Here is a 72,089-nt window from a genome sequence, read left to right as displayed (position 1 = left end):
TGCTTCTATATATAGGGGAGCTATATATATATATATAATTAGAGTTTCTCTAATTAACTAACTCTAACAGCTTGGATTAATCGTTAATAACTGACTAACTAACATTAGAAATTTACTTTATTGTCCTTTCTACACTAGCTAAGTTATATCTTTCTCTACATTATTCTTAATACAAAATATATGTACGAGTCCCTAAACTCTTACAGTTTAGCCAAATAATTACGTTCCTAGGCTGAATTATTTTATTGTACGTTAAATGCCACCAAATAGTCTCTCCCATTTTTTTCTTCTTCCACGTTCTCATTGGTCCCCTCAAAATCTTATATGAAGAAGAAAAAGAAAAAAAATAGAATAAAGAATAATTTTCCTTTATAATTGAAAACTGTGATGATCTTGGTTGTGACTTCTAGGAAATCTATTTTATTTTATAGCTTGGTAGTGATATCATCACTTTGCACTGTCCAACAGACCAACACAGAATTTATTGTTCCTTCAACTTTTAACAAAGGTTGAAAAAACACGTTGATGTACAATAGACGAAAGGCATTACTTTTGAGATACATACCAGATTCTTTGTCACATTTTCTTGAATTTAGAAAGCTAGGATTCATCCCTAGAATGTACTAGGTATTGCCTTGTGCAGCTTATAAACCTTAGCCTAACCAATTTCAGCCAAGGCAAATTTTGTACTATACTGTTTTTCTGAAATTGATTGATCCGATTAATGGGCCTAAACACAGATGGTCTACAGATCCACTCGTTACTTTTAGAAGTACTCTCTATTCACGGGCCCAAAGTATTAAATGGTCCAATCTGTTATGCCTTGGCAAGGATTCTACATATATATGTTCTCGTGAAATATAATTTTCAAGGACAAAAGAAAAAATTACACATTTTCCAAAGATTGAGTAACTTAAAGAATTAAAATGAGAAGACAATTATAAAGCCAAAAATGTACATGCTTTATAAAAGAAGTTGCAGGAATATATTAAAGTTAAAAGTATGCCTACTTCTTCTTTTCCTTGAAATTGTGCCAACGACGATACGTGCCCGTTTGGTTTAGAAAATTTCTTCAATAATATTTCCCAAATAACAAAAAAAAATGCATTTTGGTGAAATAGATATTATTTATATAAATCAAACCGGAATGTTTTACGGACACCAAAATTTTCGGATGATTGATTTCACAAATCTATATTTTTCAAAAATATTCTCTCAAAATTTACGTAAAGACTTATTTCCAATATAATACTGTTTCTGGAAAGGAAATACAATAGAATTTTTATGCCACATACACTTCAAAGTCACGTGCTACCATTAATAGTTTCTAAAAATAGAGAATTGACATCTCTTCTTTGTCTCTTAGAACTTGAATATACTGTATATAGTTTCTTTTTCATTAAAATCTCAGGGAATTGAAGAGAAATAGGGATAAGGAGAAGGTGAGATTCAAACTCATATTATGTGCGTGATAAGACTTTCACTAATACTACTAATTAAAGGAAAAATTTTGATTTCAATTATAATCTAAAATAACTTAGTTTTGAACCAAACAACTTTACTAGGCATTATTTGTGATGAAACCCCCTTTGACGCCCACCGCCAAAGCCAATATTAAAAGCTCTTGTCAATAAATGCTAGCTCTAGTGAAAAGTTATAAAGTCTGAAAATTTTAAAAATCATATACTAGTATATCAAGCTTTTTATTAACTATAATTAAGCCAACATATAAACAAGACAACGTGCAAGAAAAAGCATGATTAAGAAAGGTTACCATCATGAGAAATGCAAAAGACTATTGATAAGAAAGACTAAGTGAGCCTATTCTCAAGATATGCTTTATTTATTCGGAACGAAAGATACTAATAATCACATTCTCATCAAAAAGTGATTAGACATCTATCTAACCTTTGTCTTGGATACATTATATATGTTTAGTTCCAAGAAAACGATAGATCAATGTTTTCTTGCATAATCCAATTTGACAATCATAAGCTTTCGTTAAACGATCTTAGTTTCTCTAAAATATCCATTTAGCAACAAATAATTACTTAGATTATCTTAATCCATGTGAGTAGTAGTATATAGGCTTGTAATGGTGACAGAAGCACTTACCTTTGCATGCGTAAGCAGTCCAGTCTACAAATTAATGTACTGATGAAAGAACTAATTAGTATAAGCATCTAAAATTTTCTTTGTTTTTTCTTTTAATTTGTTCTCAAAATTAATGGGGGTAACTAATCTACATTTTATTATCAAGTAAACATGTATACCATGAGTTACAAAAAGAATAGCTACAAGATATAAGGAAATAGAAATATACCATTTTCCTTTTTTCAGCTTGTTTGGTTTCACGACATATATATATATATAAAAAGTAAGGAAATAAGAGTAATTAGAAGAAAGCAGAGACAGATCTACGGATTTTACGTCAGCAGATATGTGAGTACCACTACATCTATTATTTTTAGTTGTGTGTATAAATGTACGTATTTTTAATTTAAAATTGTTCAATTATATAACATTCACACATATGCGAATTCAAAATTTAAAAGTTTATGGTTCCTATATAGCGATTTCAAATAAATATACAATTACAACCGAGTTTGCAAACCGACAAACCGCACCAACCCGATAATCCGAGTCAAACCGAGAAAAAAAATCCGACTATGGTTTGGTTTAATTGATTTGGTGTTGGAAAATAAAACCCGGCGATATTTGGTTTGGTTTGGTTTTAATTTAAAAAAGTCAAATCGAAACCAAACCAACCCGACACTATATATATAGGAGTTTTAAATATATTTAATACATGAAAATATTTATTGTATTGTAGTTTATAAATATTTCTTAAACTTTTTCATAATTTTATCTTTTAACGTATTATTTCAAGCTTAGACTTATAATTTTTGGATGCTCCAATAAGTTTTATAGTTCATAAATGTTAGTAACTCAAATAAATCCTAAACCAAAATCAAATCAATATTAATGATAATAAAAGACATTCAATTCAATTGTACTATGAATGAAAATAGTGTTGGATATCAATTTTTTAGTTTTTCTATGATTTAGATCAAATGCATAACTTATTTTTCTTTTAGTGTTTAGTCATGTAAATAATAGTACTTATTAGTCGTACTTATTTTAGCAACTTATTAGTAATTTTAAATTATGTTTGTTTTCATTATGGCTTATTAATAATATTTATTTTATGCGATTTTCTCATCTTTATTGTTGAATATTTTAGTACAATCCCATGAATCATCTCATATTTATGTTATTTTATTAAAAACGCCTTATATAGTTCTGTCTTACTAGGATTAAAGAAATATTTACAAATTCTATGTTGTGTGCTATGAAGACTTTATGAAAAAAAATCGAAACAATCCAAAAACCCGAGAAAAACGAGATTTAAAAACCCGACTTTTATTGGTTTGGTTTGGTCTTTAGATTTAATAACCCGATTGTTAGGATAGGTAAAACGGGTAGTGCGAAATTAAGCAAAACAATGTTATAATGGCAATAATAAAGACAATGCAAGTTAACAATAATGGCAATTAAAGAAGATAAAGAAGACACAAATTAACGTGATTCGGTCAAGGTGACCTACGTCCACAAGCGGAGAGGAGAAATTTCACTATACTAACAAGAGTATAAAAGAGAGTACAAAATTAGAGTAAATACTCTAATTAGTCCCAAATACCCCAAGAGAATAACCTCACAAGATCACTCCAAAGAAAGAGTTCACACAAGTGTTTCCCAATACTCACTCTCTTATAAATACTCTATAATGAAATAAAGGAGGAGAAAGAAAGACAAGAGTGAAAAGCTCTTGAATCGGTGTGTTTACAAATGAGGAGAAGTTTCTCTATTTATAGCAAGAAATTATTGGCCTAATAGTGGATATTATGTCATGGCAAATGTCACGATCCACAAATTTTGTTATAGTGGATATTATGTCATAAAACTTTGCCCCCACTTGAGAAGAAGCCAAATTAATGGACATATTACAAATCTTCACATTGGCCTAATTTCGATTTATATATAGTAAATGTGCTCCACCTTCTCCGCAAAAACTCCAATGGGCAAAATCATTCTTCATAAATGCCAATCAAGTTCAAGCAAAGCTTGAACTTGGACACTGGAAGAGGTTTTGTGAACAAGTCAGCAGGATTGTCTCTAGTGCTGATCTTCTGAACAGAGACTTTTCCTTCAGGAATTGTTTCTCGGATGAAATGATACTTTATATCAATGTGCTTCGTCCTATCATGATACATTTAATCTTTAGTCAAGTGAATGGCACTTTGACTATCATAGAAAATGGTAATACCACTTTGGTATAAACTGAGTTCCGCAAATATACCCTTCAACCATAAAGCTTCTTTGATCGTCTCGGTCACTGCCATATATTCTGCTTCGATAGTAGATAAAGCTACTACATGTTGTAATGTAGCTTTCCAACTAATAGTGCAACCATCGATGCAAAATACATAGCCTGTTAGTGATTTTCTTTTGTCAAGATCACCTGCATAATCTGAGTCTACAAAACCAACCAAAGTGTTAGTATTTCTCCCAAACTCCAAACATGTGTTTGAAGTACCTCGCAAGTATCTGAGAATCCATTTCACAGCAGGCCTATGTGCTTTACCAGGGCAAGCCATATACTGGCTTACCACACTCACTGCTTGTGAAATGTCTGGACGTGTACAAACCATTGCATACATAATACTGTTGACTGTACTAGAATAAGGAATACGTGCCATGTACCTCTCTTCTTCCTTTGACTGCGGGGACTGAGCAACTGATAACTTAAAATGAGCAGCAAGAGGGGTACTAACTGGTTTAGCATCTTTCATGCCAAACCTCTCCAAGACTTTCTCCAAGTACTTCTTCTGGGTCAGAAATAGCATGTAGGATTTTCGATCTCTTTTGATCTCCATGCCAAGGATTTTCTTAGTTGCTCCTAAATCTTTCATCTCAAATTTACTTTTCAACTAACTTTTCAAATTGTGAATTTCTATTAAATCCTTAGCAGCAATGAGCATGTCATCAACATATAATAATAGGTACACAAATGAACCGCCGTTTAACTTCTGGAAGTAAACACAACTATCATGCATGCTCCTCGAATAACCATGACCCAACATAAAGGAATCAAGCCTTTTATACCATTGTCTTGGAGACTGCTTTAATTCGTACAAGGATTTCTTCACCAAGAAAACATGTTCTTATTTTCCTTCAATTTCAAATCTTTCGGGTTGATGCATGTATATTTGTTCCTCAAGTTCACCATGCAAGAAAGTTGTCATAACATCAAGTTGTTCTAATTCCAAATCATACATGGCAATGAAGGCAAGCAAGACACGAATAGAGCTATGTTTAACAACATGTGAGAAAATATCATTAAAATCAACTCCTTGTACCTAACTATAGCCATTTGTAACTAATCGTGCCTTATACCTCGTATCTTCAACCCCTGCAATGCCATCTTTTTTTTTGAAGACACATTTGCAACCAACAATTCTTTTTCCTGATGGAGGCTTCACAAGAGACTAAGTATCATTCTTGTGGAGAGACTTAATTTCTTCATTCATTGCAATCAGCCATTTGGCTGAGTCAGCACCAAAAACTGCTTCTGAATATTTTGATGGTTCCCCAATTTTTTTAGTTTCCTATGCAACTGAAAAAGCAAATGCAACATAGTCTCCAAACCTTAATGGTTGTTTACCTTCTCTTCTTGGTCTATGTTTGGCAATAGAATACTCATCTTCTTTTGATTCAACTTCAGGAGTCTCAACTTCAGGAATTTCAGCTTCTAGCTCAACTTCAGGAGTTTCACTATATTTTACTCCAGAGTTGATGAGTTTGGCTCATAAAGAATGCAAATCTCAACCTCCACTTGCTTCTGTGTACTCTTTCCTTTATCTGTATTACAAGAACTAGAAAACTCTTTTCTAGAATGTAACATAGAGGATTCATCAAAGGTTACATCTCTGCTAATTATAATTTTTAGTGACGTGGGATTAGGATACCATAGTCGGTACCCTTTGACCCCAAATGCATACCCAAGGAAAATACACTTTTTAGTCATTGGCTCTAATTTTTCATCATTTAAATGCATGTATGCAGGGCAACCAAATATCTTTAAATAAGAATAATTAGCAGGAGTACCTGACCACATTTCCTGTAGAGTCTTAAAATTCAAAGGTGCAGAAGGAGCTCGGTTGACAATATAACAAGTTGTAGAGATAGATTCTGCCCAAAAGGCATTTGTTAACCCAGCATTTGAATTCATGCAACGAGCCATTTCCAAAAGAGTTCTATTCATCCTTTCTGCCACACCATTTTGCTGAGGTGTCATTCTCACAGTACGATGTTGAGCAATTCCTTCATTCTTGCAAAATTCGTTGAATTCATCATTACAAAATTCCAAGCCATTATCTGTTCTAAGCCGCTTAACCTGTTTTCTTGTTTGCTTCTCAATCAAAACTTTCCATTGTTTGAAATTTAAGAAAACATCACTTTAATTTTTCAAAAAATAAACCCAAACTTCCCTTGAATAATCATCAATGAAAGTTAACATATGTCTGGCACCACCTTTTGATGGGGTACGTGAAGGACCCCAAAGATCTGAATGAATGTAATCCAAAGTACCTTTTGTTCTATGAATCGCTGGAGATTTGAAGCTCACCCTTTTCTGCTTCCCGAACACACAATGTTCACTTAACTCCATATTTCTGGTACTTTGGCCACATAAGAGACCTCTTTTGCTGAGGATGGAAAGACCTTTTTTACTCATATGCCCCAATCGCATATGCCACAATTTGGTGATGTCAGAATCTGATTTATCTGATATTGAAACTACAGAAGCACATGTAACAGTAGATCCCAAAAGAGTATACAATGTACCAGATCTGCGTGCTTTCATGTTCACAAGAGCACCATGAGAAATTTTCAGAACTCCACCTTCACATGTGTACTTGCACCCAAGAGATTCTAGAGTGCCTAAAGAGATGAGATTTTTCTTCAAGTCAGGAACATGTCTAACTTCGGTGAGAGTTCTCACCACGCCATCGTGCATTTTGATTCGGATTGTACCTTTTTCAATAACTTTGCATGGAGCATTGTTTCCCATCAAGACAACTCCACCTCCAATAGATTCATATGTGGTAAATAAATCCTGATTGGGACACATATGATAAGAATAACCCGAATCTAAAATTCACTCATTGTTAGACTTTAAACTATTATTAGTTGCTAAAAAAATAATTCTCTCAGTCTCATCAGCAGCTACACTTGCTTCGGCAGTGTCAGTATTTGTGTGCTCATTTTTCCTTTCTATATGCTTTTCTTTGTTTTTTAATTTAAAGCATTCAGAAATAATGTGACATTTCTTATGACAATATTTGCACATGACATTTGTGTATCTGGATTTTGACCTTGATTTAGGTTTCTCACTACTTGAATCTTTCTTATTGGATCTACCTCTTATGAATAAGCCTTCCCCTTGGTTCCTACTAGTTTTCCCAGTAATATATCTATCTATCTGTTCTTTTGATTTCAAAATAGATTTGATATCTTTATAAGAGATATTATCCTTTCCATAAAGCATAGTATCTCTTATATGTTTAAATGACTGGGTAAGGAAACAAGCAATAACACAACTTGATTCTCATCTTTGATTTCAGCATCTATGTTACTTAAATCTATAAGAAGAGAATCAAAAGTATCAAGATGTGTAAGTATAGAGGTACCTTCAGTCATACGAAAAGTGTAGAATTTTTGCTTTAGGTAAAGCCTGTTTTCTACTGTTCTTTTCATATTAGGGTTTTAAGTTTTTTCTATATGCCTTTGGCTGAGCTTTCTATTGTAACTTCACGCAAAACCTCATTTGAAAGATTTAAAATAATACATGTTTTTGCCTTTTTGTCTATGACAGCAAACTCCTCATCTGTCATTTTATCTGGCATCTTCTCATTTTCCTGCAGTGCCAAATCTAAGTCATCCTGAATTAGGATAACTTCCATCTTTAATTGCCACATTCAGAAGTTTGCGCTTCGGTCAAATTTCTCAACATAAGACTTTGTTAGAGTCATTTTGGATATTTAAACTAATCCGGTTAGATCTGGCTTTGATACCAATTTGTTAGGATCGGTAAATCGGATAGTGCGAAATTTAGCAAAACAATGTTATAATGACAATAACAAAGACAATGCAAGTTGATAATAACAGCAGTTAAAGAAGATAAAGAAGACACAAATTAACATGGTTCGGTCAAGGTGACCTACGTCCACAAGTGGAGAGGAGCAATTTTACTATACCAACAAGAGTACAAAAGAGAGTACAAAATTAGAGTAAATACTCTAATTATCCCCAAATACCCCAAGAGAATAACCTCACAAGATCACTCCAAAGGAAGGGTTCACACAAGTGTTTCCCAACACTCACTCTCATACAAATACTCTATAATGAAATAAAGGAGGAGAAAGAAAGACAAGAGTGAAAAACTCTTGAAATTGCTGTGTTTACAAATGAGGAGAAGTTGCTCTATTTATAGCAAGAAATCTTTGGCCTAATAGTGGATATTATGTCATGGTAAATGTCATGATCCACAAATTTTGTTATAGTGGATATTATGTCATGACAAATGTCATAAAAATTTAGCCCCTACTTGAGAAAAAGCCAAATTAATGGTCATATTACAAATAAAATTGGTTTGGTTTGGTAATTAAAAAATTCTAACAAACCCGACATATGTATACCCCTACGTACTACAATCGAATTGTAATAGTAATAGGTTACTTTAAACAAATTAAAGGAAAATTAATATCTTAGAGTTAAACCAAGGTCATGTCAATTAATGAATTGAGTGAATGCCTGTTTTTTGTTTGTTAAAATATCAATTTTGCACACTTTTACCAAAACAGAGAAATGAACATTAACATTAGTGAAATGAGTGAAGGAAGATATACCAGTACGTAATTATTGAGATGTAGGTCTCTGAAATTATCCCTAAATTTAAACGTTAAAGAGAGACACTTTATTATTTTTATTGTGCAAATTGCCTCGCTCAAAGCAGGTTGATCCTATATTAATATTTCATAGGCATAGGCAGATGCCGAGACTAGGACTCAAGATCTTTGCTTACTCTAATATTGTCTGAAAGTGCATGAATATTCTTACCTAAACTAGTTTATACAAAAGATTACAAGAGAGGCACAATATTGAGCACTATATTAGAAACTTTTACATGTTACGAGGACTATATTAACAAACAACTCAAATCAGATATCATAAATGGAAATCACTATCATCATTTTTTATTATTTTAAAAACACATTTGGAAAATATCAAATTAAACTTAATCATTTTTGAGTTAACTTTAAAAATAATTAAGTTTTATGAAAATGATAACTGAAACGTGAACTCACACGCCCAAAAAGATTACTCGAATATGAGTCCACATGCTAGTAACACATTCCCACATATTCCATGCCAATCATATATGGAATTCAACATACATATATCCAAATAGCATAACAAAGGTGTATAAACATGTACATCAACATACATGAAGCCTAATATATAATGTTATTCTAGTATGTACATATGCATATAATACGCATATAGATAGTCATGCACAACAAAATAGATACCATATGACCCATATAATCCCCCATTATCTGCATATATATATATATATGAACATCAACTCATGTATATAATACCCCCCATATACGTAATATATTTAAAACAATCCAAGTTTGAAAAGAATCATCTATTGAGATCAAAGTCTTTACTTAACTTGTCCTTGGTTCATGCTCAGCCTAATGTCTTAGAACGGCCTTTCCACGTCCGGAATCCACCAAACTACTCCAATCTATTCAAAAGAATACTCAACGATATCAAACATGACCATTAGACTCAATTCCATAATTTAAAGTTTCCTTAAAATTAAAGTCAACCCAAAAATGTAGTCTCTATTTTTCCTATATGCCAAGTTGCCAACTAACTAAAGCGTCAATCATGGATATCTAAGCTGTAGAAAAATCTAGAAATTGATAACCTTCCCCCCCCCCCCAAAAAAAAAAAACTATTTAGAATGTTCAACATCATGCATAATTTTTTGTTTTGAAAGTATATTTTGGTCTTATCTTAGTTGTAAGTGTAACCTTATGTTTGTTATTGATATTTTGCTCCAAGTAATCGGGGGCGAACCTACGTTCAATCAAGGGTGGTCAACTGATCACCCTTCGCCGGAAAATTATACTCTGTATAAGGTAAAATATTATTTGTTATTGATTAAAAATAAACTTTGAATACCCTTACATAACCCACTGGTAAAGATTTGAACACACTTATTGAATTTATTGGCTTCCCCACTGTAAGTAATATTCAAATATTCAAGTGTGGAGCCGAAGTTGGAATTGCTGGCGCTATCAATCTCCATCGACATCGACGACAGACTATTTTGTCCCCTTTTATATATTTCAATGTACACACCACCAATTATTTTGGATGTATTTCAAGTAAATGGATCATGTTATTTATTTCCTCGTATCAGCTTAACTTCTTTTTCCTTGTTCTTCTTTTCTTTTGAAAAATTGAAATGCTTTAGTTTATATTGACATCTCTTATGTGTGACGATTTCAATTATGATAATTATACTCTCTTTATTCCACAAGAAAAAGGAAAAATGAAAAAAAAATGATAAATGATCAAATGTCAGTTACTATGTTTTATTAGGGTTTAATTTCATAAATGGTCACCTCAATTTTTACTTTATTACCGCAAAAGCCATTAAACAACTTTTGATGATGAAAAAGTTTGCTTAACTTAACCTAAATAAGACTGAAGTCAATAAATTATTTTTTGTAATCAAAACGCCACGACTTTGCGATAGTATCGCAAAAGCCAGCTAGATTCGAGATATTATTGTCAAGACAAAATTTAGTTCATTACATAATTCGATTAATTAAAAAAGGTGAATACGAAACTCATTTTATAGAAGAGTTTAACCAGTAGTTATTTAGGATCTGAGTCTTCAATATTTGATCCAAATAAAAAGTAAACATTGTATAATCTTGAGCCATAATTAAAATATTAGTATGAAAGATTCATTTTGCACAACAAGCTCAAATTTCTTATGAACCTTTTTCTAAGTTCCCTAATAGCAAGATTGACATAATTTAATAATTCAAAATTCATATAGTCAAAGTGTGTGCAGATTAATTTAAACACAAAAATCAAACCATAGAGAGTGCAGCTTCTAATAGATTTACATCTCAAGAGTCAAGACCAAGTCCACTTCACTATCACTGCTAAGGCATATACAAAACTTAAGTAGGTTGGGTTTAATAATAGCATGGGTTAGTTACTTTTTAGTTCTGTAATTAAAAAATGGTCATTCTTGTAAAGTTTCAAATTCCACAGTTTCAAGAATGGGTTAAGGGTGGTTGTTAGGAAGAGTGTGATCATATGTCAAAGAGTTCATTACTCTTTCATTTATGTTAAAGGATACTCCTTTAAAACTGGGATTGTTACACAAATAACCGGTCAGATTCAATGTTTACTTTTTCTAGTCGGTATACATAAATTATATATTATTTATATATAGTTATACATTAATTATACGTATATTATACATTCATTGGTTATTTTTAGTTTAAGAGATCAGGTGGACGGCTATTTGGATTAATTCTTCTTTATTTATTTCACCTTCATATATCTGGATCCATCATATTGCTTTTGAGATCTTTTTACCTATCAAACTAATTAAGATAACATATAATGACAGGTAACTGCATATAGTAATCATAATTTGATAACATAAAAAATAAAGTAAATAATATCGATTAAAATATAGCAATATTTAATGTAGCAATCATTTTCGTCGTCATACATTTATACTTAAGTTAAAGAAAATTCGTACAATTATGTGTCGATACTCCATTTGCAGCGTTTTTTGTTCCGAGGTTTTCTTATTGGAGAAAAGATCATTAAGGAATCTAATCACTCTTTATTTACTATTATATATCATATTAGTTGCAATAATTATTTCTTCGCTGTCTTCTTCCTTGGACTATTCTCTCACGGGGTTTTGCTCGTGGTTTGTTGTATATGTACTTGTATATGAGTATATAATGTTACTCCATGCTATTTACATTTATCTAACAGTTCAGTACATACGAAAAATGATTTGTTTATATTTTTGTATAATCCCCAACTCTCCATTTTAATACTCGATCCTAACACCTAGTAAAATCAACCCAATCAATGCAAATCATTTTCTCCTCTGACGCTACCTTTTTTATTAGTTTTATTATTATTATAATCTTGAAGCTTAAATATAGAGTATTTATTAGTAAGAATTTGTAAGCAGAAGTGTGAAAAGAGATCTCCATTATTCTAAGGGTTAGGTCTGTGATTTCAAGTCCCAATGCCAGCTAATAATTTTACATACAAGAGAAAGCAAGAGGGACAGTCCTTCAACGGTGTAGCATATTGTAAAAAGCTTTCGGAAGAAAACTTAATCAATTACCCAATTGATGTGATGCAATTTAAATTTTGAGAATCGAATAGTAATTTTTTAATTAGTTTTGATCGAAAATTCAGATATAATTTTTTTTTTAAATAAAATAAAATTTATATAGTTAAAAATTACATAATAATTAACAATTCAAAATATTTAAACGGCATATGAAAATATCTCAATAAAAGAAACTCAATAGGTAAAGTATTATTTAATTGTGACTAGTTTTATTTGAGTTTAATAATGGACTACAGTAGTAGCATGAGTCAAGTTTGGAGAATAAAATAGAGAAGATCCTAGCCCTACGATTATTATTTTTTCTTGAAGATGTTAGCTAACCTAGCAAAAAGCTTGAAAGCCATGACAGTGAATTTACGACCTTTTCCTGAACCTTCACTACACAATAGCCCAATATCAATCATCTACATTATACTCCTATTAATATAAAATAGTTACCTTCCCTAATTAGATAGCAGAAAATAATCTGAAAAATAGTCTTTGAAAATAAAATATCTAGAAAGCGGGGTCGTAAAATCTCAATAAGAAGCAAAAGAAAGCTGCTGTTGCAAGATTTTCAAGAATGATATTACTAGTGGAACTACAATAATTTAGTCCGTACGATATTAAGCTTTTTAAAAGTTATTGACATTATCAAACTTTTGATTCGATTTGCATTACTTTGACTTAAAGACTCCTTATATATATATATTATAGGAGGGTCAGAATAGATTTTTATGATAAATGATGTAATTTGAATATTTGATAGAAGTACGTTTATGAAACGAAAGTTTTGGACCATTATTTTGAATTTCCGCCTATTACCACACTTTGTTTCTGAAAACTAAAGTGTTACATAACAAAGTACAAATTTTCTCCCATCTTTTCAACTTATCACACATTCACACTTAATTGTGATAAAGAACAACTTCTCAATTAATAAATCTGGCCCAGAGATACAACAACTACTTTTTTGTTTTACACCCGATGTACATCGGTATTAACTTTGGAATCTACTAATTTTAATTTTCGTCGAAAAAATCCACAATAATGGATAAAGTAACCTCAAAGCCAATTTCATACTCATGATTTGAGTTGAAAATCTCTGATTGAGAATGCAAAAATACTTACTGTTGTATCACAACCGTGGATGGTAATAACTTTCAAATATATAGAAGGACAAGTATACCTTTTTTTATATTTATTTCTCAGATGGAGGTGAATGAATTAAAGCTAATTCCAAGAATATCCTACAAACAAATCCTTGAAATTTAATACTCCACAAGCATGAAAAAAATATTTAGATAATTCTACAGTAGTATTTCATTTTATTAAAATAGATTTTGTGTTTGTTCAATTATTTTATACTCCCTCCGTTTCAAATTAGATGAGTTAATTTCTTTTTTAGTTTATTCCAAAATGCATGACACATTTTTAAATTTAAAAATAATTCAATTTTAAACTTTTTGTTTTATTCATCTTACTCTTAATTCCACACAAATATCATTATTATACAAAACGTTTACCCCTTAAACTTTATCACAAATTTTAAAAAAAAAAATATTTATTTATTTTGTATCGAATCAAGCTATATCATTTAGATTGAAACGCAAGCACCAGTAACGGTAGTTAATCATCAATAGCTCTCTTTTTTATGCAGGCGTGGGTATAAATGCAGAGAACCTTTGTATGTAAGCTTTCTTTTTCAGTTCCGTCAAATACCTTTTTCTTCTTTAACTTTGACTGTGCTACCTTTCTAATATAGTGATACTTCTCTCTCTATCTTTATTGCTTTCTGGTTGTTTGTTTCTCTTAGTATAATCTTCCTACAGTGACTGTACATTGCAGTTTGTAACATTACTCAAAATTCAAGAAAAAAAGAGGATTGTACAGTTCATTCAGTAACATTCAAAAAAGAGTGTACTGAGTAGCAGAAGTAGCACACAATCTTAAATAAGGTATCTTTCTTCCTTTCTTCCCACTTTTGGTCTTGTCTTTCTCAGTTTCAGAGCTGAGCTTAGGAAGTTGAATCTGTTTCACTCTGACTAGTACTGTTTTTAATAAATGGGTATTTATGATACTGAAATTAATGTCTCTTCTCTTCAGTTAACTTTGCTTCTGAACTCTTTATTGAACTAGAATTGTGTTTTCTTGGACATTGGTTGGCACTTCTCTTTGTAATTTTGAAGCAAATTAAAGCTTGGAACTTTGTTTTCTCCCTTGTGTGTATTGAATTGGGATGTTGTTAGCTACCTCTTTTCCTATTGTTTTGGCTTGATTTTCTCTGTTCTGCTTTTAGCTAAGCTTCTTCTCCTAATTTTTTGGTATAATTACTTTCTTTGTTTTATTTGCATTTGTTGAACTAGAAATTTTGGGAATTATTGTTCAGTCTTTATGCACAAATGCAGAATCTTGTTCCTTCAATTTCTCTGCTTGTATGGATGTGTATTGATTTTTCTCTTTCTTTACCCATCCTACCCCAGGGGTAAGCAGTAGTTCTTCATTAACACTTATGTGACTCAAACTCCTGACATATCAATTGGAAATGGAGGCATATCACTAGCTGAGCTTAACTCTCTCGTCACCGCGTGGATCTTTGGAAGTGGCCAATTGTTTGATTTCTATCTTATAGATTGTTTCCTGGACTTTCTTTTTTAGCTTGTGTAAATTTAATTCAATTCCAAATAATGGATATGGATAGCAAGAATGATACTGAGCAACTAAAGAGGAAAGAGGATGCTGCGAATTATCACTCGCCAAATATGTCCTTAGAGTGGCAATTAAGTGGCAGCAACTTGACAAATGCATCCATAGGAATGATCCCTAAAAGTGATCCTATGGTAGATTCATATTATCCCACTATTTGGGATCGGCCTACTAATTCGCCAAACTTAAGTTTCTATGGTAATAATGTTCAAATTAATTCTAGTACTACAAATCCACCCGGAATTGCAGAAATTGGCTCAGGCCCTGCAAGAGGTGGTGTTGATAGAACAGTTTGTATGAGTTGGAATCCACCTAACGCAATGATGAAAGGGGGCGTGTTTGTACCGCCTAATATTGGAATGCTTCCTCAAAGCTTAGCTCAGCTTCCAGTTGATTCAGGTTTCATTGAGAGAGCTGCAAGGTTTTCGTGCTTTAGTGGAGGAAACCTCAGTGATATGATGAACCCTTTTAGCATCCCTGAGTCTGTGAAGCCTTGTTATAGGGGACTAGCGCCAATGTGCAGATCAGAAGAGGTTTTTGCAAGCAACGGATTAAACTCACCCTCTGCTATAGACCCTCAGAAGCAGCATATGAGAAATGCAGTTGAAAGTTCCAAGGATGTTCCTTTACATAGCGAGCATGAGACCAATAAAGAAAGCCCTCTCAAGAATGCGAAAAAGAATGAAAACATTGCTAGGTCTCAGGGTGAAGGAAAAGAAGCAGTTGGATTGTCCGGAAATGAGTCTGATGAAGCTGACTGTAGTGGCCGTCAAGAGGAAATGGGAGGCTTTAGGGAGGAGTCTTCCTCAAAGAGCCTTGGCTCAAAGAAAAGGAAAAGATATGGTCAGGTAGGACATTGTTAATATGTTCTCTCTTGTTCACTTGTAGCTCCATATAGTCCACATTTTCTCTCGAATACTCGGTCTGTACAATTGTGCAAAGTAGTTCTTTGCTGAGTGTTATTGTCATTTTTGGCAGGATGCTCAGCCTGATCAAATGAAGGGAACGCAACAGCCGCCAGCTGAACGTGCACAAGCTCAAACTGAAACTCAGGGAGAACAAAACTTGAATTCAACTGCCAGCAAACCCGGTGAAAAAAACAGTAAACAGAGGTCTCAAGCTTCAGATCCACCTAAAGAAGAATACATACACATTCGAGCTCGACGAGGCCAGGCAACGAATAGCCATAGTCTTGCAGAAAGAGTAAGACTTCATAGTAGAAGCTTTAATTCTTGGGATATATACTTGTTCTTAAAGATGACTGAGGTGGTTCCGGTTGCAGGTAAGGCGAGAGAAAATCAGTGAACGAATGAAGTATCTTCAGGATCTTGTACCTGGTTGCAACAAGGTTTGTTTATTGTCACATTTGTTACTAATATTTAATATTGCATTTGCTATGTAAGTTACCTGGGATTTGATTTTTCAGGTCACTGGTAAAGCTGTAATGTTGGATGAAATCATTAATTATGTACAATCTCTGCAAAGACAGGTTGAGGTATGGAATCCATTAAGTGATTATCTTCTGCACATTCTTTCAAAATATATTTGTTCTTCCCTTCAAAATTCAAGGAATATTTTGGTTGCTTCATATTCTGCTGTTCGATGTGAACGATTCCCTCCCCTTCTTTGGCCTTTCCTGGTTGTTTTATTAAGTGCTTTAGTACCATATAACATTGACGCGTATTTTCCTTTGAGCATTGAATATTTGAACAATTTTTACGATTTGCTAATGTCATGCTAAGTAATTTTGCAACGAAAAAGTTCAAGAAAGAAATTCATGGCTCCTATGTATTTATGAATGGCTCTTATTGTTCTCACAGTTCCTCTCAATGAAGCTTGCAACAGTAAACCCACAGTTAGATTTTAATCTTGACGGGCTCCTTGCAAAAGATGTAAGAACTAGTAAACTCTTCTGAACATTACATAAAGCAGAGCACAGTGCATAAATTCCAGCTGCTAATGCTGGGATGTACACTTGCATTTTATTGCAGATCCTCCAGTTGCAAGCAGGTCCTTCATCCTCGCTTGTTTTTCCACCTGATAATATGACCATGCCTTATACCTCTTTGCATGCATTGCAATCCGGTCTGCTGCAATCAGGTTTTCCTGGTGTGGGAAATTGTACTGATACATTTCGTAGATCCATCAATCCTCATTTTGCTTCTATGAGTGGAGGCTACAAGGATCCTTCATCTCAGGTACTATTTGGGTAGCGCTACGTGTTTCAGGTTTTAGGTTGTACTGATCATATTTTAGGAGAATACTCGTCATAATGAGTCGTAAACCAAAGTAATATTGCTTTATGTTCTAAGCATTTGCCTTGCGATTCATATTGTCTTAGGTACCTAATATTTGGGATGACCAGCTACATAATGTTGTAGAGATGGGATTCAATTCAAGCGCGCCCCTCGATAGTCAGGATATAAGTAGTAAGTGTTTTCTTATGCTCCTGCATTATATTCTTTTCCTGAATTAGCATCAGCTCCTCTAATGATCACCAAACTCTCTTTATTATTTGTAGGTTCCCTGCCTCCCGGACAGATGAAAGCAGAATCTTGAAATATTTCAAACACCAACCGGTTACGCTTTCTGTTTCTTTGGGGACTAAGGTGCATAGGTTATCTTTTCATTTTGGGGGCTCAGAAAGTTAAAACATTTGGGAAGTTATCACATTGAGAGCTTCTCATATTTCGAATTGTGCCTCCCCCATGACAGAGTTCTGAGTTCAGTTGTACAGCAAGTCCAGAAAAGTTTCTTTTCATATAAGCACTATATTATTGGCTCCAAGGACCGAAGATATATACACATGATCGAAATTCTTCCATCAACAAGAGCAAATGTGGGTTCAAGAATTTAGGCGTTCGGGATAGTAAGTGCAAAGGAGATTAGTCAGGCATTCATGTTTAGTTTAAATCTTGAATCTTTGAGATGAAATGGTTGTGTTTCTCAAATGTATTGGAGGAAACCTGAAAATTGTGTGCTTTGGATGAAAGAAAATCAAGTTCCATTCTTTTCATTCCAAGATCATTCTCTACATAAATATTCATGTGGTTCCTGAAAATTGATTAACCTGGGATCCTGGTGCGAATCTAGATTAGTCAGGCCAAGTGAATGTCGGATACCAGATGGTTAATGTCACGACCCGGAATCCTCACCGTCGGGACCGTGATGGCATCTAACATTACACTTGCTAGGCAAGCCAACGTTAGAGATTTATTAGCCAGTTCTCTTACATTTAGGTGATTATCAGTAAACAAACTATAATAAGTCGAAATGAACGCGGAAATGTAAAAATACAACATTGAATTAATATATACTACTACTACCCAGAATCCGGAGTCACAATTCACGAACATACTAAGATTTTTCTACAAGTATTTGCCCGAAAGAAAAATATAATTGTTTGCGAAATAAGGAAAACAGTAAAGTATGGGGGTATAGGAGGGGACGCCAGGGCCTGCGGACGCCAACAGGACTACCTTGGGTCTCCTAGCAGTGAAGCCTACAGCTAACCTCTCGATCAGCCCGAACCTGCTCCAAAATCTGTACAGAGTGCAGTATCAGTATAACCGACCCCATGTACTGGTAAGTGCCGAGTCTAACCTCGACGAAGGAGTGACGAGGCTACGGCGGGACACTCACAATATAATCTGCATACGGTATATAATAAAAGCAAAAAGGAAGACAGAATAAAGTAAAGCAATAACTTGCAAGAAGTAAATATCGTACTCAAAGTATTTCATCAGTGTTCAGCTATTACCAATCCTTAAGTGCAAATTAAGACTACCGTACAACTAACACAGTCAAGGAAAAGTATAACATATAGATTATTGCAGCGCGCAATCCGATCCCAACATATATATCATATTTCTCCCTTATTTTCTCTTATTAACATAAACATCAGAATATAAATAAAAGTGTTGCGGCGTGCAACCCGATCCCACCATATCACAATAATCACAATCACAGTTCACCCTTATTTCACCACAATCCACTCTTATTACACTTGTTGTGGCGTACAACCCGATCCCACCGTACAATATCGATTCACTCTTATTCCTCCACAATATATCACCCTTATTTCACCTGTTGTGGCGCGCAACACGATCCCAACATATCAGTATCAATTACTCAATAAGTACAGAAATTTCACAATTCAACACAAAACCCTTCACGATACTTAACTTCAAACCAAAGCAAATGGAAAGCATGTACACTATGAACTCAACACAAGTAATACTACTCAGCGAGACCAATCCAGAATATATCATAAAATCACCAATAAAATAGCATAACCAAATAATAGGAGACAACGAAGCTACGGGATAACTAATACCTTCAACAAGGAGAAACAATGTCTAACAAGTAGCAATTAGGCATGGAAATACAAGTAAAGCATGTAACAGTTAAGGCATGGAAAGAAATAATATAAGAAGAACGGGAAAGAAACATGCAAAACAAATAACTTGACGACGCATAAGTACTCGTCACCTCACATATATGCCGCTCACATAAATTTCATATAGCAAATAGGTTGAGAGTTCATAATCCCTCAAGTCAAAGTTAGACACAACACTTACCTCGCTCCACAGGCCACTCAATGCTCAATTACCGTTTTTCCTCTAGTATCCACCTCCAAACCACTCGTATCTAGCCACAATTAACTCAATAACATCAATTATTAATAAAGGAATCAATTACAATGTATAAATTTTGATTTCCCCAATTTTTTCCCAAAAGTCAAAAATCGACCCCGGACCCGCTTGGTCAAAACTCGAGGTTCACTCATTTACCCCCGAGCCCGATTATGCAATTAGTTTTAAAATCCGACCTCAATTTGAGGTCTAAATCCAAATTTCCCAAAAAATCCTAATTTTATCCAAACCCCCAATTTCTACCATGGAAATCCTAGATTTTGGGTTGGAAAATCATGAAATGTGATGGAAAATTGAAATAAAGTGGGTTAGGATCACTTACCAAAGTTTTGGGGAAGAATTGGTCTTGGAAAAATCGCCTCTAGGGTTCTAGGATTTGAAAAGTTGAGAAATTAACCAAAATTCCGTCCAAAAATCATTTTGATCAGTTGCAGGTGTCGCATTTGCGACCTGAGGTTCGCAAATACGAGCCCTGCAAATACGAAGAACCTATCGCAAATGTGAAGGTCTCCCATTCCCGCTACCTTCGCAATTGCGAAGAATATCTCGCAAATACAAGCTTGGTCATTTCGCAAATGCGACCATTTGATCGCAAATGCGATCACTGCCTCCTCTTTCCCAATTCGCAAATGCAAAGAGCTTGTTCTCAAATACGAAAACTATGAGGCCAGACATTCTTTGCAAATGCGAGAAATAGCTCGCAAATGCGGAACCTGCAGGGGTCGCAATTGTGATGCCTGAGGCCTGCACCAGATATTGCAACACCAGCTATGTTCCAAGTCCAAATTTCACTCTGTAACCCGAAACTCACCCGATCCCTCAGGGCTCCAAACCAAATATACACACAAGTCTAAAAACATCATACGAACTTGATTGCGCGAGCAAATCGCCAAAATAACACCTAGAACTATGAATTTAACCCCAAATCACATGAAACTTTCAAGAAAACTTTGAAATTCCTATTTTCACAACCGGACGTCCGAATCACGTCAAATCAACTCCGTTTTTCACCAAATCTCACAAACAAGTCATAATTATGGTATTGGATCTATACCGGGTTCCGAAACCAAAATACGAACCCGTTATCCAAAAATTCAAACTTTGGTCAAATACTTCGATTTCATTAAGCTTTCAACTTTCAAATTCCGACATAGTCCGATATCTCGGGCTAGGGACTTACGATGTCGATTCCGGACATACGCCAAAGTCCCACATCACGATACGGACCCACCGGAACCGTCAAAATATGAATACGGGTCCGTTTACCAAAAATATTGGCCGAAATCAACTCAAATGAAGTTTTTAGGCAAAATTTCTTATTTTTTATCAGTTTTTAACGTAAAAGCTTTCCGGAAAGACGTCCGGACTGCGCACGCAAATCGAGAAAGGCTAAAACATAACTTTTAAAGATTTCGGATCACAGAAATAAGTTTAAATCATAAGATGACCTATCAAGTCATCACAGTGAAACCAAAAAAAAAAAAAAAGGAATTAACCTTGGTTCTGGTTTTGTTGACTAAATGCTTTTTCACAGAGTCCCTTTATTGTTTTATTTTCTGTCATTGTACAGCAAATTAAATGCTAGAAAGATGCCATAATAATAATATCTGTACATCTTACCTACATTATCACATCAGTGAGTAAATGGGGTCATGGTAATTATAAATAACTGAGTTGATAAGATTCTCTGTACCAGATGTCTGATAATCTTACAAGTTTCCAGGGAAAAAAATAAAACTTCTTGGTAGTTGGTGGGACAAGGGGAAAAGGAAAAGGCATGAAAATCTTCCAATATTCTGTCTGAAATGGGTATTCGTTTATAAATTTGAGGAATTAAAAATTGACATTCTTTTTATTGTTTTCAGCAAGAATTGTACTAAAAATATGTTATTTTAATAGTCACACTTTGTGAAGGGATCCAAAGGGATATACATTAGACAGTCATAGAGATAAGAGGATCAGCAAAGAGATGCAAAAGAAATTAGAAAGCTATGTACCCAGATTTATGAGATTCCAAGGTGATAAAAAGCTAGCTACTTTATTTTAGTGTTTATCCATATGCTAGATGGGGGTGTGAAATAAAATTATTTTAATCCGATTTTGTTTACAGTTTTGTGTTACACCTTGCTGATTTCGTTATTATGTTAGAGAAAAAAAAGAGGGAAAAGGCTACTAAAGAAATAAAGGATGAAATTCCATGTGTACACAAAGGCTAATAAGTTGCGTTCGCGAAGAGTAATTTTGGGCAGCACAAAATTTTGTCTGCTTTAATCACGGTTTTGTTTTACCGACATTATATTATATAGTAAGAATTCTGCAAGTACCAAATTCTACTAAAATTCTTTTTACTAGGAACGTGGGATTCGTTATTGTTCATAGATGTCAAAGGGGGAAAATATATAAAATTATGGATGTAGATAAACATTGGATTAATTTCTTACAAGAGATCAAAAGAGTAGGAGAATCTCTCCAGAAGCAACCTACAAATGTATACATAACCATCCAAGGTTGTGAGTACTTATTTATCCTTAACCAGAGGTCGAGCCATGGGAGAGAAAAATCCTAGTAGATAGCCCTTTCGCCTTTAATGGATAAATCAACGTCCCAAAACAAATACCGGACACTAGGTAGGGAACAAATAAAAATGCATGCATACATAGAAAAACAATAAAACAATTACTAACTGACAATATTTTTAATTAATTGTTCTCCAAAATTTCTCCCTCCCTCTAAGGAACATTTTAATGCCTTTCCCACACCAAAATTCTCTCTTCTGACAATTATTATATTAGGACAGAAAGAATTCCAAAACAAGATGCTTGAGAATCACTCCCATATATCATTACTCTCAGTTCTTACTTCTGATGGCTCAACAACTGCAGAGCTTGAATCTGACTCCTTTAACTCTTCTGATGACTCTATATCCCCTTCCTCATATCTGCCCCATCTTCCTCCAAGAGCCATTGACATCATATCATATATCTTGTTACCTAATTCAGCTGGACTGTCAGGCTGTACAAATGTGCCACATTAAATTTGTGTATTAGCAATAAACAATCGCGTATAATACTGATCTAAGATGAGCTTTAATGGAGTGAAATGGTATGTTAGGATTCATATAGGAATGAATAATTATTATTCAAAGAAATGTAATATTTGCAAGGTTTTCATAGTGCTTACAGTAAATCCACTAGAGATCAATGCTGTATCATACAACAGTTCCACAGCCCGCTTGGCATCAGAACTATCAGGCGCGTTCTTGCATGCAGCCTGCAAGTGCACTCTCAGTGACAATGTCTAATAAAGAAATGAGACAAGTTCTAATATCAACTTTAATATTGACAAGTGGTCCTCAGTCCTCACACCCTATGTGTTTGTAAAACTTAGCAGTAATACACATAACTGATTTAGCATATCATCCATCTGCTGCACAAATTTATAGAGTAAACTTCTATTATTATTAACATCTTATAAGTTGATAAACAGCCAATAAAATGAAACTTCACTACACTAGTGATTTTATTATCCAAGTATGAGAACAATGGTGCTTATGTTCCTGAAGTTCAAATTATTAGACTGCCTTCCTGACAAGCCTCAATTGTCTCTTATTTTTCTCGTTTAACATCTGATAATTCTTCTAACAACACCCACGTCTTGCTTTCTATGCTATAAATGTTTCATATATCTTTATATGATTCTTGAAATTTTAGAACACTAATTTAGATCATTTCACAGTTCAAATGAGGAACTTGAATAAATCATGTGCTAAAACTTACATTGAGGTCTTTGATGATTGGATGATCAGGATTAACCTCCAATATTCTTCTCCCTCTCATAAACTCCATGGCTGAAGTGTCTCCTAGGGTTTGAGCTTTCATCAACCTATTTAATAGAAAAAGATAGAACTTCAACTCGATCTAGCGAAACTAACAAACAAAACGAAAAAAGGAAGATTAAAAACCATAACCAACAGACCTTTCCATGTTGGCAGACCAACCAAACTTTCCAGATACAAGCACGCATGGTGATGAGCTCAACCGATTTGAAACTTGTACTTTTGCCACCTTTTCTCCCAGCTGTTGCTTTATCCAGTCACATAAAAGATTGAACTCTTGCTTGGTTTCTCGTTCTTTCACCTCATCCTCATCACCTGAAATTAATGTCAAAGATTGTAATATCAAAATTACTTTGGAGAAGGGTCAAATTCATTGACCCTCCCTTTCCCTCTTTCTCCTCTTCCCCGTCTACTCTTTGATTGAGTTTCAAGTACACATGAAGAAAAACATAACAACTCATATGCTGGAGCCCAGTCAATGAATGAACAACAGTACTTACCAAGCTCCAAATCCTCCTTGCTTATGTCAACAAACTTCTTTTCCTTGTAAGTTTGTAGATTTTGGATGGCCACCTCATCAATAGGTTCAACGAGGTACAACACCTGTATCCCCGCAAAACATGTACAAACGTTTTGATCAATGGACAAACAGAAGGTAATTAAGTGGAGATTTAAGCCACAGAAGCTGATCCTCTGAGACCCGACAAACCCTAGAACATGAGATATCTCCTTGCCTTGGCAAACTCATTTTGATGAGAGTTGAAATTGTGTTTTATTTGCTACGAAGTATGAGATCACAAAAGGGCCAAAAAATTTCTTTTTTCAAGAAAATATATGTTGCCAAGTCTAAAAATAGGCTTTATGCAACTGTTCCTGAGATGCAAACAAGGTATAATGCTGTATTATGGGAAGTAAACTTTATTAATGGAACCAACAAAGCAAGGTTCCAATCTCATTGCGATTGAAGGAGCAAGAAAACTTGGTAGAAGAATGACATTCTTCACCCAAACTTTAGAGAGAAGGTGAATGGAGAAAGGCGTACAAATGGTCTTAGACGTCCACGAAGTTGACACTTCAGTATTATTTTCGACCAACAGACCTGATTGCTTACACTTTTTATGAGATAAGTACATGATATTCGTAGCTCCCTTTTTTAATGGTTGAACATCAATGCACTCTACTGAATGTTAAAAGAAATACAATCATCGAGCACTAACTTAGCTCGAGCTACATTCATAATCCATTTGCATGTATATTTTGATAGCACTGCATTCAAGAACTACATACCTCTATCCCTTTCTGAACCAATTTCTCCAAGAAAGGAGCAGTCTTGGCACTTTGCAAGCTATCTGTTGCCAAGTAATAAATGGCCTTCTGGTTCTCACCCATGTTCTCAACATAATCATCTAAGCTTATCAACTCTTCTTCACTCTTGGAAGAGAAAAATCTCAACAATGGGGTAATGCGCTTGTGGTTTCCGGTGTCTTCGATACATCCCAACTTCAAAAATTTACCAAAATTCTCCCAGAATTTTTTGTAATCCTGGATATCAAAACAGTCCCGCTCTTAAACTCTTCCGGGAAAAATACTAAAGGAAAGAATGCTTTGATTAGTTCATACCTCTTTGTTCTCACTTTCAGAAAGATCCTGAATCATGTCAAATGTTTTTCGTACTAGTCTCTTTTTCATTATCCTAACCTGGATGAAATCAGCCAAACACATTAAGCTCAAGAATGTATAAGCTTTGAACTTTTCATCATCACTGACATCATTGCAGATCATTAAACAGGAAAATGAAGTTTATAAAAATAGCAACTGTCATTAATTCACGAAAAAACAAACAGGTTTGCCCTTACAATTCGGCTTTCCTGAAGGATTTCCCTTGAAACATTGAGAGGAAGGTCATTAGAGTCCACCAATCCTTTGACAAAGCTTAGGTACCTTGGAAACTGTGGTGCATGAAAATAAGGATGAATTGCCAGAAAAGATGAACATTGCTCGGCAACAGACAGTCAACGGCACATAAAGAAGCCTTTAGCAAAGAATAAATAAATACAATTAGGAGCACGTCACGAGTTCAAATCCTGCTGGAGAACCAAATCTGGTATTTAAGCAGATAAGGATACAGGGATACCCATTTTTAACAGACTTTTGAAGCTGAAAACACCAGATTTTTTGGTTATCGGAAAAAGAAAAAAGAAGATACACAGTAAGTGGTTTGTAGCCTTTCGAACAGATCTTCATAACAATATTTCAGCAATTTTTAGCAGCCCTATCTTGATACTAGACTACGAATTCCATTTCAGTGTTACGAGATCTCTTGCTAGTTCTTCCCATTTGTTATCACAACTCTAATATACTCCATTAAATTAACTGCATCCAGTTGAAAAACTCAAGGGTGAATGACACTATAAGCTTATTATAAGAAATCACTCAAATCAATAGTTCAATGTCACCATTGATTATTCTCCACAATATTGCAGGTCCGCAAAGTGATAATACTTCAAATCAGGAAAGATAACACGTGTGTTACGAAACCAAACAGGGAAACATAATCTTCAATTTTCAACCTCATACACAGTGTATCCGTGTAGTATGAAATAGCCTTGTGGAAGCATCAGAAAGAATTGGAAAGAGTTTCAACAGTCAATCTACATTACAGTGGGCTATGGAAGGAGAACAAGGATGTGGCCAGACAATTGGACTGGAGATGAACCATTGTGCATGAAATTCCCTGATCTGTTAACATTGGTGTTACACCCAAATGCGACTATTGCAGACAGCAGAGTGGAGCAGCTTGAGATTTGAAATTCAGAAGAAACGTATTTGACTGAGAAGTGGAAGGAACTGCTCAGCTATAAAACATCATGGAGTGGCTGAGAATACCGTTGGACAAAGGAGACTATGTAGTGGAGAGCAGACAAAAAGGGTATTTTTTCCATTAAGTCATGCTACAAACTCCTTTGTAAAGAGAGATGAATAGTGGTACATGGGCCATGGAGTATGATATGAAAATCAAAGGCCGAGCAAGTTGCTTTCAGGGGGTAACAACTCACGAGGCATGTTTGACACTGGAAATTTATAAGAATGGGTGTAAACTTGTAAGTCTGCCTAATAGGTGTTTTTTATGCTGCAGCAACAGAGAATCACCAGCACACTTATTACTACACTGGGTATGTTAACTGTTAAGGAAGTTTGGAATATGTTCCTTAATGTATTTGGAGCGCAGCAGGTAATGCCGAGAACTGATTAAGGAAGCATTGGAAAGCAGGCAAGCACAAAAAATAAAGGAAAAAAGTGTAAAGTTGTCTGGAAGATAATCACTGCTTGCATTTTATGGGCTGTCTGGGGGGAGAGAAACTATAGGTGTTCTGAAGATAGAAATACAGCCATTTTTTGTTTCAAAAGCAGATGCTTACAGATGTTAAAATCTTGGTGTTACCTTTCTTTTGACTCTGATGTAAATGCTTTTGTGCATTTCACTGCACGTTTAAAAAGGAAGATGGAATCTTTTTTCTTTACATAATACGACCAGCTTGGTACAAGTGAAACGAATATTTGCTATTACCTATCAAAAAAATATTTCTTAATTTTCTTCTCCATCTATATCCTATATCAGAAGTTGAGATAGAGCTAGAAATTCAACTTACCAATTCCCCATCAAAATCATCAGAAATGAATACACGCTTCACATACAAGCGAATATTTTTTGTCTTGGGATTTGTAACATCTTCATTGTTAAGAGGAGCCATTCCAGGTATATATAGAACACTTCTAAACTCCACCTCACCCTGCACATATCATTCTCAGCGTTAAAAACCTCAAAATAACAAATGTATTTAGTCTTTTCCAATACGAGAGTGTTACCTCTGTAGTGAAATGAGTATAGGTAAGTGGATCCAAGAACTCGTTGAAAGTTTTCTTGTAAAATTCCTGGTATTGTTCTTTCTCAACTTCCTTTGGATTCCGCATCTACAATTTTACAAGCACTTTATATCACGCAGATGCACACTAGGCAGAAACATGTGCCTTGTTTGCTGATAGGAGTATAAAGTCGAGCTCATAATAGTAACTTTCACATGTAAGCTAAGTAGTAATATACCCATATTGGTTTTGTCTCATTTCTCAACTCCCAATCCCAGTACTTCTCAGTTTTGGTCTTCTTTGTCTTTTTCTTTTCTCCCTGTTTTTATGAAGAGAAAGGAAACATGAATCTCAAAAGGCCTTAGTAAGCTTCCAAAAGAAGGAAAGACAAAACACAGTAATCACATGTATGAAGTCATCACCTCTTCTTTTTCTTCTCCCTCCTTTGGTTCTTCCTCCTCTTCTACCTGTCGAAATAGCAACAATAATCAACGAAAAGCTACCAAGTTAAGTAACAAAATAAGATAAAGCACTAAGACATAATTAAAACAGAAAATTCCACACACAAACAAAATAATACCAGAAAGTACAACAACCTTTTACAAGCAAAGCATCGTGCTATCTCCAATTGATGAAAATTATACTTAATTTAAGTCTTAATTGACACTTCGAATCCTGTTTCTGCTACTACAGAAATCTCATGCACAATCACAATCACAAGGGTCATCCAGGATGGTGCTAAAATTTATTTGAGCCTACCCACCCCACCCCCTCCCAAGAGAAAAGATGAGATGAAAGAAGTGAAAGGTAACTTAGCTTTTAGTGTAGTCATAGACAGGTATGTTTATTAAGGCAAAAGAGAGACGAATTTAAATAACGAGAACTATGGAAAACATATTAGGAAGAAGGAATAAAGAACAGAGGCCAACACCCTAGCTGAAACAACACACTAATTCTTCCTCCAAGACATCAGCAAATGTCGGAGGAGGAGGTTAAAGCAGTTTTTATATCTATCAAAGTACCTCACCTCAATGGTTCTTGACTTCTCCTGCCATGTGTAGATGGGGAAAGAAACAAACTGCGAGTAATTCTTCACCAAATCTTGAATCCTCTTTTGTTCTGAAAACTCATATTTGTCGTCATCCTACAAGAAAAAGATTACCCTATAAGAATGCAATCCAACATAAGGAACAAAAACGTTCAATGATAGTTTACCAACACAACTGATAAACAGCTAAGAAAATAAATTATATATTGATTATTATTAGAGCAGTGTCTTATTATTAGTATTCTGCACCTTATCACGCAGAGAATTTACCAACTCCAAGATTTTCTTTACCTTTACTTCATCACGATAGGTACACATGGTCAACATCATTCGGAGAAGATACAACAAATAGATTAAAACAGCAAAGACAACATATGCCAACCCCTGGGACTTGGTGGCGAACAAAGCCACGAAAAAGAAGCAGAAGTACCCACTTACCCTTAAATAAAGTGTAATTTCTGTTCCTCGGGATATGAGGTTTTCAGGATTAGTTTCCTCTCTAACAACATATGAGCTACTATCAGCCTCAGACTCCCAAACATATTGTTTATCTGACCTTGGGCTCTTTGTTGACACCACCACCTAAATGTAGAAATAAAAACAATTAGCACAATCATAATTTATATTTCCTGGAAAATAGTACGTAAACAAAAACCATGTATAAAGAAGAATTGCACCTTTTGAGCAACCAGAAATGCAGAATAGAAACCAACACCAAATTGACCAATCAATCCATTGTCAGCTCCAAGGTCCTTGTTTTCCTACAGATAGGATTGGTACAACTGTTAGAGATAATAGTATTACATTAAATGCTAAGTCTTAGACCTTGAAAAGTTGATCCAACATCATGGAGATACTCCTCAGTACCTTCAGAGCCTTCAAGAATTTTGAAGTACCACTTTGGGCAATAGTCCCAAGGCATTCTATAAGCTCCTCCTTGGTCATTCCAATACCAGTATCCCTGCATAGACAAGTAAACTTTTTAAGTTCCGTTTATTAGAAAAGCATTATGTGGCTAGCATCTTAAGAAACATACGTAATGGTAATAGTTCCATTGTCTGGGTCACATTTGATGCGAATCTCCAGCTCACCAGCATCCCCAAGTAAAGAAGGCTCAGTCAAACTAAGAAACCTCAACTTATCAAGTGCATCACTTGCATTACTGCCAAATAAGGAGCCACGTCAGAAATAAACCTCAAATAGTTTGAAAAGAAAATTCCTGAAGTCACTTATTAGAATCTTAATTGACTTCAGATGGTGCACCGAAAACACCATTCTATGAATGACAAAGAAATAAGCCCTCAGGGCCAACTAGTAATGGTGATCAAAGTTACAGCACTGCCACAAAGCTTTCCAAATAAACTCTAAGGATTCACAGATGGAACTCAACACACACATTATAGATCTCGACAACAAAGTGAAGAGCAGTAATTGTTTAACAAACAGCAATAAGCCAATAAAATATTGTAACCAAAAAACAACACAGTAGTAAACAAGAGATGGCCTTACCTTACAAGCTCTCGGAGGAAAACCTCCTTATGACTGTAGAGACTGTGAACTATCAAGTCCATTAGACGACTAACCTGCAATAATCAACATTCCAATTTTCAACCCCACAAAAAGAGAAGCATAAAGATATGAAATTCAAAGATTTGACAATTAAATAAAAACAAGGCTATCAAATTAGTTATACTAGGCATTCAACAACTCCCACAACTAACAAGTAACAAAAGATTAAATATTTCATATACAACAAAAACAGAAAATAACGCTATCAAATTAGTTCTACTGGGGATTCAAGAACTCCTCCCAACTGACAAAACATTAAATCTTTCAAATGATACACAAAAATAGAAAACAAGGCTATCAAATTAGTTCTACTAGGCATTCAAAAGCTCACACAATTGATCAAAGATTAAATCTTTCATGTGTTACAAAAAAAATTCCAGAGTACCATATCCTCGTTCCCTAAAAAGCAACATCCAAAATTCCAACTTCCAATTCCTTATCAAAGGCCCAATACAGGTAAAAACTGAAATATTCAAACTAAAGTTCACAATGAAAGTCATAAGCCCACCTCAGCCTGGTACTCATGAGTCTCTCCAGAGCTCTCAGGAGCTTCCTTTTCAGCCACAGCAGCTCCTGCCTCACACCTTACCACTACTCTGTTGTCTATCTTCTCCATCTTTGTCTTCAACCCATATTCACAAAATCTATTCTTTAGCCCATTCTTTTGCAAGAAAAAACTTCTGAAACAAAACCTATTTGCACTACCACTCCTCAAAGAAAATGACGCCGTGTAGGGGAGTGAAGACATAGAAGCAGAGGTCAAACTCCTGCTTAGTGCTGGTGCCATTGGCTTAACTTTTGAGAAAGACCCACAACGAATTTTGATGTTTGAGTAGGTGTTTTTGGTGTGTTCTTTGTAAAGAGATAAAGGGTTGGTTGGGAAGAGTGAAGAAATGGGGAGTAGTGTTTTAAAACCCAAGGAAGGGTTTAAGGGAAGAAGTGGAGGGTTCTGAAAAAGGAAATACTTACAATGAGAAGGGGTTTTGTTTAGGAATTATAAGGTGAGGATGTTGCCACTTCAGAAATCACAATATCCTCGAATTGTTTTGAATTTTTCTCCCTTTATTTACCATGTTGTTATAATGTACTCTAACTTGGAAGTTAAAGCAATCTTTGCGTCTCATAACTCTTCTCAAGATCACAGTCATATAGAATTTATCACCATTGCAATCAAAATAGTATGAATTGATGATTTGCTAATTAAAGGCAAAGTGAGGCCATGACCTAATATAAAGATAAATTCGAAAGGTACTTATTTGATATTTTATGTTTCCATGGTAGCATGTTACCAGTGCAACCAGTTGCATATAGTCATAAGTAAATACTAAATTTAAACTTGATTGACTATTCCTTTAAATAACATTGTTCTCATGTAGTTTTAAAATTATAAGTTCATATTTAATTTATGTTGAAATTTTAGTTAGCTTTTACGTATATATTTATACTTCACATTAAATATACTCGGTTTGAATGAACCCACCACCTTAGATATCGATGGAATAGTAGAGGTGTGCCACCTAGCAATCTTCCATCATTATAAAAAATAAAACTAAAAGCATAACACTTGAACAAACAATTATGAAGACTTGGTAAATTGTATTGGGTTTTTAGTTTAAAAATTGAGGTGAATGGAAATGGATGGAAAAATAAAATTTTGAATTTTTCTTGTCCCATATTGGAGGAGGAAAGCTCATTTGTTGGATATATATATAGTTGCACTTCTTCTAGCTCTTAAAGAATTGAGAAGAAATCAAGCCTTGCGCTGTTGTCGTTGCTCGCTCGGCTTCGGTCAAATGATCTGATTAATTTTTTGGATCAAATTTATTGTTAAATATTAAATTATATTAATATTTTAATCCAAATCAACCATTTTTGTAATGGTAATTTATGTTTTCCTCCAGTTTTATTTTTTCGTTTTATTTTGGGTAAATAGTCATTTTTGTTATAGTTGTTTTACGCAAAATATCATCTTGAAGAGTTACACCTCTTCGTTTAAGCCCAACCTGATGGCTATAAATACCACGTCTTTCCCTCAGATTTTTCTTACGAAATTTCTGAAATCTCTTCTTCATTTTTGTATTGTTTTCTTATAAAAATAAAGTAAGCGTGATTCACTGCCGCCATTTGTATTCGCCATACACTAGTGTGGTTATCCTTTTATCATGGGAGAAAATAATTTTAAATCTCGGATACTTGGAGGTGATTGAGTTCTTTAAGAAAACATTGTGAATTCAGTGAGTTCGGATAAAATTTTGCTTCTTCTACATTTCTGTTTTACGTTGTTTAACTTTTCGGAATATAATTTTCAAATACAGATTAATAACAAGCTTAAGGAACTTAAATTTTTATACTCTGTACTTGTGTTGTATACACTATTCTGGAGACTAAAACCTGTGTGATTTTTTACTCCAAGTTTGAAGATTAAAGCCTTCGTAGTTTTCTTCTTCGTCTTTTATATTTTTAACATATATTTTATTTTATTTATTATTTGTTCATTGGATATTAAATTCTATTGATTTTCTACTCCATTGGAGATTAAAATTTATATGATTTTCTACTCCATTTTTATTCCTTTTGAAGATATAAAAACTTCACCATATATGCAAAAATTATTTGTGAAATTTTAACAGAAATGACAAGTGAGAACGAAAACCAGTCTGCTCCTATGGTGACTGTCAATGCATCGACAAGCCGAAAGCACTTACACTGGCAGAAAAGCCGAAAAAAAATGTTGGGGTTGATTTTAAACGATGGCAGCAAAAGATATTATTCTATTTGACTACCCTAAGCCTACAAATATTTATTAAGGAAGATATCCCAGTTGTGCCAGACACAACTCCGGATAATGAACGCTTCCTTCTGACTGAGGCATGGAAGCATTATGATTTTCTATGCATGAATTATATTCTTAGAGGTCTGGAAGACGATCTGTATAATGTCTATAGTAATGTAGAGACGTTGAAAGAACTGTGGAGTGCGCTTGAAAAGAAATACAAAACTGAAGATGTCGGTAGAAAAAGTTTGTGGCCGTAAAATTTCTTGACTATAAAATGGTAGATAGCAAGTCTGTTATTATCCAAGTCTAAGAATTGCAAGTGATTATCCATGATCTATTAGCTGAAGGTATAATCTGAATTAATACTTTTGTTAAAAGTAATTAATTATATTATTACTAATGTATTTTTCATTGAAGGTTTGGTCATCAATGAAGCATTCCAATTTGCAGCATTGATTGAGAAGTCACCTCCTTTGTAGAAGGACTTCAAAAATTACTTGAAATACAAATGCAAGGAGAAGTCGCTTTAAAATCTCATTCTTCGATTAAGGATCGAAGAGGACGACAAAGTTGCTGAAAAGAAGGTTTGTGGAAACTCAACAATAATGGGAGCAAATATTTTTGTGGATGCTCCCCAAAATAATAAAAAGAGAAAGAACCATTTTGGACCAAAGAGTAACCCAAGCCTTCTCGAACATTCAAAGAAGCCATGTCTTCTTCTAAATAATTATTTTCGAAAGAGGCGGTAAATAGTGAAATAGAATCCATATTTAACAATCATACATGGGAACTGGTTGATTTTCCTCTCGGTAACAAATCGTTATGTCTAAATAGATTTTTAAGAGGAAATAAAAGATGATGGAACTATTGACAAGTATAACGTAAGATTTGTTGTCAAAGGCTATAGATAACGAGAATGCCTTGACTATTTTGACACATACTCCCCTGTTACAAGAATTACGTCCATACAAATATTAGCAGCACTAGATGCAGTATATGATCTTGAAATCCATCAAATGTACGCTAAGACAACCTTCTTAAATGGAGATTTGGAGAAAGAAATTTATATGAAATAACCTAAAAGGGTTTGTGGTTCCAGGCAAAGAAAAAAAGGTATGTAGACTTGTTAAGTCTCTTTATAGACTAAAACAAGTACCCAAATAATGGCATGTAAAATTTGATCAAATAATATTGTCAAATAGTGTTATGATTAATGAAGGTGATAAATTTGTGTACATTAAAAATGTTTCAAATCACAGTCATTGTTTGTCTCTATATGGATGATATGTTGATAATGAGTAATAACATTGCCAACATAAATGTGACAAAGTGTATGCTAACTGCAAGTTTGATATGAAAGACTTAGGAGTTGCCAATTTAATCTTGGGTATTAAGATTCATAAGACTTCTCAAGGTTTGGCATTGTAGCAATCTCATTACATTAAAACAACACTTGAAAATTTCAAGCACTTAGATTTCGAAGTTGCAAAGACTCAAATTAACGTGAATCTTGCACTTGTAAAGAATAAAAGTGTCACGACCTAATTCCTCTTATAGGTCGTGATGGCGCCCAACGTCGCCGCTAAGCAAGCCAACGGTGAACTGACCATGTGATTTCTCTTTTTAATAAGTTACCAAGTAATTAAATTCTATTTATTAAGAAATTAAGGAGTCAAAAATTTAATGAAATAAAACGAAGGCCATTGAGTGGGTAATCATAACGATATAAATACTCCAAAACCATACTGTCTACTAGTATGTGTGCCAGGACATGGTGTCACAAGTATATGAGCAACTAGTAGAATATACAAAACTCTAATTACTGTCCGAAATAAAGTAGACAGAAAATAGATACAAAAGACATACTTTAATTGTTGCAGAACGGCTCAGGTAGCAACTCACCACTAGGCCTCAGGGTAACATGGGTGCACGTCGGTATGACTGTCAGATGCACCTTTCTCAGATCATGCACAGTTAGTGCAGAAGTGTAGCGTGAGTCATAAACGACATGTACCCAGTAAGTATCTAGTCTAACCTTTAGAAGTAGTGACGAGGGTTTGACTTTGACACTTACTATGGGCTAACAATAAAGTACAATTTTTTTTAAATAAGCATGGGTTATGTAAATAATAATAACTCAATAACAAGCAGTGAATAAATAATTCTTTCACTAATAGTAAACCTCAAGTCAATTTATATCATTAAATAATTATAACCTCTCAAGCCATAAAATAATATCCAATATAATTAAACTCCGAGTATTATCACGCACGATTACGCTGAGGTCGTACAACCTGATCCATAATAATATGTATACTGCCGAGGGATTAGCGACACGAACCATAGATGCATCTATTCTATTACCGAGGTATTCGGACCGCTCCACAAGAAGAGATGATACTTTATAAGCATTCGATTTAAAGCTATTACGAGGCTAATACACAAAGAAGCACAAATTCTATTAGTAGTCAAATATCCCGCCAAAACTCAAGTAGTGGAAGTCTGTCTTTTACAATTCCTTTATCAAGTTCCAATACAATTTAGGCACTTTAATTAACAAATAGGATGCAAACATTACAAGTATTTCATGATCTGAGTCCTAGACTACCTGGACATAAACATAATCAGTATCTACGCACGGACTCTCGTCACCTCGTGCGTACGTAACCCCCATAATTAGGAGCAAATAGTAATTTAAATTGCCTATGGGGTAAATTTCCTCTTACAAAGTTAGGCAAGAGACTTACCTCGTCTCAAAGTTCACTTTTCAACCACAAATTCATTCTAAAGCCTCAACTCGATGCCGAACAATCAAAAACTAGTCAAATGTTATAAAAATTAATCAATACATGCTCAAAGGTTCATAATTTAACTATTAGAGTAATTACCCAAACCAAATTGGAAGATTCCTAAAATTCACCCTTTGTCCCACATGCCCGGATTTTGGAAATTTTCGAAGATAAATGTTACCCATAACCTCACGAACTCAAATATATAATTTTCACCCAATTCCATAATCATTTTCGTGGTTAAATTCCAGTTTTATCAAAACCTAGGTTTTTCAACTAAACCCATAATTTTTACAATTTTTTAATGTTAAAATCTACCCATAATCTATGTATTTAACTCACATTAGATAGAAATTACTTACCTCAAAGTGATAGGTAAAAACCCCTCTCCAAGATCTCCAAAATCGCCCAAGAGATGAAAGAAAATGAGCCAAAAATAGTCTAAGTCCCGTTTTTAAAATGTTTCTGCCCAGTGGTCCTTATACGCGATCGCGGCCAAGCTCTCGCGGTCCAGGCTAAACTCAAGAGCCCAGGAAAATGTCTCTACGCGAACGCGAGATTACCCATGTGAACGCGGTGCACTGGGCTGCCTACACCTCGCGAATGCGGGGCCCAACACGCGAGCGCGTAGGGCAATTGGGTTGCCCAGGCCCAGGCTTCTATGTGAACACAGCCTACCAATCGTGAACGTGAAGGGCAACGGTCCAGGTCTCCTCGAACGCGGCCCTGTACTCACGAACGCGAATGGCAAAAGCCCCCAGTCCCCAAATCCATCATCGCGAACGCGAGGGTCCTTCCGCGTTCGCGAAGAAGGAAACTAAAACAACAAATTCTGGTGTTTTCAATTTAACTTCGGGCGGTCCGAAACACACCCAAGCCACTCGGGACCCCGCCTTAATGCACCAAAAAGTCCATAAACCTAATACGGATCTTCTCTAACTCTCGAAATGTGTAAAACAACATTGACACTAAGAATCGCACCCCAAAACCATATTGAATTAAATCATGAACTTCAAGTTTTCAGCTTGCTCCAAACGCGCTGAATCATACTTAGACTACTCGGAATGATACCAAATTTTGCGTGCAAGTCTTAAATCACCATACGTAACTATTCCCAAACTTGGAATCCCAAACGGACCTCGATAACACCAAAACCTACTTTAAACCAAATTTAAAGAACTTTAAAACCTTCAATGTGCCAACTTTCAGTATTAAGCGCCGAAATGCTCCCAGGTCATCCAAAACCCGATCCGAATATACGCCCAGGTCCAAAATCATCATACGAACCTATTGGGACTATCAAATCCCAGTTCCTAGGTCGTTTACTCAAAATGTTGACTCAATTTAAACTTAACCCTTTAAGCCAATATTAAGGAACTAAGTGTTCCTATTTCAATCTGAACCCTACCAAACCCGAACTAACCATCCCCACAAGTCATAAAACAGTAAAATCACATATGGGGAGTCTTATTTAGGGGAACGGGGATCTAGAAAGCAAAACGACATGTCAGGTCATTACATTCTCCACCTCTTAAACAAACGTTCGTCCTTGAACAGGTCGAGAATCGTACCTGGAGTGCCGAATAAGTGTGGATATATGCTCTGTATGTCCTCCTCGGCCTCCCAAGTCCCCTCCTCGACTGGTTGGACCCTTCACTGCACTTTTACCGCAGAAATCTTCTTCGACCTCAGCTGGCGAACGTGCCTGTCAACAATAGCAATTGGCTCCTCTTTATAACTCAGGCTCTCATCTTGCTGAATCGTGCTGAAGACTAACACATGTGACCTGTCGACATGATATCTCTGGATCATAGACACATGAAGACCAGATGAACTCCCGATAGACTGGGAGGCAAATCAAGATCATAAGCAACCTCCACAACCCGTCTCAACACCTCGAATGGACCTATAAACCTTGGGCTCAACTTGACCTTCTTCCCGAACCTCATGATTCCCTTCATCGGTGAGACTTTCAAGAGAACCTTCTCGTCCACCATAAATGATAAATCACGCGCCTTCTGATCCGCGTAACTCTTCTATCTGGACTGTGCTGTGCAAAGTTGCTCCAGAATCAACTTTACCTTTTCCAAGGCATCCTTCACTAAATCAGTACCATATAACTTAGCCTCGCCGGGCTCAAACCATTCGATGGGCGAACGACATCGTCGACCATATAAAGCCTCAAATGGAGCCATCTTGATGCTGGACTGATAACTGTTGTTGTAAGCAAACTTGACCAAAGGCAAGAATCGATCCCACTGCCCTCCGAAGTCAATCACACATACTCTGAGCATATCCTCCAAGATCTGAATTGTCCGCTCCGACTGTCCGTCGGTCTGTGGATGAAAGGCTATGCTGATCTCTACCCGGATCCCCAACTCACTTTGTACTACCCTCTAGAAATGCGAAGTAAACTGATGGCTTCTATCTGATATGATGGAGAAAGGCACACCATGCAACTGAACAATCTCCTGAATCTAAATCTGGGCCAACCTCTCTGAAGAATACGTGGTCACAACCGGAATGAAGTGTGCTGACTTGGTCAACCTGTTGACGATGACCCAAACTGCATCAAACTTCCACAAGATCCACGGCAACCCAACTACGAAGTCCATAGTAATGCGCTCCCATTTCCACTCATGTATAGTCATCTGCTGGAGTAGGCCACCTGGTCTCTGGTGCTCATACTTAACCTGCTGGCAATTTAGACACTTCGCCACATACTCGACTATGTCCTTCTTAATCCGTCGCCACTAATAATGCTGCATTAGGTCATGATACATCTTTGTAGCACATGGATGAATAGAATACCGAGAACTATGTGCCTCATCTAGGACCTTCTCCCTCAAGCCATCAACATTAGGAACACATAGGCGACCGTGGAGTCGCAGAACACCATCCCCACCGATAGTGGCCTCCTTGTCACCACCCTGCAGTACCGTCTCCCTAAGAACCAACAAGTGCGGATCATCAAACTGACGAGCCTTGTTATGCTCGAATAATGAAGACTGAGCGACGACGCATACAAGAACTCGTATGGGCTCTGAAATATCCAACCTCACAAGTCTGTGAGACAAGGACTGGATGTCCAAAGCTAATGGCCTCTCCTCTGCTGAAATGAATGCCAAGCTACCCATACTCTCTGCCTTTCTGCTCAAGGCATCCGCAACTACATTCGCCTTGTTCGAATGATACAAGATGGTAATATCATAATCTTTTAGTAACTCAAGCCACCTACGCTGCCTCAAATTGAGAGCCCTCTGTTTGAACAAATGCTGCAAGCTGTGACGATCAGTGTAAACCTCACAGGACACCCCATAAAGATAATGCCTCCAGGTCTTAAGAGCATGAACAATCGCGGCCAACTCCAAATCATGTACATGGTAATTCTTCTCATGGGGCTTTAGCTGACGTGAAGCATATGCAATAACTCGCCCATTCTGCATCAATACACAACCTAAACCAACGCGTGAAGCATCGCAATACATAGTATATATTCCTGAACCGGAAGGCAACACTAACATCGGTGCTGAAGTCAATGCGGTCTTGAGCTTCTGACAGCTCACCTCAAAATCGTCGGACCATTGGAACGGAGCACCCTTCTGTTAATTTAGTCAAAGGTGTTTCAATAGATGAGAAGCCCTCCACAAACCAGCGATAATAACCTGCTAACCCCAAGAAGCTCCTAATCTCAGCTGCCGTGGTAGGACGAGGCCAACTCTGAACTGCCTCAATCTTCTTGGGATCTACCTTAATATCCTTTTCTGATACAACATGCCCCAAGAATGCCACAGAATCCAACTAGAACTCACACTTGGAGAACTTAGCATATAACTTCTGTTCCCACAAGGTTTGAAGCACCACTCTCAAATATTGCTCGTGCTCCTCCATGCTACGTGAGTAGATCAAAATATCATCAATGAAGACAATGACAAATGAATCAATGTATGGCCTGAACACCCGGTTCATCATATCCATAAAACATCGCTGGAGCGTTAGTCAAATCAAATGACATCACTAGAAACTCATAATGGCCATATCTAGTCCGGAAAAGCCGTCTTCGGAACATCTGAATACCGAATCTTCAACTTATGATACCCCGATCTCAAGTAGATCTTAGAGAATAACCTGGCACCCTATAACTAGTCAAACAAATCATCAATACGTGACAACGAGTACTTGTTCTTAGTGGCAACTTTGTTAAACTGGCGGTAATCAATGTGCATCCGCATAGTCCCATATTTCTTCTCCACAAATAACACTGGTATACCCCAAGGCGACACGCTCGGTCTGACAAACCCCTTTGCTAGCAACTCCTCAAGTTGTTCCTTTAATTTTTTCAACTTTTTCGGAGCCATGCGGTACGGTGGAATAGAGATAGGTTGGGTACCCAGGGCCAAATCAATACGGAAATAGATATCACAATCTGATGGAATGCCTGGAAGATTAGAAGGAAATATATCGGAGAACTCCGGACTACGGGCACTGAATCAATTATCGGAGTCTCTGTAGTAGTATCCCAAACATAAGTTAGATAAGCCAAACAACCCTTCTCGACCATATGTCGAGCCTTTAGAAAAGAGATGACCCGACTAGATGCACTGATAAACGAACCCTTCCACTCCAATCTAGGCAACTCTAGCATCACCAAGGTAACAGTCTTGGCATGTCAATGAAAGATGGCGTGATATGGAGACAGCCAGTCCATGCCCAGGATAACCTCAAAGTCGGTCATATCAAGCAACATAAGATTTGCTCTAGTCTCATAACCACAAGAAGTCACGATACAGGACAAGTATACCCGATCCACAACAATAGAATCGTCCACTGGTGTAGATACATAAACAGGAGTACCCAAGGACTCCCGAGGAACTCCCAGGAAATGAGCAAACAGAGATGAAACATAAGAATATGTAGACCCTGGATCAAATAGTACTGAAGCACCCCTACCGCAGATAGAAATAATACATGTGATCACGACATCTAAGGCCATTGCATCTAGTCTGGACGAAAAGGCATAGAACATAGCTGGAGCGACACCTGATTGGCCTCCACTTCTAGGACAGACCCTACCCACCTGCACTCTGCCTCTGGGAGGCCGGACTACTGGCATGGAAGCTGGTGCCGTAATCATAAGCTTTTGACCCTGTTGCACTGCCTTGCCCCGAAGCCTAGGGAAGAACCACCGCACATGACTAAGATCCTCTCACTCGAAACAACCTCTTGGTACGGTGGACTGCTGACCTGAAGTATGACCCGAATGGCCTGAATACCCACTAGAGAAACCCTAAATAGTTGGTGGGTGGTAGGAACTATTTGGCATGGCGCTGAAATAAGGCCGCACTGGAGCACCACGAAGAGGCGGCAGTGCTGGATATGTAGGCCTACTAGACTGACCCCGCACAAACTAACCTTTGCCCCCAGCCAGGACACCTCTAAACTCTCCAAAATATCAAAACCACTTATCCCTCGTCGCTTGCTCTCGGCTACGCTGACGTACACCCTCGATCCTCCGAGCTATCTCCACAACTAACTCGTAAAAGTCCCCATCTCAACCACTCGGGCCATAGTGGCTTGAATACCAGAGTGCAAACCTACAACAAACCTCCCCACTCTCTCTACATCGGTAGAAAGTATCATAAGTGCATGGTGAGACAACTCAGAGAATCTCGCCTCATAGTCGGTCACCGACATCTGACCCTGCTGGAGATGCTCGAGCTGAAACCGCAACTCTTACCTCTAAGAGGGTGGAATATATCTGTCCAAGAAGAGGCATGTAAACTGATCCCAAGTCATGGGAGGAGAACTTGCTTGTCTGCCAAGAAGATAGAACTGCCACCATCTACGGGCCTTGCCCTCCAACTAAAAGGTGGTAAAGCCCACCCCGTGGGACTCTAATATCCTCATATTATGCAATCTATCCCCACACCGATCAATAAAGTCCTGGGGGTCCTCATGTCGCTCACCTCCGAAGACAGGAGGGTGTAGTCTGGTCTATCTATCCAATAGCTTATGCGGCTCGCCGACCGCAGCTGGTCTGGGTTCAGGTATAACTGTTGCAACTTGCTGGGCTCCGCCCACGGGTTGTGCGCCCGGGGTCTGATATATGGCAGTTGCATGCCCTGGAGCCTGAGCGGTAGGGGTCTGCGCTCTCCCTCCCGCCTGATATGTGGCTGGGTCTACTGGAAATAAACCACCACGAGTCATAGAATCCATGAACCGCAGCATACAACCCATTACCTCCTAGAATCGCGGGGTTGGCTCTGATGCAGACACCTCGCCATGCTCCTCAATAATAGGATCCTCTACTGGATCCACTAGTGGCATAACTGGAGCAACTCTAGGATACCCCCGTCCTCTACCACGAGCTGGAGCCCTCCCTCGGCCTTTTCCTCGGCCTCTAGCAATAAGGGGAGCAGTTTCTCCATGATCGGGTACATCTGTCGCGCACGTTCTCACCATCTATGAGAGAATAAGAGAAAGATACTTAGCACCACATCAACTGCACGATAGGAGATAAAGAAAGAGTAGTTTCCTAACACCATATAACCTCTCGAAGATAAGTACAAATGTCTCCATACCGATCCACAAGACTCTATTAGGCATGCTCATAATTTGTAAGACCTACGTGAACCTAGTGCTTGATACCATGTTGTCACAACCCAATTTCTCCTATAGGTCATGATGGCGCCCAACGTCGCCCCTAGACAAGCCAATGGTGAACTGACCATGTGATTTCTCTTTTTAATAAGTTACCACGTAATTAAATTCCATTTTTTAAGAAATTAAAGAGTAGGAAATTAAATGAAATAAAACGAAGGCCAATGAGTGGGAAATCATAGCGATATTAATACTCCAAAACTATATAGTCTACTAGTAAATGTGTCAGGACCTAGTGTCACAAGTATATGAGCAACTGGTAGAATATACAAAACTCTAACTAATGTCCGAAATAAAGTAGATAGAAAATAGATACAAAAGAGAGACTTTAGGTGATGCAGAACGGCTCGGGAAGCAGCTCATCACTAGGCCTCAGGGTAACGAGGGTGCGGGCCGGTATGACTGCCAAATGCACCTGCCTTAGATCCTGAACAGTTAATGCAGAAGTATAGCGTGAATACATAAATGACATGTACCCAGTAAGTATCTAGTCTAACCTCGAAGAAGTAGTAATGAGGGTATGACTTTGACACTTACTATGGGCTAACAATAAAGTAAAGAAAATTCTAAATAAGCATGGGTTGTATAAATAATAATAACTCACTAACAAGCAGTGAATAAATAATTCTTTCACTAATAGTAAACCCCAAGTCAATTTATGTCATTAAATAATTATAACCTCTCAAGCCATAAAATAATATCCAATATAATCAATTCCGAGTATTATCACGCACGATTACGCCGAGGTCGTACAACCCGATCCAGAATAATATATACACTGCCGAGGGATTAGCGGCACGAACCATAGATGCATCCATTCTACTACCGAGGCATTCGGCCCGCTCCACACAAAAAATGATACTTAAGCATTTGATTTAAAAGCTACTACGAGGCTAATACACAAAGAAGCACAATTTCTATTAACGATCAAGTATCCCGCCAAAACTCAAGTAGTGGAAGTCAATCATTTACAATTCCTCTATCAAGTTCCAATACAATTTAGGCACTTTAATGAACAAATAGGGTGCAAACATTACAAGTATTTCATGATTTGGGTCCTAGACTACCCGAACATAAACATAATTAGTAGATACGCATGGACTCTCGTCATGTCGTGCGTACGTAGCCCCCACAATTAGGAGCAAATAGTAATTTAAATCACCTATGGGGTATATTCCCTCTTACAAGGTTAGTCAAGAGTCTTACCTCGTCTCAAAGTTCACTTTCCTGCCCACAAATTCGTCTTAAAGCCTCAACTCGGTGCCAAACAATCCAAAACTAGTCAAATGTTATATAAATTAATCAATGCATGCTCAAAGGTTCATAATTTAACTATTAGAGTAAATACCCAACCCTAATTGGAAGATTTCTTAAATTCGCCCCTGTGCCCATGTGCCCGGATTCCGCAAATTTTCGAAGATAAATGTTACCCATAACCACATGAACTCAAATATATAATTTTTACCCAATTCCATAATCATTTTCGTGGTCAAATCCCATTTTTATCAAAACCTAGGTTTTTCAACTAAACCCATAATTTTCATAAATTTTCATGTTAAAATTTACCCATAATCTATGTATTTAACTTACATTGGATAAAAATTACTTACCTCAAAGTGCTAAGTGAAAACCCCTCTCCAAGAGCTCTAGAATCGCCCAAGAGATGAAAGAAAATAATCCAAAAATAGCCTAAGTCCCGATTTAAAAATGTTTCTGCCTAGTGGTTCTTATACGCGATCGCGAAGGCTTAACTGAAGAGCCTAGGAAAAAGGTTCTACGCGAACGCGAGAGTACCCATGCCAACGCGGTGCACTAGGCTGCCTACACCGTGCGAACGCGTAGGGAAATTGGGTTGGCCTGGCTCAGGCCCAGGCTTCTACGCGAACACGGTCTGCCAAACGAGAACGCGAAGGCCAATGGTCCAGGTCTTCGCGAACACGGCCCTGTACTCGCGAACGCGAAGGGAAAAATCCCCCAGTCCCTAAATCCTTCATCGCGAACGCGAGGGTCCTTCCGCGTTCGCGAAGAAGGAAACTAGAACAGCAAAATCTGGTGTTTTCAACTTAACTCTGGGCTATCCGAAACACACCCGAGCCACTCGGGATCCCGCCCAAATGCACCAACAAGTCCATAAATATAATACGGACCTGCTCGAACTCTCAAATGTGTAAAACAACATCGACACTAAGAATCACACCCCAAAACTATATTGAATCAAATTATGAACTTCAAGTTTTCAACTTGCTCCAAACGTGCCGAATCATACTTAGACTACTCGGAATTACACCAAATTTTGTGTGCAAGTCTTAAATCACCTTACGGAACTATTCTTAAGTGTGGAATCCCAAATGGACCTCGATAACACTAAAACCTACTTCAAACCAAATTTAAAGAACTTTAAAACCTTCAATGTGCCAACTTTCAGTATTAAGCGTTGAAATGCTCCCGAATCATCCAAAAATCGATCCGAACATACGTCCAAGTCCAAAATCATCATACGAACCTATTGGGATCGTCAAATCCCGGTTCTGAGGTCGTTTAATCAAAATATTGACTCAAGTCAAAACTTAACCCTTTTAAGCCAATATTAAGGAACTAAGTGTTATGATTTCAACCCGAACCCTTCCAAACCCGAACTAACCATCCCTGCAAGTTATAAAATAGTAAAAATACATATGTGGAGTCTTATTTAGGGGAACGAGGATCTAGAAAGGAAAATGACCGGCCGGATCATTACAAAAAATCTAAACATATCTCAATTAGATTATGCTCGTGTATTGGGATGTTTAATGTATACCATAAATTGTATGCGGCCAGATATAACTTGTGATATAAGTAAATTAAGCTGATACACAAGTAATCTAGGTTAATTTTATTAGATGACAATAAAACGAGTTTTGGGGTATTTAAACCATACCTAAGACTTTGCTTCGTACTATAGTAAGTATCATGCAAGGCTTGAGGGATATTGTGATGCAAACTGGATTACCGGTTCAACAAATTCTAAATCTACAAGTGGATATATATTCACTATTAGTAGAGGAACGGTGTTTTGTCATCCAAACAAACTCGTATTGCGCGATCTACAATGGAGGCTGAGTTTGTAGCCTTAGATAAAGTCGGTGAAGAAGTTGAATGGCTTCGAAATTTCTTGAAAGATATTCCATTTTGGCCCAAACCGTTGGCACCAATATGCATACATTGCGATAGTTAAGCGACAATTGGAAGGGCTGGGAGCGTTATGTATAACGAAAAATCTCGTCATATATGAAGAAGATATAAAACCGTTAGATAATTGCTCTCTAGAAGAATGATCACAATTGACTACGTGAAATCAAGTGATAATGTGTCGAATCTACTTACAAAAGGCCTAACTAGAGAGGTAGTTATCGAAGGGAATGAGACTATGGTCGAGGATAAGTTATTGTGACGGTAACTCTACCTAGAAGACTGAAGATCCCAAGATCTAGGTTCAAGGAGATAAAATAAAATCATTAATGACGGTTCAACACTAATGTCAAATAAAGTAATTTAGTCCATATTCGTGATGATACAATGTTCAGTAACAAGCATAAAACGTTAAGGCTTTTCAATGGTTTCTAAGATTGATACGAGGTATATTAAATAGTGTATCTACGGGATGACACGTTTAGGAATCACCTATATGTAAGTGTGAATTGTTAGCCGCTTCAAGGAGAATTTTGTAAGGCCAGTTCTCCATGCACTTATGAAATCGGGCGGTGTTTATGGACGAAACGAACACAATAATGAGAACTAAAGACAGTAAATGATTGATTATGTGACTTATGGTTGTCTAGGTATACACAAAAGTTCGACAATTTAAAGATATCAAATCTACCGATTGACCGGGTATATCCGACATGAGCTCACTACGAAAAGTTCAAAGGGAAACTTACTTCTCCTGATACAATTAACCCCTGCTTACGAATCACATAATTTTTATGCATATTTTACTTCTATAGCCATTTCCCATTTATGTGGGATAATTATTGGATTTTTAGTTAAAAAATGAGGTGAATGGGAAATTGAGGAAAAAATAAAAATTTGATTTTCCGTCCTCTACAAAGGAACATTGCCCCGCATTGGAGGAGGAAAGATCATTTGTTGGGTATATATATAGTTGCACTTCTTCTAGCTCTTAAAGAGTTGAGAAGAAGTCAAGCCTCGCGCCGTCGTCGTCGCTTGCTCGCTTGCTCGGCTCGGCATGGCTTCGGGTTCGGATATGGATTTGGATCAAGTCAAAAGATTTGATTGATTAATTTTTTGAATCAAATTTTAAATATTAAATTATATTAATTTTAATCCAAATCAACCATTTATGTAACGGTAATTTAAGTTCCCTCCGATTTTATTTTCCCGTTTTATTTTGCGTAAATAGTCATTTTCGTTATAGTCGTTTTACGCAAAAGGCCATCTTGAAGAGTCACACCTTTTCATTGAACCCAATCTGATAGCTATAAACATCATGCCATTCCTTCATATTTTTCTTACGAAAATTCTGAAATCTCTTCTTCCTTTCTGCATTGTTCTCTTACAAAAACAAAGTAAGTGTGATTCACTGCTATCATTTATGTTCGTTGTACACTTGTGTTTGAAGTACCACTACACTAGTGTGGTTATCCATTCTATTTTGGAAGAAAATAATCATAAACCTTGGGTAGTACGAGGGAGTCCTTAAGGAAACACTGTGAATTCAGTGGGCTCGGATATAATTCTATTTTAAATTGTTTAACTTTCCAGAATATAGTTTTCAAATACATAATTAAAACAAATTGTTGTAGAAAGATTTTCTCCCTAAACTTATTTTACGAAAGACGATCAGATCAATGCTTGAATAAATTACAGTTCATCCCTTTATACTTGTAATAGGTAAGATTCCATTCTACTTTTGATGTAACTCATATGATTAAGGCTATGAATACGTTTATACGGCAAACAGGCTTTCTGCATTTGCTACTGCAATGGGATAACTGCAAAAAGAAATTCAAAAGAAAGCCATTTTCACCATATGTTCTAAACAATTTACTGGAAAAGAAGTGATTGATGTCCATCTTCTTGGTATCTTTAAACATTCAAAATGAGAGTGTTTAAATGAGAGGTGAATTCATGATTTAAACTTGATGATATACACTGCGTGTAATGTATGTATGTATGTATGTATCGAAATAGTAGGTTCAATTGGTTTCATTTGCCTCTGATAGTAATAAGCAGTTACAAGAGTACTGCAGTCGTCGGCTCAAACAGAATTTGAAGGGTCCTAGCTACGCCATGCGTTCAATACAAAATCTGGAAAGCTGCAGGGATGACAAAAAGAGGGTGCTTTCCTGTGTTGCACCGAAAAAAAAGACCTAAGAGACGAGTATCTTCTCTTAGGTTTCTTCCTCCCGCGCCCATCGCCGCCCGGCCCGCATTACAACAACAATAACAACCCAGTATAATCCCACTAGTGAGGCTTGGGGAGGGTAGTGTGTACGTAGACCTTACCCTTACCCTGTAAAGAGGTTGTTTCCGATATACCCTCGGCTCCCTCCCTCCAAGAACTCCTCACCTTGCTCTTGGGGTGGCTCGAATTCACAATTTCTTGGTTGGAAGTGGGAGATGCTCACCACTAGAGTAACCCGCGTTAGAGGGAAAGATTAGCAAAGCGGGAAAAGAAAGAGGGAAGGGGAGCAACATCTTATTCTCTTCGTGAGAACTTCCGGATCGGACCCCCTCTCCATCGAAAGAAATGAGATTATTGCGGATACACACATAAAATATTAACCAAAATTTTCAGTATATTTGATAAACGAATATACTATATGATTGATGAAATAAGGAAAACAAGAATGTAAGAAAAGGTTTTGCATTTTGTACATTCATCCTTTAAGACCACAAAACAAATATACCATCCTTTCCACAGTTGCAGAATATGGCTGGCTATCACAAGGATCATGATTTTAAGGTTAACTTATGTATATATTAGAACTATCAATCCTATAAAAAGAAATAGAATAATCTTAGAATCTACAACAGAGAAGGCCCTGCCTCCATCGTTTGTGTTTCCGGCAATGACTGCTTTCGACCTGTGCCATTCTTACTGGACTGCTATTCCATTCAGATAGTAAGCTGCAAACAACAAAATTAAAATGTCAATCAACAAGACACAAATGATCAGCTAGTAAATGGAAAAACAAAAGGACAAAGGAAACTAGCACAAGATGTAGCAGAACAGTACATTGGGAAGGTAAAGGATCCGGTACTAGTTGTGCTGCCATCTGATCTAAGAGAAATGCTCCCACAATATGATATACCCCCCGAGCAAAAATGCAAACCTGATGCAGGTCCTAATGCAGAAAAACTTGCCTCCCCATCAGCAAAATGACCTTGGCTATTTAGTAGGAGACAGCCTGATGATTTATTCTCAACATTTTGGGATACAGATTGTCCATGAACATTGTTACTACTGCTCCTGTCAATGCTGCAGAGATTATAACAACTTCTATCCTTGTAACGGGTAGTGGCCGCTGATATGATGGATGGTTCAGGAAAGTTCTCAGTACATTCATCCATGCTGCTAGTTGATACTGGCTTACTCAAGTTGAAGTCAAATATGATAGCTTCAGTTCCCAACTCACTATCATAAAATAAGTCGGTAGCTGGTGTACTGATATTTGCTTCATCGACTACTACTGAGACTGGAATTTGACTTTTCATAGCTGCTTCCTCAAAAGGAATCTGGAGTTTAAGCAAATCACATATGACCACAGTGAGTTGTATAATACAGATGAACATATTTTCAGCCATAAAGATGACAGAAATAAACCTGATCAGGCTGCTGGACAGTTTGATCACAATCAGAGTATTTTTGAGAATTCCGAACACCAATCTCTTCTAGATGAAGCATAACATTAGCAGATGAATCTTGCTCTGAGACTGCAATTTGGCTTTTCAATGCTGCTTCCTCATAAGGAATCTGGAGTTCAAGCAAATTGGATATGACCACAAAAAGGTGTCTAATACAGATGAACATATTCTTATAATCACTTCTTATCCAAAACAAAGGTGAAAAACCATAAATAATAGAAATAAACCTGATCAGGCTGCTGGGCAGATTGATCACCAACAGAGTTGGATTTTTGAGAATTCTGAATGCCAGACTCTTCCGTATGAAGCATAATATTAGCAGATGAATATTTTCCTGATTGATTGGTGCCTTTCCACTTTGTAGTACCTTTTGATCCAAAAATCATGATCAAATCCTCAAGATAAGTATCCACGTCAGAAATTCTGTTTACCTTATCAGTATCCTCTTCTTCATTTGTCGCAGCAACAAGTGACTCAGTATCCTCTTCTTCACTTGTCGCAGCAACGCTGTTTGCATATTCTACAGATGAAGCTTTAGATCCACCTGCAGAGCATAATTCAATATCATCACTTTCCGATGTGTTGCTGTGCTGGTCTTCATCAGCTGGTGTACAAACATATGTGCCATTTTGACCATTGCTCCAGCTTTCCGTTAGAATCCTATCCGTCACAGCTACACCCTTGTCCGTGCATATGTCTTCAACAATGTTATAGTTACTTTCTTTGTAGCAAACAATCAATTCAGGCAACTCATATTCCTTAGCACATTTCTCTGTGTATAAACTAGTGTTTGTCCCAAAGAACTTGCAGCCAGAGGTAAATGGTGCATGCGCATCAGAGACAATGGATCCATTTTCTTTCTCATCAACGAAACCAGCAATCACGGAGCACTCAAATTCTGGAGTACTCCATTGTTGATCTCTATATTTTGTATCGCATGCAAACTGATTAATATATCTCCTGCAAGTGATTATGTTAGGTGAGTCTTCATTCTGATCATCCTCCACAGTTGGAGCTATAATTTCATGGTTTTTGCTTCTAGAAATATCGTCGAAGTATACAGAACCGTAAAGTTCTGGGACCTTCCATAACTCATCCCTATCTCTTGTGTCACATGCCAAAGAGCCTTTACAACTTCCATAGCGATTTGAATTAACGAAGTCTTTTGTGGGAAAGAGTAAAGAATTTGCTTCCTTGTAACCATTTGAGCGACTTAAGATCCCATTCTGATTATCCTTCATGGTAGCCTTTTCTTCAGGTGTGTCAAAGACGCTGTCGTTGCATTCAAATGTTTTAGTACTATGCACAGATCGGTATCTGAAGGCTAAGTAACTCTCAATGCATGAACCAGTTTCAAAAGATAGGTAACAAATTTTATCGGATCCTGTTTAGATGCATTTGTTAATAAACTTAAAGACGCGAAATTCAGAACAAAGAATTTTCAGCATTTAACTAGACAACTAAGAGTTTCCAAATGAGTGAAGGCGCGATATTCAGAAAACATGCATCTTATTGATCCACAACTTATTACTAGTTAGAACTAAAATGGGCAAAAACAGACAATAGATTAAAACCTAGTAAGGACAAATCTTAAGGTTAAACTTTGACACTCACCAGCCTCCATGGTCTGAATCAGTTGGTAGAGTCTGAAGTATTCTCAAAAGCTGTGATGCAAACATTCCACGTCTCAGGTAGATATGACTTGGGAAATCTGTCAAAAGAAAGTCCAAAATACAGGTAAGGAAAATGAGATGCAAATTCTTGCAAACTCCAAATATGATAGTAATTGTAGCACAAAATTAGAAAATAGTAGTCAAGAATGCAGTAGGAAGCAAAGAAAGCAGTCAGCACGGTTTCAGAATTCAGACCCCTGGCTAATCCAAATCCAGGGGCGGAGGGAGGGTTTTATCTACGGGTTCAGACGCACCCAGTAACCTTTTGCTTAGATCCTGTATTTATACTAGAAAATCTATTAAATATGTATAAATACTTAATTACAAACCCAGTAACTAACGAGCTATAGGTTCGATTGTAAATTCAGAACCCATAAACGTTAAATCTTAGCTCCGCCTCTGTCCAAATCATGTTATAAAGTTAGTGCCTTTTTAAAATGTATGTACAACCAAGGAATACTCAAACAAGAACAATTTGAAAGTACGTTAGATTATTCTAAAATGGATTCAAGAGAAAATGCTCAAACCCATGAATCAGAGAATCATTAAGACTACAATATGTGAAGCTAACCAGAGTTGCATTGCAACCATTTTGAAGCTGTTTATTCATGAAAGAGCAAATAAGCTGATATTCTGTTACCTAGGACTTGCTAAACCAGACTTGCATTGCCTCTTTAAGGTTTGAATGCCCAACCATATGGAATCTAAACTTGGTCCATAGAAGAGGAAAATGACAAGAAATGGTCACCACTTTTGAAAATTTGTACAAAGCTTTAACGGCTAAAACACAATCTCCTAAGACAATGGGAATTGTCACCTTTTTTTTCCCTCTAGTTATCTCTAATACTCCCCTTGTTTCATTTCAATGGTGTTTGACTGAGCAAAGTATTTAAGAAAGTACGAATGATTTTTGGAATTTATGGTTTTAAATATGTTATAAACATATTTGTTGCTATAAAACCTTATCATTAAGCATAAATTGAGTTCAAAGTTAAAATGTTTTCAAAATATGAAAAGATATTAGTATCAGTTTAAAAACAGACTAAAAAAGAAAGAATATCACACAAAGTGAAACTTTTAAGTTTTAACTAATAATGATGTCTGACGACTCTAACCCATACCATCAACCCCTTCCTATAGAATTAGATTAAAAAAATGAACAGCTTTTCTGCACTATGAGAGGTTCTCCAGAAAATTTGCAAACACAGAAGCGATATAGTAAACGGGACTTTACCTGGCAAAAAGTGAATCAAAAGAGAATTTTCCTATTTATTCCTTCTGAACAATGACTGGATTTGGATTTCACTGCAAAGTATAAGAAACACCATTATCATCAGAATGAAAAGGAAGAAAAAACAAAACTTTAATATCTCAAAGAAGGAAAAGAGAAAACATAGACAGGACTATGAAAATGCAATTATAACTACTAAAAAAATCAAATGCACCAACAAAGCAAATTTTGCAAATTGATCCCAAGATTTGAGCTACCTCGTTATAAAACAAATGTTAAAATGATAAAGTGAAACACTAAGTTGAGTTATTTCTTCTCATCTGCACCACGATTATAAACAACACATAGTCAAATTCAATATATATGAGAGAAATGCAGACACCTTAGTTTGCTCCTCAGTAGAAAGAGAGACACAGAGAAATGATATGAAGTTGGCGGTGCCCAGTACAAAATCTCAGCTGGTGAAACGGTAGAAAGTCTTACTTTTGGCTTTATCGTAGGATATAGAGAGAAGGGGTTCTTCAGAGACAAATTAAGCACTAAATGTGAAAGAATTAGTGTATCCCTCCAAGAAGAAGAAGCAAAAAACAAAACAAAGAAAAGCCATAAGTGGGAAGCCAGCAACATTCGATCAGTCGCCCAAAAACAAGTCAACTGTCGTTCCTAGTATAATAAGATTCATTTGTTTTCTATACTGTAATATATACATGTGTGCCCTGCAGGTAGAATTGTACATATGACTACACACACGTACTGAGGCTGACTATGGAGTTTTTTAGAAACATATATTGTGTTCGGTTCGGTCTCTTTCAAATTTATTAAGTCAACTTAATAGGTTTTTGATATGCAAATATGAAAATTACTTCTTTTATGTGAAGAAACAAATAAAATTAATATTTTCAACAAACAATCACATCTCTATTATTAACAACACAAGTTAAAACAATATTTTCACTAGGGGAGTCCTTTCCTATATATCAAAAATAAATATTGCACAAGTAAAATAACATTTTCGATAAGGGAATTACATCAATTTAGAATAAGAATAATAGAAAAAGCATCTCTAATAGCTATTATACGCTACATAAGTAAATGTAGAACTAGATAAACTACAAGTTCCAAAAATTAAATCCATAAATTTCATGTTTTTCTCTATGCAATGCGTACCAAATTTTCATTATAATTTAGACGTAAAAAAGATTTAAACTCGATACAACCATAGAAAAGTATAAATTTTTATGATATAATAAGCAAAAGAAATTTATAAAAAATATATTTGATCTCAATCCAAAATTCTTATCGGACCCATATTTTTTAAGTTTTGGAAGAAGAAAACTCACATATATGAGATTAAGAACAATAATTATATTTACACATCGGATGTTTACACCAAATCATGCCAATATATCATGATTAAGTGATAAATTAATGTGAGAATGTAGATTAATTAACTATAGTTAAGTATTAACCATATTTGTGAATACATGTGTCACGTATTTATTAGTGTGCGAGTAAGTATTTACCTCGGAATATGAGTCTTACGCACAAGAAAAGCTTGCAAAATGTCTTTCCAGCCGAGACACCTTTGTCTAGCTTGAGACTGCGGGTGACAAAATTAAATATTTAACCTTATTTAAAAGAAATTCAACATATGTATATATAAATTTTGCCAATATAGCGGGTGCCATAACACCACAACTTAAGGAGTGGATCCGCCACTGCACTGTACATGTATTATCAAGTGCAGTGCACGAAAGGAAAGGCTTTAAATGGTAGGAGTATTACTTATTGGCTTACCGAGACAAAATAATATTTTTTAATGTGAGTTTAGGATTTATGCTTTATAAATTATCACATGAAAGATGTTATATTATCAAATCATTTATAAGATAATTACAAATAACTATTTATGATAACATTAAATAATATTTGATATTTGACTTAAAATATGTGTATTTATATGCATGCCGTCTCACATTTTACTCATATTTCGTGAAAATTGTATGTGTAATGTAATGATTAATGCCAATTCGTACTATTTTTATATGTAGGACTCACTCGGATGCAATGTGGAACGCAAGTGCACGATTTGAAGCAAAAAGAGGACAAAGAAGAAATCACCCACGCTAGCGCCCAGGCCAGCACGTCACGTTGCCTGGGGTAGAGAAAACAGGCGTGCAAAATTTGGGCGACAACCCAGCGTTAGGCTAGCGCGATGTGCTGCCCTGGATGCTGGGTGGCGAGGTCTTTTCTTATTTCGCTCGGGATAAGATTTTTTCGGCCCTACACGACCCCAACTCGTATAAAAATAAGTCTAAACCTATTTTAGAAGGGGAGACATCACTTTGAGAGGAAAACACAAGCACATAACACTCATGAGCAGGGATTCTCAGTTTTTCTTCATAATTCTTAGTATTTTCAATAATTCAAATACTTGTGAAATTGTTTAACGTTATCATGATTGGCTAAGACCCATTAGTTATGGGGTTGTGATTTAGCCATGAATATTGGTGTTCGAAGTTGACTTTTTCTTGATTATAATTCGCTATTACATGGTTGTTTTTTCAATTTTGTGTTTAGTTGCTTAATTGTCTGGCTAATGGTCAAGTTCTATCAATTATCTGAATTATGCTTGGGAATGCTACGTTTAGATTAGAGAAAAATTGAAGATGGCATGATTTTAACTCTAAAGTGGGGTGGGGTGGGTGGGGGATTTATGGCTAGGATAGGAATATACCTAATCATCATGCTTAATTTAATATAGTGATTTAATGTGTTCTTGATAGATTAATTCCATAGGAATATAGGCGTTAATCTATTTTGAATATGTGAGTAGTAATTCGGGAGAATACTACGAGAGCACTTACTCAATTAATTAGCAACCAAAAGCGAATTGCATGAAAGGGGAAGTTAGCTAGAACACAATACGATTAGTGAATCGATCACAACTCTGGAATGTTCATCTCAATAGAATTCTCAACACCATTTTCTGCAAACTAAATTAGTTAATTGTTACACTCATTGCTTAGTTATATTCACACAATTCAACTTTCATTGACTTGACTGAATAAAAATTTGAGTGAAATTAATAGGTAGTTAAACACAAGTCTTTATGGATTCGACACTCTACTCATCATTATATTACTTGTTACCCACGTATACTTGCGTGAGCAATTGGAAGCAACAATATTCCTCAATATTATTTTAGCCAAGCCAATTAATCCAAAATAAGTGTTACTTTAAGATCCTAAAAAAAGGTCTAAGCAGAGAAACTCCTAAAGATTAATGATTGATTTTTTGGTTATTTTATCACACAGTAAGTAATTCACTTTTTAGTATTAATTCATGATGAAAATAATCATATAAATCTTTTATTTATTGAAAATATAACAAATACTCTTAGGTTCTTTACTTTAAGAATAAATTTGAAAAAAGAAGTTAATTACTTCTTAATATCTGAAAAAACTAAAATTAATTAAAGTGGACCGGAGGGAGTAATATGTGATTATGGGTTAAGCTGCATTAATTGGTTCAAAATCTTTGCACTTTCAATATATATAAGTTAAAACTTAAAACCTGTTTACATTGTATATATAAATTAAATCTTTTTCATTTACATGAAAAATGGAAAAGAAAAAAAGAGGGCCGGCTTACCGGAAAAAGAAAAAAAAGACAATTGTCGCTCTTTGCCACGTCTTAGTATCCGTCAACCGTCTAGTTTATATCAAATCTAACTGAGATCCACAACTAAATAAACAAATACTAATACCTAAAGTTAACAATGAATATAAAATGGATAGGAAATTAGAGAGGTTGGGATTGAAGTAAGGGAAAGAAAACGGGACAGTTTGACAATGGGACAAAAGAGCTGACCTTTGCAATATATATATATATATATATATATATATATATATATGGAGAAAAGTAGAAAACAGAGAGGAGAGAGGGGACAACAGAGAGCAATCAAAGTCAAACCATCAGTACCTCTCAGCTATGCCCGAATAGAAGACAATAGAAACCAAGGAGTAGGGAAAGAAAATATGGTTTGGAGCTAAACAAATTTAACCTCTTACCTATAGAGAGCAAAAGTCTAATCTCAATAAAATGGTAAGTGATAATTAATTACCTTATATTATATGTCTAAGAATCTCTCTCTATATATACAGATTAATCCATATTTTTTTACAATCGAGTTTAAATTCTATTAGTAAGGTCAATTAAACACAATTCAATTGCATGTAACTCTAACTGATAAATATATTGATAACCCAACATAAATGATAAATGCAACAGGTTAAAATTATATTAACGGAGTAATTTTTTCGTATAACTTATATCCAAAAACTTACATGGTAAAATATTATGATGTAGATATCATTAGAAAACTCTCGATGAGATCTACCAAAGTGCTAAGATTTCATGCAAAAATAGGCAAATGAGCCAGTTTGGCCATGAATTGTTTTTCACTTATTTTCGAAATCAGTGTTTGGCCATAAAATTTTTAATTTTCACTTGAAGATGAATTTTAATTTTTTTTGAAAATTTGAAAAACTCCTAAGCTAGCGTTTGGCCATAGATTCCCAAATTTGTTTTAAAAAATTTGTTTTGGGTGAAGTTTGACTTGAAGATGAAAATGTGTTTGGACATATGTTTTCAAAACATATTTCCCAAATTTATTTTGAAAAAATATGTGTATTATTAGGGATTTGGCCCAAAACCAGATATTGAGCTGGTTTTGGAATTTAGCCAAAATATAAGCAAAATTTATGGCCAAACATGTGTTTGTCAAATAAAATCTAAGTTTATTTTGGCAAAATCTATGGCCAAACATGTGTTGTGTATTTCAAAATTTCACTTAGATCACTCACAAAAATTCAAAAATAACCCAAAATTATATTCATGTCCAAACACAACTCTAATTTTGAAATACTATTTTTACTTTAAAATTGTTTTACCTTTTTTTGAAATTTTGTAATTCTTATGTCCAAACGCCCACTTAGACATAAAATAATGCAACAAAGTTTAAAATTCATTTATCAATCTTATAGCTGTGATGACAATTAAGTAATTGTGCTACAAACTTGTTAGGAGATTTAAAAGTTTCTCTTTGTGGAAGTGAATTTCATTCAACGTTGACTTGAATTGTTACCCGTAGGTATATAAATTCTCATAAAACGAATGAATTCGTTGGTTTCCACAACCTATAATAATTATCCTCTAAAAGCACAGTGTATTTTTTTTCCCAATACTTTAGTGTGTCGTATTTCAATACTTTAAATACACCCCTGTTGGTCCTAGTGATTTTTGTATTACTCGTACTTATGTCTTTTAATTTGGTCTCCTTCACTTGTCTTTTCCACCTATCCATCTCCTTAATTCCATGAAGTTCCTTTTGGTAGCTATCATTGTCTATATCACTTAACTATTTTCTTCATGAATATTCGGTATGTTAATATCATTGACATGTTAATATCATTGTTTAATAATGTGGTTGGATCAAGCTTGACAGACTTGTAAGAAGTGACTAATTACAATGTCGAATCATGTTGTACACATAATTTTACATTAGTGGTGTTGGCCAATTGTTGCAATCCGTTCCATAATAATTTTTTACATTTGGTGATATGGTATTGTTTACCCGTAAAACGGTACGGTTGAATTTATGTGTGATTTCTAGACAAGTGAACTAATTTGATCGTGAAATAATGTAATAATTGAAGAAATGTACAATACTTAGCCTTAAAATATAGACAAAATAACAGAGATAACAATTCTGAGAACAAAGTTTCTGGGCACGGCAATGATGAGATAAAAAAGCAAGAAAGTAAGATTGTATTAAGTTTTGTATAGAATGTAGTATAAGTTTTTCCAGAAAATTTGTATCCTCTACAATAATAACTGAACTCACTATTTATAGCTATGTCTAGGGAAAGAGGTCCTATGATCGTGCCCTCCTTTAATATCAATTATGAGGGTCATTAATGAAGATGTAACGGTGGACATAAATGCCAAATTCTCTGTAACAGACCGTCGCTCTTAATGCTGCAGAATATTCCCATATTAAATGCTACCGGGCGCAGAGTATTTAACACACCTTTATGAAAGTTGTCCTTTCCGGTGACAAATGGAATGACTGCGTTTGGTCTTCGGTCATTCCTGTCTTGGGTTCCATGTGTCCTCCCTTTAGACAACCACGTGTCATATCATATTTCACCATATACAGATAGCCCCCCTGCTTTTCGGTGACATAACTTTGTGTTACCAGAAAGTTGGTAGAAACACCTTTTTGGCGGAAATTACTATAACTCCCTCTGAAGGTTCTTGACAGTTGATTAGACACATGTCTCTCCGCATTTAATGCCCCGAACACGCGTTATCCCATGATTCATCACAACTTTTACCGATTATCGAGGTAATCATGGCCATGAATTTAGCTGCCAAAATTTTACTTATACGCCACATTCTTTTCCTTCGCGTTTCATAATTTCTCGAGCTCCTGATTTGCATCTTTGTTTTCCATTCTTTCTCTAATTCTCTTCAAACACAAAACCTTTTCCTTCTTATTTTTCAATGGCTTTTTCCTCTAAGCGTGATGGTTCTATAAAGAACGAGAACAAAACCGAGGACTCTGTTTCTCCAACGGTGGGTTCCATTATCCCAAGAAAACTCGGTACCACAAAGGACCTTGAAGATAAATTCCTTACTGCTAACCCTCGTACATGGGCTGTTAGTAGGTACTCTTCTTCCATTTGTCCTTCCAGTATTCCTGTTGTGAAGGAAGACGGTCGCTGCCATAAGTTGGATATCATCGCTCCTGATCTATCGGAGCGAGTGACCCTTCCCAAGGAAGGTTTTACATACTTTTATACGTATCCCTTTACTTTGGGTGCAGTTTCTTTGAGTGGAGAGCTCGATTCCATGATTGCGGAGTTTTGCCTTCGCTACCAAGTGTGTTTAGCACAGGTAAGTCCTTTAGTTGGAAGGCAGTCGCCTGTCTTCGACGCTTGTGCCAAGAAATTGGCGAGGAGCTAACCTTAGCTTATATGATGAATCTCTATTCCCCCAAAATCTTCCGCGGGGGAATGATAAACCTCTGCAAGCGTGGCCATCATGCTTTGCTGTCTAGCATGGATGATGACAACGACCATGGGTGGATGGAACGGTTCGTTGTAGTTGCCACCAATGACATCATTCCGACAACAGCTTCATCCTTTCCGGCCGCTTGGAACCGCACTCGTAAGTTCTTTGTTTTGTATTTCTTTTTACTAGATATTCCTTTGTGGTCGTATCAACTCTTCACCCTTCGCTAGTTTCAGTAACTCGATGGATCCCACCGGTAGTGGAAGGTTTGGACAGGTGGGTTCAGAAGATCCTGGACATCACAACATTCGAAATTCGTTTGTGAAAAGAACTGGCCCTTAAATACGGGTGGAAGGCCAAAATTCATGATAATTTTAATTTACCTTGCTTCCATTTTTTGTATATGAAGCACTTGGTTGAACCATTCTGACTTGTTCATGAAATTAGGTCTACATGCGGGATCTATTGTTGTCCCCGGGGAGGACGTTTTGGCTGATCCTGCTAATGCAGCGAAGCTACTTCAGGAAGCACTTACTCGAACAAGTATCTCCGGGCCTGTTTCGGGTGCAAACAATTCTTTACGGAGTCGCCAAACGGAGGATAATCAAACAAAGAGAAGACGTTCCTCTGAGGCCGGGGAAAAGAATAAGAGGACAAAGACTGATGCCCTCGAGTTATCTCCGGTGGTGATAACGATTGGTCCTCTTTCTGGGCCAGTCATAGACACCGTGATGGTTGATGATGACGAAGAAGCTAGTGATGCGTGAGCTTGTCTTCATAGATGGAAACAATCCTCATCATCTTAACAAGATGCTCGACCTGTTGGGATAGTTACACCAATTGAAGATGATGTCTCGGCACTTTGGGGAGAATTTGATTTGGTAGGAAATGTCAACTCCCGTTTTCGGGCCCCAATTACTATAACCGGTGCTGCGAGGCTGAGTACTGGGTCCTTGCCATCTTTGGTTGGTGAGCATTCAACATCCAACACTGCATTTTATGCAGCTGCTTCTCATTCTTCAACTCCATCAGCTTCATCTCCACCATCACCAACACCAGAACTGCTACATCACTTCCATCTTCATCCACTCTTCCACCAGCAGTTGCTACATCATATCCATCAGGCGCACCTGACCATGAAGAAGGTGTTCCTCTTCCACAGTCCCCAGTTCATGGGAATTTGGGGAAAAATTATGCTACCCCCTCTGAAGATCCACAAAGGAGGAGGAACGTTACTCTTTCGGTCTCTACCGGATGCAACTTGCTATCCCGGTCGGTGGAGCTTGCTAATTATCTAAAGCCTTTGTCTTGAGAAAAAGACTGGGAAAATATTCAGACACTCTCGGGAGAGTGCTTGTTGAACAATGCCATGCATAACACCGCAACTGTATGTCCTTTTCTTCCTTCATTACTTCTTCTACTTTTGTATGAATGTATTCTAAGTTTTACTTCTTCTTGTCTTGTAGGCCAATTTTCTTGTGTCACGACCCCAAATTCCCTCCGTAGGATGTCGTGATGTCACCTAGTCTCTAAGGCTAGGTAAGCCTATTAATGCGAAATAATAATAAATATCTGAAATAATTAAACTACAATTCAAATAATTTCAACTCCCAAAACCTAGTAGAAATAAGTCACAAGCTTCTAAGAATTTATTCTCTCTGTCTCTATACATCAGAGTCTAAAGCAAATAAGGAAGACAACATAGTAAGATAGAAGGGGACTCCGGAGAATGCGGACGCTGGCAGATATACCTCGAAGTCTCCTTGTACAGCTAGTTTACTGATGCATGGTCTGATAAGATATACCTCGATCTGCACAAAAAGATGTGCAGAAGCGTGGTATGAGTACACCACAACGGTACCCAGTAAGTTCCAAGCCTAACCTCGGTAGAGTAGTGATGAGGTCAGGTCAGGCCCTGCTGGAGAATAAATAATGGCATGGTAAAATGTTTAAACAATATTATAAGATAAAATGACAATGGAAATGAATCAAGTAGTATGTCACATTTAATTACATCAAATAATGGCAAATAAATACCTCGTGGAAACAAAAACAGAATTCTTTTCAACTTTAAGAAAATCACAACAATAATCAAAGGCAACTGCGACCATAAATCAATATCAACAAGGGCACTCCCGAGGTACTGCCTCGTAGTCCCAAATCACAAATAAATTCACAATATCTCATTTCCTTATACCACCGCGGGAGCCTTCACAATTTATTTAAAGAAAATATTTTTTCCGAAATAGCATCCCGCGTTTTAGCCACCCTTATCACACCGCATGACTTCTAGTAGTCACCCCTACTAGCCACGCGTATCAAGCCACCCTTATCTCACCGCATGTGTTTCAACACCTAGACCTTATACCACCGCATGCGTATCAATATCACAATATATCATAATTTACACCTCAAGTGCCCAATATTTCAATTTTTCCACAAAAAAAATCAACAACAATATTTTTCAATAATAAAGAGCTCACGGCTCATGCCAGAATAATCCAAAAAAAAAATCTTACGAAAATATTCAAGAATAAATAATTCAGGAAAAATAATATTTCAAAATTTTAATACGTTACTTCAATATCAAAATAAAAAAATATCAAATACTTCATATTAGTAATATTTAATTTAAAGAAAATCAACCTTCAAATAATGCACAGTATAAAAGAAACCAAGTTTCAATTAAACAGGTAAAACAATTAGCAGGAAAAAGGCAAACAAATTTAAAATATATATCACAGATCAATGATGAAGAATATAACAAGATAAAATAATTTAATAAATGCGCAACAATGATCTACACAATTTAAAAATATAATATTTTATATTTAGCCCGTGTAGACACTCGTCACCTCGTGTACATGACTTTTAACACATTTCAATAATCACATTAATATCAATTCTAGGGAATATTTCCCCCACACAAGGTTAGACAAGTCACTTACCTCGACTTGCTCTAATTTAACCAAGCATTATGCATTTTCCTCGATTTTTCCGACTCCGATCGACTCGTATCTAGTCATAATTAATTCGATACAGTCAACAAAAATTATAGTAATCAATTCATAAGAAAATATTACATTTTTCAATAAAATTCGAAATTAGCTCAAAATTTGCCCGTGGGGCCCACATCTCGGAATCCGGCGAAACTTACAAAATCAGACAACCCATTCAATTACGAGTCCAACTATACCAGTTTCACTCTAATCGGACTCCAGATCGACACCGAAATCTCAAAAATTCATTTCTATGAGATTTCTAAAATTTTCCAAATTTCAATCTCAAAACACTAATTAGATGGTGAAAACAATGATATATTTGTGTATATAGACAAATTCCGAGTTGGAATCACTTACCCCAAATGTTTTTCCTTGAAAATCTGTCAAAACTCGCCTATGTTCAAGCTCAAGTTTGTCAAAAATGGCAAATGGGTTGAATGCCTCTGTTTTTTTTATTTTTATAAATTACAGATCTGTCCAGTTCGATCTTGGGAGCTCGATCTGTCCAGTTCGATCTTGGGAGATCGATCTCGGGAGCTCGATCTCGTGAGCTCGATTTTGGCAGGCAACCCGATTTTGTCAGCATTTCCAGCAGAAAAATTGCAGCAGCTAAGTCCCACTTTTGATCCGTTAACCATTCGAAACTCACCCGAGCCCCTTGGGACCTCAACCCAATACACCAACAAGTCCTAAAACATCATACGAACTTATTTGAAACCTCAAATCACATCAAACAACGCTAAAATCACGAATCATGCTCCAATTCAATCTTAATGAAACTTAGAATTTCCAACTTCTACATTCGATGTCGAAACCTATCAAATCAAGTCCGATTGACCTCAAATTTTGCACCCAAGTCATAAATGACATAACGGAACTGTAAAAATTTTCAAAATTGGATTCCGACCCCGATATCAAAAAGTCAACCCCCGGTCAAACTTCCTAAAAATTCAACTTTTGGCATTTCAAACCTAATTCTACTACGGACTTCCAAATAAAATTTCGATCACACTCCTAAGTCCAAAATCACCATACGGAGCTGTTGGAATCATCAAAATTCTATTCCGGGGTCGTTTGCACATAATTTGACATCCGGTCACTATTTGAACTTAAACTTTTAATTTTTCATCAAAAATTCCGTATCTCGTGCTAGGGACCTCAGAATTTGATTCCGGACATACTCCCAAGTCCCAATTCATGATACGGACCTTTCGGAACTGTCAAAACACTGATCTGAGTCCGTTTGTTCGTCCTCGAACGGAGTTAGGAAAAAGTACCTGAGTTGGTGAATAAGTGTGGATAACAACTGCATATATCATGCTTGGCCTCCCAAATCGCCTCCTCGACCGGATGACCCCTCCACTGAACCTTCACGGAAGCAATGTTCTTTGACCTCAGCTTTCGAACCTGCCTATCTAAAATAGCCACTGGTTCCTCAACATAATATAGATCCTTGTCCAACTGAACCGAACTGAAGTCTAACACATGAGACGGATCCCCGTGATATTTTCGAAGCATAGAAACATGGAATACCGGATGAACTGCAGAGAAACTAGGTGGTAGCGCAAGTCTGTAAGCCACCTCTCCAACTCTTTCAAGAATCTCAAAAGGCCCAATATACCTAGGGCTCAACTTTCCCTTCTTCCCGAACCTCATCACACCCTTCATAGGCGAAACCCGGAGCAATACCCGCTCACCAACCATGAATGCAACATTACAAACCTTCCGATCCGCATAACTCTTCTGTCTAGATTGGGATGTACAAAGTCGATCCTAAATCACTTAACATTTTCCAAGGCATCCTGAACCAAGTCTGTGCCCAACAGTCTAGCCTCGCCTGGTTCGAACCAACCCACTGGAGACCGACACCGCCTACCATACAAAGCCTCATACGGATCCATCTGAATGCTTGACTAGTAACTGTTGTTGTAAGCAAACTCCGCAAGTCGTAAGAACTGATCCCAAGCACCCCCAAAATCTATCACACATGCACGAAGCATATCCTCCAGTATCTGAATAGTGTGTTCGGACTGCCCATCCGTTTGAGGGTGAAATGTTGTACTCAACTCTACCCGAGTACCCAACTCACGCTGTACTGCCCTCCAAAACCGTGAGGTAAACTGTGTACCCTGGTCAGAGATGATAGATAATGGTATACCGTGAAGTATGACAATCTCGCGAATATATACCTGAGCCAGTTGTTCTGAAGAGTAAGTAGTAATCACAGGAATGAAATGAGCTAATTTGGTCAGCCTATCCACAATCACCCAAACTGCATCAAACTTCCGCTGAGTCCGTGGGAGCCCAACAACGAAATCCATAGTGATCTGCTCCCATTTCCATTATGGAATCTCTAACTTCTGAAACAATCCACCCGGTCGCTGATGCTCATATTTAACTTGTTGACAATTTAGACACCGAGCTACATACTCCACTATGTCTTTCTTCATCCGCCTCCACCAATAGCGCTGTCTCAAATCCTGATACATTTTTGCAGCACCCGGATGAATGGAGTACCGTGAACTGTGAGCCTCCTGGAGAATCAAATCACGCAAGCCATCCACATTAGACACACATAGCCTGCCCTGCATCCGTAATACATCGTCATCTCCAATAGTCACTTCCTTGGCATCACCGTGCTGAACTGTATCCTTAAGGACAAACTGATAGGGGTCATCATACTGGCATTCCCTGATACGATCATAAAGAGAAGACTGAGAAACCATGCAAGCCAAAACTCGACTCGGCTCATAAACATCCAATCTAACAAACTGGTTGGCCAAGGCCTGAACATCCAAGACCAAAGGCCTCTCTGCTACCGATAAATATGCTAAGATGCCCAAACTTTCTACCTTACGACTCAAGGCATCGGCCACTATATTGGCCTTCCCAGGATGATAGATAATGGTGATATCATAATCCTTAAGAAACTCCAACCACCTCTGCTGCCGCAAATTAAGATCATTCTATTTAAATAGATGCTATAAACTTCGGTAATCGGTGTAGACCTCACAATGGACACCGTACTAATAATGCCGCCAAATCTTCAAGGCATGAACAATAGCTGCTAACTCAAGGTCATGGACCAGATAATTCTTCTCATGTACCTTTAACTGTCTGGACACGTAGGCAATCACCCTACCATCTTACATCAACACTGCGCCGAGACCAATACGCGACACATCATAATACACAGTATATGACCCTGAACCTGTAGGTAATACCAACATTGGGGCTGTAGTCAAAGTTGTCTTGAGCTTTTGGAAGCTCTCCTCACATTCCTCGGTCCATCTGAACGGAGCACCCTTCTGGGTCAATCTGGTCTTAATAGTTGTTCATAATAAATTATAGAATTGTCAATTAACTTCATGTTAACAAAAATATCATTTCAAACTTTCACAATACTGATAACGAGACACGAGGCATGAAGACCTCAAAATTATTTACCCGAATTAATGAGTCACATTTAACGTCACTTGGGCAGGAACCTATCTCGTAGGTTAAAACTCAATAATTACAACACAAAATTGGCAAGTATGCACATAGGATTTTATATAAGTATTTTAAAATAAGCCTAACATGCATGACTCCCTATTAGTACTATAGTACAAATTGGATCTCACAAAGGAGAACTTAAACACAAGATTTTCCCTCACAAGGATCTCGTCCATATATAACTTCCACCGCAGCTCGTAGCCCGGTTTAAACATATCAGTTTATTTTAAAAATGCGAGGATCTCGTCCTCAGTTCTGAATCACAAGTAATATGCACATCGTGCCAATAGAAACTTTCCATTTGCTCCTTCTAAATAATTTCCGTTAAACAAAATCACAACACATAATGAACCCCACACCGGTAGGGCATATAATTCATAATTTGCAATTAATTATTCGGAATTTACATCAAAACTTACTGAAATGAGTAACAGAAAGCCACATTTAGCCTCGCAGCTCTTATTAGCGACCAACACAAAATGATAGGCTCAGTTATCTCCATAAAATACCCAACATGAGTAAACACATAAGTAGATTATAGAATTACGAAGCTCACTCATAAGTGGAGCACCGTAGAAGGACTCATTCTGATACTCAGAACCGAATCAAGTTGAGGAAATTATTCCTTTATATTATATCAAGGTCATATCTGTAACGACACCAACTGATGTAGCGACCTCCGCCATACCATAAAAATATATCAACGGCTGGGCCTCCACCTCTAGGACGCCTTCTACCCGCCTGTCCTCCACCCCTAACCGGTCGTGTGGGTGGTGTAGTAACTGCAATGGGGCACGTAGCCTCAGTGCTTTGATGAAATATGTCTCTCCCAAGTTTGGGGCAATTTTCTCATGATGTGCCTAGTATCACCGTATTCATAACAACCCCTTTGTGGGTTTGGCTGCTCATATTGAGTCTGTGCCAGATAACTGGAATAACCATTATAGGAACTCATGTCGGTGGTGCATTAAAATAACTTTCTATAGTACCCCGAGTAATCCGATGTGCGGACTGGGCTGGCCGACTGCCTGAGCCCCCGCCATAATAATTTATACTTGCAGAGTAGAATCCATTGAATCCCCCAGAACCTCCAGATGTCTTGGTATCCTTAGTTTCCTTTTTCCTCACCCCGAACACATTCTAATATCTTGGAAATTTGTACAACTAGCAGAAATGAAGTATCAGCTTGTAGCTCCCGAGTCGTACAAAATTTTACGATCATAATTGTGTCCTTTAATGAGTCTGTGAACTCGCCCCTCGGCTGTAGGAAGCAAAGTAAGAGTATGACGGTCTAAATTATTGAACTTGATAGCATATTCTGACACCGTCAATGGTGACCTGACGCAACTGTTCATACCCTATACGCCACGCATTACGGGGAGTCTGGGAAACAATCTCTTTCAAAAGCATTTATGAGAACTGAGCCAAGTGGGCGTTGTTGCATTGGCTGGTCTGCCCTCTTCATAGGCTTTCCACGAACACCGGTGGAGAATTATCTCTCCCAAGGCAAATTTCTTCTTTTGTTATGCTGACTCAACACTGCTGAGCTGACCCATTTCTTAACATACTCTTCGATTCTTCTTTGGGGTAACCCTTACCCCTATTTATACACAACGATCACAAAAGTAGAGCTCTATACTGACAAATCTTGGCATGAATCACGTAGTTCAGAATCTCGTCAACAACTATACTTCCTCCAAAGCACCCCAAAATCCGCAACCGTGACGTCCACACTGAGTAGACCTTTTGTAAATTTAGAGTTGTTTCTATAACTCCTTTGGTACTGAAGTATAGGATTATTAAGGAGGAGGACATACCTCAAGTCCCAACCATATCCTCTACAAAATCTCAGGCCTTAAATATGTGTAAATTTTAGGGAATCTTTTAGTACCACATATATACATTTCAGGCAAAAACTGATATAATACATACATGACCCCGCAATCCACCCATTGGTAGTGGACTCCCCCCACTCGGCGCAAAGTCATAGGTCACAACGTCCGATGATCCACAATAATAACCTTCATAACTCGTATAAATCAACCAGACGCCAATGTCCGTTGCACCCCACACATGATTCACTAGGTGATCTCTCAATACGCCCGCATCTTCAGTCGGAACCACACATTGAGGCAATGTTTGAGCATCTCTGGCTCCCTCATAGTCCATCTGCGGCATCACGAATCGTCAACGTATAACTGATACCGAGTGCGCAATGTCATACACGAGTGGATACAAAGGAATATAAGATATATGTTTCAAGCTAAATCAATGTCGCACGATAAGGAGTCAAAGAAGTGAATATTTTCTAACAGTTCCATAGCCTCTCGAAGATAAGTACAGACGTCTTCGTACCGATCCGCAAGACTCTACTAAACCTGCTTGTGACTCATGACACCTATGAACCTAGAGCTCTAATACCAACTTGTCACGACCCCAAATTTCCTCCGTAGGATGTTGTGATGGCACCTAGTTTCTAAGACTAGGTGAGCCTATCAATGCGAAATAATAATTAATATTTGAAATAATTAAACTATAATTTAAACAATTTCAACTCCCAAAACCCGGTAGAAATAAGTCACAAGCTTCTAAGAATTTATTCTCTATGTCTCTATACATCAGAGTCTAAAGCAAATAAGGAAGACAACATAGTAAGATAGAAGGGGACTCCGGAGTCTGCGGACGCTGGCAGATATACCTCGAAGTCTCCTCGTACAGCTAGTTTACTGATGCGTGGTCTGATAAGATGTACCTGGATTTGCACAAAAATATGTGCAGAAGCGTAGTATGAGTACACCACAGCGGTACCCAGTAAGTGCCAAGCCTAACCTCGGTAGAGTAGTGACGGGATCAGGTCAGGCCCTACTGGAGAATAAATAATGGCATGGTAAAATGTTTAAGCAATATTATAAGATAAAATGACAATGTAAATGAATCAAGTAGTATGTCACATTTAATTACATCAAATAATGGCAAATAAATACCTCGTGGAAACAAAAATAGAATTCTTTTCAACTTTAAGAAAATCACAACAATAATCAAAGGCAAATGCGGCCATAAATCAATATCAACAAGGGCACTCCCGAGGTACCGCCTCGTAGTCCCAAATCATAAATAAATTCACAATATCTCATTTCCTTATACCACCGCGAGAGCCTTCATAATTTATTTAAAGAAAATATTTTTTCCGAAATAGCATCTCGCGTTTTAGCCACCCTTATCACACCGCATGACTTCTAGTAGTCACCCCTACTAGCCACGCGTATCAAGCCACCCTTATCTCACCGCATGTGTTTCAACACCCAAACCTTATACCACCGCATGCGTATCAATATCACAATATATCACAATTTGCACCTCAAGTTCCCAATATTTCAATTTTTCCACAAAAGAAATCAACAACAATAATTTTCAATAATAAAGAGCTCACGGCTCATGCCAGAATAATTCAAAAACAAAATCTTACAAAAATATTCAAGAATAAATAATTCAGGAAAAATAATATTTCAAAATTTTAATACGTTACTTCAATATCAAAATAAAAAAAATATCAAATACTTCATATTAATAATATTTAATTTAAAGAAAATCAACCTTCAAATAATGCAAAGTATAAAAGAAACCAAGTTTCAATTAAACAGGTAAAACAATTAGGAGGAAAAAGGCAAACAAATTTAAAATATATATCATAGATCAATGATGAAGAATATAACAAGATAAAATAATTTAATAAATGCGCAACAATGATCGACACAATTTAAAAATATAATCTTTCATATTTAACCCGTGTACACACTCGTCACCTCGTGTACACGACTTTCAACATATTTCAATAATCACATTAATATCAATTCTAGGGGAAATTTTCCCACACAAGGTTAGACAAGTCACTTGTCTCGACTTGCTCCAATTTAACCAAGTATTATGCCTTTTCCTCGATTTTTCCAACTCTGATCGACTCGTATCTAGTCATAATTAATTCGATACACTCAACAAAAATTATAGTAATCAATTTCATAAGAAAATATTATATTTTTCAATAAAATCTGAAATTAGCTCAAAATTTGCCCGTGGGTCCCACATCTCAGAATCCGGCGAAACTTATAAAATCCGACAACCCATTCAATTACGAGTCCAACTATACCAGTTTCACTCCAATCGGACTCCGGACCGACACCGAAATCTCAAAAATTTATTTCTATGAGATTTCTAAAATTTTCCAAATTTCAATCTCAAAACACTAATTAAATGGTGAAAACAATGATATATTTGTGTATATAGACCAAATCCAAGTTGGAATCACTTACCCCAAATGTCTTTCCTTGAAAGTGTGTCAAAAGTCGCCTCTGTTCAAGCTCAAGTTTGTCAAAAATGGCAAATGGGTTGAATGCCTCTGTTTTTTTTATTTATAAATTACAGATTTTTCCAGTTTGATCTTGGGAGCTCGATCTGTCCATTTTGATCTTGGGAGCTCGATCTATTCAATTTGATCTTGGGAGCTCGATCTGTCCAGTTCGATCTTGGGAGCTCGATCTCGGGAGCTCGATTTTGGCAGGGACCTCGATTTTGGCAGGCGGCCCGATTTTGTTAGCATTTCCAGTAGAAAAATTACAGCAGCTTTTGCAGCAGCTAAGTCCCACTTTTGATCCGTTAACCATCTGAAACTCACCCGAGGCCGTCGGGACCTCAACCCAATACACCAACAAGTCCTAAAATATCATACAAACTTATTTGAAACCTCAAATCACATCAAACAACGCTAAAATCACGAATCATGTTCCAATTCAATCTTAATGAAACTTAGAATTTCCAACTTCTACATTCGATGTCGAAACCTATCAAATCAAGTCCGATTGACCTCAAATTTTGCACCCAACGGAGCTGTGAAAATTTTCAAAACTGAATTCCGACCCCGATATCAAAAAGTCACCCCCCGGTCAAACTTTCCAAAAAATTAACTTTTGGCATTTCAAGCCTAATTCTACTACGGACTTCCAAATAAAATTCCGATCACACTCCTAAGTCTAAAATCACCATACGGAACTGTTGGAATCATCAAAATTCTATTCCGGGGCCGTTTGCACATTATTTGACACCCGATCACTATTTGAACATAAACTTTTAATTTTTCATCAAAAATTTCATATCTCAGGCTAGGGACCTCGGAATTTGATTTCGGGCATACGCCCAAGTCCCAATTCACGATACGGACCTATCGGAACTATCAAAATACTGATCCGAGTCTGTTTTCTCAAAATATTGACCAAAGTCAACTCAGTTGTGTTTTAAACATCTAATTCACATTTTAATCTATTTTTCACTTGAAAACTTTCCGGAAAAGGTTTACGGACTGCACACGCAAGTCGAGTAATGGTAAATAGTGCTTAGATCACATAATTAATCATTAAATTTAAAGATGATATTTTGGGTCATCACATCTTGCTTTTGAGGGCCTTTAAAGGTTGATTGGTGAAAAGGAAGAACTTACTTTTGAATGGAATCAGCTTTTGGCAGAACGAGACCAAACTATTCTTTGCCTCTCAGAACTGGAAACCAAAGCTACTAAGGCCATGCTTTTGAAGGCTTGTTTGCAGCAAAGCGAGCAAGAAGTGGTAACCCTTAGCCAAGAAATTGGGCCACTGAGGGTTAGATTTTATGAAGCCAAGGCCAAATGGGATGAAGTCCAAGACGTCGTTCTTGCTGAAATCGAGTGCGAGGCTGTTCAGGTTCCAGTTACTAGGCACATTTTGGTTCTCTAACTCGTATGAACCTTTCCTAGTGACAACTGAAATCCGATAGGGATCTTCTCACGTTGGACCTAGCTTCCCCGCATTGAGCTCCTAGGTATTTTGGGTTACTTTCCTCAAAATCAAGTCTCCTACTTTGAAATAACGGAAGTTGGCTCTTCGAATAAAATATCGCTCCATTCTCTGCTTTTGAGTTACCATTCTTACATGCGCCAAGTCCCTGCATTCCTCGACCAGTTCCAAGTTGATTAACATTGCCTTGTTGTTCGACTCTTCATCTGCCTAAAAATATCTCAAAGTAGGTTCACCTACTTCTACCGAGATTTGGGCTTCACTACCGTACACAATGGAAAAAGGATTTTTTCCTATACTTGATTTGGCCGTTGTTCGGTAGACCCATAGAACTCTGGGCAGTTGTTCAGGCCATTTGCCTTTTTCCGCTTCCAATCTTTTCTTGAGATTTTGAATAATCACTTTGTTTTTTGGCTCCGCTTGACCGTTTGTAATCGGATGATAAGAGGAATATATGATCCTCTTTATCTTCAAATCTTCGAGGAACTTTGTAA

At 36.7% G+C, this 72,089-nt stretch overlaps 4 protein-coding genes across 7 annotated transcripts; 1 reads left to right on the top strand and 3 right to left on the bottom strand.

Moving 5' to 3' along the window:
• The first annotated feature begins 14,313 nt into the window (after positions 1-14,313).
• Positions 14,314-18,254, top strand: LOC104117786 (transcription factor bHLH49-like). 4 transcript variants are annotated; one of them, XM_009628902.4, is made up of 9 exons: positions 14,314-14,484; positions 15,010-16,080; positions 16,211-16,435; positions 16,515-16,580; positions 16,659-16,727; positions 17,053-17,124; positions 17,224-17,430; positions 17,574-17,661; positions 17,754-18,254. In XM_009628902.4, the coding sequence occupies exons 2-9, from the start codon at positions 15,214-15,216 to the stop codon at positions 17,789-17,791; spliced, it is 1,632 nt and encodes a 543-aa protein (XP_009627197.1). In that variant the 5' UTR covers positions 14,314-14,484; positions 15,010-15,213; the 3' UTR covers positions 17,792-18,254. The 4 variants fall into 4 exon arrangements, with proteins under 4 accessions (XP_009627197.1, XP_009627204.1, XP_070044095.1 ...); XM_009628909.4 differs by lacking the exon at positions 14,314-14,484 and adding an exon at positions 14,510-14,594; XM_070187994.1 differs by lacking the exon at positions 14,314-14,484 and having other exon boundaries at positions 14,513-16,080.
• A 4,264-nt stretch (positions 18,255-22,518) lies between these two features.
• LOC104117779 (heat shock protein 90-5, chloroplastic-like) lies at positions 22,519-31,164 on the bottom strand. Its single transcript, XM_009628886.4, has 19 exons — positions 30,712-31,164; positions 30,144-30,217; positions 29,671-29,796; positions 29,502-29,595; positions 29,312-29,395; positions 29,073-29,216; positions 28,614-28,730; positions 28,009-28,053; positions 27,825-27,905; positions 27,590-27,694; positions 27,373-27,513; positions 25,579-25,671; positions 25,343-25,420; positions 25,010-25,264; positions 24,223-24,325; positions 23,863-24,037; positions 23,664-23,769; positions 23,068-23,157; positions 22,519-22,899 (listed from the first exon to the last, which is right to left on the bottom strand). Exons 1-19 carry the CDS (start codon positions 30,988-30,990, stop codon positions 22,714-22,716), a joined length of 2,376 nt encoding a protein of 791 aa, XP_009627181.1. The 5' UTR covers positions 30,991-31,164; the 3' UTR covers positions 22,519-22,713.
• A 7,357-nt stretch (positions 31,165-38,521) lies between these two features.
• Positions 38,522-38,905, bottom strand: LOC138901813 (uncharacterized). The gene has a single exon (XM_070189606.1). It carries the CDS (start codon positions 38,903-38,905, stop codon positions 38,522-38,524), a length of 384 nt encoding a protein of 127 aa, XP_070045707.1.
• A 9,324-nt stretch (positions 38,906-48,229) lies between these two features.
• Positions 48,230-52,848, bottom strand: LOC104117764 (cell wall protein AWA1-like). Its single transcript, XM_009628858.3, has 7 exons — positions 52,582-52,848; positions 52,203-52,273; positions 50,910-51,006; positions 49,523-50,567; positions 49,255-49,404; positions 48,667-49,166; positions 48,230-48,557 (listed from the first exon to the last, which is right to left on the bottom strand). Exons 3-7 carry the CDS (start codon positions 50,972-50,974, stop codon positions 48,449-48,451), a joined length of 1,869 nt encoding a protein of 622 aa, XP_009627153.1. The 5' UTR covers positions 50,975-51,006; positions 52,203-52,273; positions 52,582-52,848; the 3' UTR covers positions 48,230-48,448.
• Positions 52,849-72,089: the final 19,241 nt, after the last annotated feature.

This window comes from Nicotiana tomentosiformis, chromosome 11 (genome assembly GCF_000390325.3).
Source record: "Nicotiana tomentosiformis chromosome 11, ASM39032v3, whole genome shotgun sequence".
NCBI classification, from domain to species: domain Eukaryota; kingdom Viridiplantae; phylum Streptophyta; class Magnoliopsida; order Solanales; family Solanaceae; genus Nicotiana; species Nicotiana tomentosiformis.
This window is presented reverse-complemented; position numbering and strand designations above follow the sequence as displayed.

Bases quoted from the DNA above. Each gene is read 5' to 3' on its own strand.
- LOC104117786 (XM_009628902.4), top strand. From the start codon at position 15,214: ATGGATATGGATAGCAAGAATGATACTGAGCAACTAAAGAGGAAAGAG. The intron at 16,436-16,514 runs GTAAGACTTCAT...TTCCGGTTGCAG, and splicing joins GCCATAGTCTTGCAGAAAGA to GTAAGGCGAGAGAAAATCAG. The intron at 16,728-17,052 runs GTATGGAATCCA...TTGTTCTCACAG, and splicing joins CTCTGCAAAGACAGGTTGAG to TTCCTCTCAATGAAGCTTGC.
- LOC104117779 (XM_009628886.4), bottom strand. From the start codon at position 30,990: ATGGCACCAGCACTAAGCAGGAGTTTGACCTCTGCTTCTATGTCTTCA. The intron at 29,797-30,143 runs GTAAGGCCATCT...CTTATTTGGCAG, and splicing joins TTCCTCCGAGAGCTTGTAAG to TAATGCAAGTGATGCACTTG. The intron at 27,514-27,589 runs GTAACACTCTCG...TGATATGTGCAG, and splicing joins ATACTCATTTCACTACAGAG to GGTGAGGTGGAGTTTAGAAG.
- LOC138901813 (XM_070189606.1), bottom strand. From the start codon at position 38,905: ATGGGTAGCTTGGCATTCATTTCAGCAGAGGAGAGGCCATTAGCTTTG.
- LOC104117764 (XM_009628858.3), bottom strand. From the start codon at position 50,974: ATGTTTGCATCACAGCTTTTGAGAATACTTCAGACTCTACCAACTGAT. The intron at 50,568-50,909 runs GTGAGTGTCAAA...ATGCAACGACAG, and splicing joins GATTCAGACCATGGAGGCTG to CGTCTTTGACACACCTGAAG. The intron at 49,167-49,254 runs GTTTATTTCTGT...CTTAAACTCCAG, and splicing joins CTGTCCAGCAGCCTGATCAG to ATTCCTTTTGAGGAAGCAGC.